Source organism: Tauraco erythrolophus, chromosome 6, assembly GCF_009769465.1.
Source record: "Tauraco erythrolophus isolate bTauEry1 chromosome 6, bTauEry1.pri, whole genome shotgun sequence".
In the NCBI taxonomy this organism is placed as follows: Eukaryota; Metazoa; Chordata; class Aves; order Musophagiformes; family Musophagidae; genus Tauraco; species Tauraco erythrolophus.
In genome coordinates, this window is record NC_141470.1 from 56426801 (window position 1) to 56487748 (window position 60948).

Sequence of the window (60948 nt, forward strand, 5' to 3'; positions counted from 1 at the left end):
GAGGTTGGTGAAAAAACAAAGTTCATTTGTGCATCCCAGAAGACTGATGAGCTTGTTACAGACTCAATTTGTGTGCCGAGCTGCCACAGATGTGCCATTACATGATGAAATGCAGGTGAAAATGGACGTTAGCACAGGCTGTATTCTTGCCCATAGCCTCTGACTGCTGATGATGAGTAACTCTACTGCACTCAAACACTTGATTCATAGGTGGCTGTTTCAAAGGAAGAAAATACGATTAGTTGTAACAGTAACAGTCCCTGGACAGAAAATCCTCATAATACTTTGCCACAGAACAGCATACTGCTTTGTGCACCAATTACCTGGAACCGTTCCCTTGTTACTTATCACGTCTGAACTATTTTACTGTAGAAAGACAGCAAGATGTTTTGGGTGGCATATTTTGCTGAGAGCATAGACCTAGGCCACACATCTCTGTACCTTTTGCAATGATATTCCAGTGAGCAGAGCTTTGCATTCAGGGTTGCCATGCTGTGCTTCCATCAGACACTCCCGAAGATTAAATGGACCGAAGATTAAATGGAAACACCAGAACCAAAAGCAAACCTCCTGTGCCTCTTCCTATACAACCCATGTTCAAATAACAAGAAGATAGAAACTCCCACAGGGGAAGATGGTTTCAATTTTCTTTGCAAGAACTAATGATTGCTTTGGCCCCAGTACCCTGAGAGAGTCAAGGAGCCAGAGGCACTTGTATGGGAAAAGGTGCGGGATGTCACACATGCCCAGGGGTAGGGGAATACAATATGCGTACTTCTTGCTGACTCTGCCTGCTTAAATTCCTCAGTGCTGCAAGGAAGTAGGTGTTTTGAGATCACTCTATTTAGAGCATGATTCCCCTTTCTGGAGGAATTTATCTCACGCTAATGGCTCCTGACTCACACCCCCAAGTCAGGGTGGACTTCAGCTCAGTGTACAGCTTCCACCTCTGCACAGTGGCTCCTCACAGAAAATTTTTACCTTTCAGATACAAACGAAATGGAGTCCTCACTCCTCTGGGAATATGATTTAAGCACAACAGGAAACACCCAGTATCCAGGGTTCTAAGCCCATTTCAGGTATCTGATGACTCAGCCTGGACCTGCCCTGGCAGCAAGCTTTGGGAGAGCTTGTAGCTTCTGCAGTCACTGCCTCTCTGCAAATGTCATCATAAGGTCACATTCACCGACTCAAACTGAAAGAGGAATCAGTCAGAGGGAACGTGAAATGCTAATATGAAGCGAACACAATCCAAAGACTGTATAAACTAATACACGTTCCTTGGAGGAAGAAGGAAAGCATAAACATTATCTTTCAGCTACTCTTTGCTGTGCAAATAGCATTTATCTTACGTTATAATGTATGTTAGTAAGAATTCTAATGAAAGACTTGTCTTTTGCTTGACCTTTACAAGATCCACAAAATTCAGAGGTGTTGCTGCTACTCCATTGCTCCAAGGCTCTTGTAGGGAAACAGGAGGATGAAAACAGCAACAAGAGACACAAGCTACTGTCAGTAGCAAAGGTCCTGGGAAAAACAGCAGCTCCAGACCAGTGAAGATGGAAAAATGAAAGCGATTTTGATGGGAAACGCTTCCACAGTTTTTTTTAAAGCAGTCTTTGGAAATATACAATGGGTGTTTACCCCTCCATTTAATGCCTTATGCTAGTTTACAAACAAATTCTTTTCTGATGCATTTCTCTGGTACCCTCTAATTCCTTTAAGACTGATTTGTTTCTAACTGTTGTGCCTGCTGTATGCAATAAGTCCTGTTGCATTGCTCTCCTTCCCCTCCCTCTATGACATGAGAACAATAGGCTTTCTAGAAAGAGGTCTGTCTTTACTTTATTGTTGCCACAGATAAACAGCCCTCAAAAACCAAAAAATGACCCTAACCTAAATTCAGCAGCTTGCAGAAGTGTCCATAACTTTGAGCACAATTAAGTGCAAGGAATTATGACTTTCTATATGCTTGGAGTTAAACTAAGGATAGCAGATGCTACTAGAGTGGCAAGGCAGAGCAGGACCATTCCATGCACAGGCCCAGGGAGAAGTAGGTGGTTTCGGTTCCTGAGAAATGGCCTCCAGCCTGGCTTGGGATGAATGCTGAAGGTGGCTTCTGGCCATCCCAACTGGAAGTGGGTTTGCTGCCAGGTAGCTCAGAAACTCAAAGCAGGAAGACAAGCTGTCATATACTTTGCCTCCTGCCGTGCTACGCTGGTCTGCTCCTTGTGATGAGATAGCCAAGCCTGGGACTTCATCTGTTGCTGTGCAGACAGGAGCAGTGAAAGAACCAGAATAGACTGTGCTAGAAGTCACTGCACCATCATCATATTTACTCTGTCCTGTTTTTACTTTGCGGCCAAAATCATATGTAATGAATACAATGTCTGAAGCCCTGATCAAATGAACTGTCCTTCATACTGCCGTTGAGAAAGCTTCATTGTCCTGCACTGACTGCTTTGAGCACGCAAGAGAGAGGACCAGAGGTTTATGTCTCCTTTAAGTTCCAATCACAATGCAACAGGTTTGTTTTGCAGGGCTGACATTTAATTATTTGCCCTACTTCTCTCAGGTTAAATTTAGAGCTAAATTTAGGACAAGTGTCTGGGCAGAATGTCATATGACACCAGTGTATATCTGTTGCACAACATGCCATACAAACATGTAACGTTCAACTCAGTTAAAAATAGCCATACACTTACCTAATTCGGGAGGCTTCTGGACTTTATCTACTGAGCTGGTAAGCAAACAGTGCAAGAACAAGAGTCATGAGTATACTGAGGGAAGAGACATCACTAAAAGCAAGAAGATAGAAAAAAATAATTTCTGTATTTGTTCTTTTTTTTTTATCAAGTAGTAATTACTGTGCCATAGTAACTTATGTATGACAGTCTAGATTATCTTAAAAAAAGGACGTGAAAAGGTAAATTAGAGTGGAATCGTGAAAAGAATTGTAGTGTTTTTTCTTACCAAAGTGAGAGATCCCTGACTCCTCAAGAGCAGGGTTAAAATTCCCACCCTAAGCCTACAAGAGGACATACTCTTTCACAGTTAAGAGGTAACTTGGGTCATACATGGTTTCCTCAGTTACAACAGGGCTAGATGACACCAAGCAGAGTGGCTGAGGCAGAGACTCAGGTCTCCAAACTAAACATCATTAACTTCCTGAGTTGTGTTTGGAGATCATAGCTTCAGGGAAAACCTGAGCACAGGAAAAAAAGTTTTATACAAGTGTCAGAACCACAAAGTGAGATGGAAAATCATTTTAACACTTTTAGGGATAAGATGAGAACAAGTACAATAACACAGATGAAGGCTGGAGTAAAGAGCTGAACTTCAGCCAAGCTGCTTTGATGTTACTGAGAGCTGTAATGATAAGCAGGATGTATTTTCTCAATTGGAGCTGCTGCTGTGCTTCTGTCCTTTGGCATTTATCTAGGCCGACCTTGCTGACAAGGAAAGATTTGGGTGTTTTTACCAGGCCTTGGATGGTGGGGCTGTCAGCGCTCCAGCCACCTATGGGTGATGGCCATCAATGTTGAGCTCTCATCCAGCATGAGGAGCTGGCAGCCTCTGTGGCTCCTTGCTGAGGAAACAAACTCGTAGGTCCCCAGCTGGTCCACAGGGTTCCCATCCTCCCATGTCCCTGGAGCTACAGCCTGGCAGAGGGAGAGTCACTGGGATGAGAGAGAAAATGCTGAATGCTGCTGGCCATCAAATGGCGGGGCCAACTGCTGTAGTGTGCAAGTAGACTTGCTACAATGGTGCGCTGAGAGCATCAAGGCAGTGTGCAGAGCTGCTGAGCAGCACTGGGGGAATATGGGGAACCAATGCTTCTGTGGCAGCTGAGCAAGTAGAGAGTTTTGTTTTGAGGCATTAGAAATGGGATACAAACAGCTCCCTGGGTCACAAGGGCAAAGCTGGTCCAGCCCAAATGGAGGGGGCTGATTCCTGATGGTTGCCCAGTAGCTGATGGGAGCACGTGCAGGTTCAGTTCAGGTGCAGCAGAAGGGTAATCGATCACATCATGGCTACAGCAGGTACTGCCTGGTCTTCTCAGCCAAAAAACTCACCCTCGGGTGGGACAGTTTCTTGGGACCAAAGCAAGAAGTGTTACTGTGTAGGGAAATCTGTCCATCCAGTTTGTGCTTGCTCTCTGGATGTCAAAGCATTTTGCTATCAGCACAGTGCCTTTCAAAAGTGCTTAAATCATGTTTACCATTTTTCCTTTAATGAGTGATTTCCTTTTGACCTGAGATTGTGAGACAAGTTTAGATTTCTTAAGCTACTCACACTATATGTAAGTGTAGGTGTGTCCATGCAGACTGTCAAAGAAATTTCTATTGAAATGCTGCAAAGACTGAGTCATTTCTTGGTTGGCATGTTCTGTTTTTCGTGAAAATGGTTTTGCTTTCTCCACTGCAACTGTGCATCATGTCTGTCACATTAATTGCGGTCACAGTTGTATAACGTGGATTAGTCTCTGATTTAATCTTGTTTTCTGTTGTTCAGTACCTAAAAATCAATCAGGCCAGTGATCAGCTTAAACAGAGCCCAGAGGTTGACTCTGACAGTGGTGGTTTAGGAGCATTTGCAAGAAACTTCTAGCAAGATGAATTGTGTCCCTCGGAGACATCTTACCAGACTGGTTTAAATCTTCAAAACTTGGTACTTTGTAACTTTTGCAAATATTTTTTTGATTATTTACTTCTGAACAGTCTAATTTTCATGTAACACTGAACCCTAATGTTAATCTTGCTAAACTCTTGATCTCTGTGACATTTTGAAGCAATGAGACCAAGAACCCCAAATAGCACATTTCTGTGCTATGGTTGTCAAACTTCTGACAGCCTCTTGCTGTGTACCAGCAGAGACCCACAGGACACCTTTTTGCTTTGAACACCAGGAGCAAGGACCTCCATCCCCTATGGATGCTGGCACTGTGAACCAGAGACGAGGGGAAAGCAAGGCTGCATACACCAACTGAGTTTTTGACACATCGAGTCACATGGAAGTGACATTGGGGCATGCTTCGAGCACTGAGTTCAAGTTGCACAGGAAGCTGTGGCTAGCTTTAAAACATTATCAAAGAAAAAAAAAAAAATCCCAAACCCCATACATGCATCAAGACCTTACTTTTGCAGGCAGCAGCTCTTGATGAACTTGCCAGCACGCTCACCGGGGCAGCCTGTGCAGCACATGGCACTAGCAGGGCGTCAGACACATTTGTGTCTGGCAAAACTCAAAACACTCCTATCACAAAAGGGATCAATAGTGTAAATTTTCACCAGTGTTATGAAATGTCTCTGGCTACTGGTTCACTGCTCAGGATGTGAATAGGAACGGAGTGTTTCATAATAATTTTATTAATAATTAGTTTTATTTTTTTTTTAAAGTGGGGAAAAAAAAGGAAAGATTTACCAGAAACCACTGGACTAATTGAAGGGTTCTGTCCTCATCACTGATCTTTGTAAACACAATCCACACCACATGTTTGGCCTCAGGATCAGTTTGTTTCTACCTGCAGCATATTTGTATGACAAAGTGACAGAACCAATATTCGTTTAGTGGTATGCTCAGGTATATTGGTTCAGTACCAGGGAAGCTGATGGAGTCACACTGGAATAAGCGAGGACAAAGTAATCAGTCAATACCCACTAAGGTCTTGTAATACGCTGGAAATAACACACATATAAATGTGTCAAGAAAGAATAGATCAACCAGGCATTACCAACCTTCTCTTTCCCTAGTGTAATCGTAATTTATTATTTTTGACAAACTATTATCATCTCTTCTGACCCTCCTGTCACGCTAAACACACATATGAATAAGCACTAACTCTCTTTCTTCACATGCATATCTGCACATGCACAGATATCTTACTCGAAATCTGCTGCACTTGCGTGAAGAGGGTGAAGATCTTTAGCTGAGATATCCATTGCAGGTACGAATTAGTGTGGCAAGAGAGTGTCTGGGGAAAACATTGCAGAAGGTGTGGGCTTTCTCTAGCTTTCTTTCGATAAAGAATTCCCTCATATAGCTAAAACTCTACTTCCAGATGCTTTCCATCCATCCTTAAGTTCTTCACTGTATGCTGCAAAATTCACAAACGAGGCCAGGGAGTGCAGTCTTTTGCATTTATTTATGTAAAGAACAAGAAGATCCTTAGCTACTAGATATCAGTATATCCTTGTTTATTTTAGTGAAACTGTACTTATTTCCAAAGAAGGTGCAGCTCAGCTGTGGAGCAAAATCAGCACTTCAGGGAGAGGCATGTACATTCCATCAAGAGATTTTTAAAATTGTGGCTCAGACCTGTGAAAGGATGTGACATGTAAATGGCCATATGAAGTTCTCATGCCACATAAACACTTCTTTTTTTGAGCTCCAGAGTGATACCCTATGTCTGGTAAGCAACGGACAGTGAGATTTCAGGCTCTTTGGAGATGAGAGAAAAGCTCTCTGCTGATCCCATATGGTTCAGGATCATTTGCTAACAACCACAAATGCAAATAGACCTGGAAAGGACCTGATGATGTACTTATGCACAGAGTCCACCACTCTGTCTGAGCGCAGCATCAATGAAATATGAAAAATAGGTGTGCATTATGCAAATAGCTAGGCTGAATTGGAGCAAGTAGAAAAAAGGTTTTGTCTTAGGAAGTATATGTTTTTAATATATCCATCGTGGGTGGACAGGTCAGAGTTCTTTACCGGCTAAGAATTCACAACATTTAAAAATTCAACTTAAATGCCTTTATGTCAATGTGTGCAGCATGGGGAATAAGCAAGAGGAGTTAGATGTGTGTGTGCACCTGTTGGGATATGATCTTATTGGCTTCACGGAGATGTGGTGGGATGAATCCTATGACTGGAGTGTCAGAATAGAAGGGTACAGGCTCTTTAGGAAGGATAGGCAGGGGAGAAGAGGAGGAGGAGTTGCCCTCTATGTCAAGGACCAGCTAGAGTGCATGGAGCTGCAACTGCGGACGAATGAGGTCCCGACTGAGAGTTTATGGGTTAGGATTAAAGGGAGAGCAGGGACAGGGGACGTAGTAGTAGGGTTCTGCTACAGACCACCTGACCAGGAGGAGTGGGTGGATGAGGCCCTCTACAGACAGATAGGAGCTGCCTCACATTCACGAGCCCTGGTCCTCATGGGGGACTTCAACCACCCCAATATCTGTTGGAAGGACAACACAGCAGGGCATAGGCACTCAAGGAGGTTCCTGGAACGCATGGATGATAACTTCCTTCTCCAAGTGGTAGAGGAACCAACGAGGAGAGGTGATTTGCTGGACCTTGTTCTCACCAACAATGAAGGGCTGGTGGGGAACGTGACGCTCAAGGACAGCCTTGGCTGCAGCGATCATGAAATGGCAGAATTCAAGATACTTAGAGAAGCAAGGAGGGTGCATAGCAGGCTCACTACCCTGGATTTCAGGAAAGCAGACTTGGACCTCTTCAGGGATCTCCTCGCTCGAGGACAATGGGATGAGGCCCTGGAGGGAAGAGGGACACAAGAAAGCTGGTTAATATTCAAGGATCACCTCCTCCAAGCTCAGGAGTGGTGCATCCCAACAAAGAGAAAGTCAGGTAGGAACACCAGGAGGCCTGCATGGATGAACAAGGAGCTCCTGGACCAACTCAGGCACAAAAAGAAGGCCTATAGGAGGTGGAAGCAAGGACAGGTAGCCTGGGAAGAATACAGAGCAATTGTCTGAGCAACCAGAGATCAGGTTAGGAAAGCTAAAGCCCTGATAGAGTTAAATCTGGCCAGGGACATCAAGGGCAACAAGAAAAACTTCTACAGATATGTCAGTGATAAAAAAAGATCTAGGGAAAATGTAGGCCCTCTCCAGAAGGAAACGGGGGACCTGGCTAGTCGGGATATGGAGAAGGCTGGGGTTCTCAATGACTTCTTTGCCTCAGTCTTCACTGGCAAGAGCTCCAGCTGCACAGCCCAAGTCACAGAAAGCAAAACTGTGAGAATGAAGAGCCGCCCACTGTAGGAGAAGATCAGGTCCAAGACCATCTAAAGAACCTGAAGGTGGACAAGTCCATGGGACCAGATGAGGTGCATCCACGGGTCCTGAGGGAACTGGCAGATGAAGTTGCTAAGCCACTATCCATCATATTTCAGAAGTCGTGGCAATCTGGTGAAGTTCCCACTGACTGCAAGAGGGGAAACATAGCCTCCATCTTTAAAAAGGGGAAAAAAGAAGACCCAGGGAACTACAGGCCAGCCAGTCTCACCTCTGTGCCTGGCAAGATCATGGAGCAGATCCTCCTGGCGACTATGCTAAGGCACATAGAAAATAAGGAGGTGATTGGTGACAGTCAACATGGCTTCACTAGGGGCAAATTCTGCCTGACTAATTTGGTGGCCTTCTATGATGAGGTTACAGCATTGATGGATAGGGGAAGAGCAACTGACATCGTCTACCTGGACTTATCCAAAGCATTTGATACTGTCCCACACGACATCCTTATCTCTAAACTGGAAAGATGTGGTTTTGATGGATGGACCACTCGGTGGATAAGGAATTGGCTGGATGGTCGCACTCAAAGAGTTGTGGTCAACGGTTCAATGTCCACGTGGAGGCCTGTAATGAGTGGTGTTCCTCAGGGGTCAGTACTGGGAACAGTGCTATTTAACATCTTTGTTGTCAACATGGACAGTGGGATTGAGTGCACCCTCAGCAAGTTTGCAGATGAAACCAAGCTGTGTGGTGTTGTGGACACGCTGGAGGGAAGGGATGCCATCCAGAGGGACCTTGACAGGCTGGAGAGATGTGCCTGGGAGAACCTCATGAAGTTCAACAAGGCCAAGTGCAAGGTCCTGCACATGGGTCAGGGCAATCCCAAGCACAAGTACAGGCTGGGCAGAGAATGAATTGACAGTAGCCCTGAGGAAAAGGACTTGGGAGTGCTGGTGGATGAGAATCTCAACATGAGCTGGCAATGTGCACTGGCAGCCCAGAAAGCCAACCGTATCCTGGGCTCTATCAAAAGAAGTGTGGCCAGCAGGTCGAGGGAGGTGATTCTGCCCCTCTACTCAGCTCTCGTGAGACCCCACCTAGAATACTGTGTTCAGCTCTGGAGTCCCCAACATAAGAAGGACATGGAACTGCTGGAGCGAGTCCAGAGGAGGGCCACGAAGATGATCTGAGGGCTGGAGCGCCTCAGCTATGAAGACAGGCTGAGAGAGTTGGGGCTGTTCAGCCTGGAGAAGAGAAGGCTTCGGGGTGATCTTATAGCAGCTTTCCAGTACCTAAAGGGGGCCTCCAAGAAAGCTGGAGAGGGACTTTTTACAAGGGCATGTAGTGACAGGACAAGGGGCAATGGCTTTAAACTTAAAGAGAGGAGATTTAGATTAGATATAAGGAAGAAATTTTTCACTCAGAGGGTGGTGAGGTACTGGAACAGGTTGCCCAGAGAAGTTGTGGATGCCCCATCCCTGGAAGTGTTCAAGGCCAGGCTGGATGAGGCTTTGAGCAACCTGGTGTAGTGGAGGGTGTCCCTGCCCATGGCAGGGGGGTTGGAACTAGATGATCTTTAAGGTCCCTTCCAACCCTAACCATTCTATGATTCTATGATTCTATGATTCTAAGCATCCTCAGGAAAAATCATTGTAAAGATTAGCAGCACAGTATGCAGATTAGCAGAGAACCAAAAGAAATTGCATAAAAATAAAGCTATGATTACATATAACTAAAATGACATAACCCAAATATAAGCATGGGACTCTACACCTCTTTTGCTTATTTCGTAGAGGAAAAACACACTTTGCTGTGCAAATTGGATAAAATACTGCTGAGAGAAATGAAGTTTGGAGGAAGATAAAAAAAAGATAAAATTTATGTATCTCTGCATATGCTGCAGTAGATATACAGACATACACACAGATGCAAAGAGAAGACTGGGAACTCTGTGTAAAAAAGGACAGCACCAAGCAAGTGGAGCAGCTTCTGAAAAATCAAAGAAATCTAATGCAAGCACTCGTATTTCGAAGATATCCTGGGAACTGATTATATTGAATTTTTTTCCAGCTGATTTTGAAGATTTCAGGCTGAAATTTTCCCAGAGGTGTTACATGTGGCAAGGAAGAGACATTTGCCCAGATAAGGGTGTTAACATGACTTGGCAGATCTCTGCATAGTGGCACGTAGAAGAAATATTTGCCAGGGCAAGCCTCAAGGCCCGTGATCACCTGCCCCACCAGGTCTGCCTGGACACGGCCAAGGCTGCTACAGGAACAGGGGTTGCGGCTGTGGCTGGGAACGCAGCTCCCCACAGCTCCCCCACTGCTCAGTGGAGATCGGCAGGAGATTTGCATCCATCTTGAAATTTAGATTGCTCCAAATCATGATTTGATATAATTAAAACAAGGGAGGTTGGATTGTGCTGATGCAGGCAGAGGCTGTTAAAAACTTTTCTCCCTCAACTCTGCTCCCTCCCTTTGCATGAAAGTAATCGAAATACATGTGGCTTAGAGCACTGCGTGTCGGGAAAGACACCAACTGCACTCCCAACTCATCATGAGCAACTGGGTGTCCCCAGCAGCCTCACATGAGGTATTTGCTGCAGCTGCAGAACAGCAAAAGACTGTTTCGTTGACCCAATTGGGTAAACACAGATGGGTGACTTAATTTCAAACTCCACCATACCCTTGACTTTAAAAGAAGAAACCTTTACGAGGGCAGTGCTGGTTGGAGATTTTCAGAAACGGCAGTGTTTTTAACGAATTTAAGACAAAAAGGAAGAAAGTCTGAGTAGTAGCTTTCCTGTACATGTAAAACAACTCTATCTGTAAACTTAGTTCTGTGCATATAAGGGTGGCATCCCAGAAAATAAAAACAAATTGGTATGATGTCAGCAGGCACTGACTGAATTTAAATCCGTCTTGTGACACAGAGAAGGGAGATTGTAGAAGGCAGTGAAATGACTCATGATTGCAAAATCAGAATTTATGGCAGATAATATGACACCAATAAAAATAAAAGGACAGAACAACACCATGCTAATATGACACATATGTTCACAACTGGTTGACTCAGCCCCAGAAAAGCCTAGGACAAATCTGGGAAACTGAGTTTGTGTAGCTGCTGCTAACGTGTGCGTCCGTCCAATCTATCCCTCAGTGTGCCCACCACTGTGGTATCTATTTACATACCACAAAGCACTGACATATACGTGCATTGACCTACTTGATACAAATTGCTGCCCAAACCTACTTGCCTAGCTGCACACACCTAGCTGACTTGCCCATCAGCCCTTCCAAAATGGTACAAATTATCTAAGGGGCACAGTCCTTCCCATATGTGTTGGCAGCATTTCTTTCCAATAGAGTATCTCTTCAAAAGACTCAGCAACATACCAGACATGCCTGTTAGTTTTGCACATTTCAAGACGATTCTCTTGCAGCTTGCCCTCAAAGACCTCCATCCCCAATAATAAAAGAGTCTAGACTTCCAAAATTTATAACCATAAACAAATCAAATGCATAAGATTAGTTAAGACATTTTGAATGAGACTTATCCTGGGACAGAAGCCTCATTTTTCATCCCGTATCTGCCAGGCTTATTCTGTGCCCAGTGGAAAATTAGTAGCTGGGACCACATCTCATTTTCCCATTTGTAAAACCTATGAGACCAGGTACTTTCTCCAACATTCCAGCAGTCACGTCCACTGAATTAATCTTTGCAGAGGTGGCAGGACAAACGTTTCATCTGAAGAAAATCTCCAGGAGCTCTTTAGCATCCATCCACACAGAATGATCCCTTCAAGAGACCATTGCACTCTAAATTATACTGTAAATATGTGTCAATCTTGCCTATCAGGATCTGAGCTCATAGATTTATAAAATTTCAAATCTTCAGAGATAAACATTGATGTTAAACTTGCAAGAGAAGTGTTATATAAATGCTGTTGTGTTGGTAATTTCTGGGTTGAATCTTCCTGCTGGAAAACCTGCCTGCCTCCTGAATGCCTTTCCCCATTGTGCAGTACGATGCAGTGTATTTGCTGCCTGGCCCCTGAGTGCAGTACTAAAATATAATCTTGCATCAACTTGTCAAGAAGCTGGACAGGTCTGTTTTATATTCCTTTAGTCTGTATTTAGTCCACTTTGTCCTCGTAAGGAGCCCTGCCCATATAGATACATATATTTATAAAAACACCCATTTATTTTGTACGCAGAACATTTCAAAGTACAGTCATCTCTGTAAACACTCAGACCAAAACCCCTTTGGCATTGAAAGTGCTGATGCCAGAGCAATGAAAGAAACTCTTTTCTTTGTCTCAACACAACCCTTTCTCATCTTTGCCATCATGCACTACCGAGCAGAGCTGTGTGATTGTATGCCACAACAATGCACCATATATCATTACTATTATCAGGGTCAATAAATGTATTAGGAAAAACATATTATCACTGCAAGCTGATATTTCTCATAAAAAGCCTGATTCCTGTCCTGGTTTTAGCTGGGACAGAGTTAGCTCTTCTTTTTAGCAGCTGGAAGAGCTCCGTGTTTTGGTTTTACTCAGAGGCTCGCTCTGAGAAGAATGTTGATAGCAAGCTGATGTTTATAGTTGGCACTGAGGTCTCAAGGACTTTTCAGCTGCCGTGTTCTTGCCAGTGTGCAGGAGCACAACAGGATAAGGGGGGAGCATGGCTGGGACAAGGGATCCACAACTCTCCTTACAATTTGTACCTGAATTTAAGATTGAGGGCCAAACTGGCCAATTAGTATTTTGTATCATGCAGCATCATGCCCAGTATAACAGTGAGGGTCAGCCGGAAAGAAGGGCTTTTGCCCTTCTGGGACTCTCACTTTCGGGCTCTCTGAGTGTTTTCTCTCTCTCTTGCTCTCTGTCTCGGGGCCTCCCGTTCATCCAGGATCGCGGTATCAACTTTTATCCATTTCGGGATTGCAGCTTTGTAACGAGATGGGCCTCGGTCAAGGGGTGGTAAGCAATTACACCGTACATCACTCGTTTGTATATGTTTATCCTTGTGCATATCCATATATATATGTATTGGTAGTGGTAGTAGTAAATTGCTCTTATCTCAACCCACGGGTCTCTTTTCTTTTTCCTCTTTGATTCTCTCCCTCATCTCTGGGGGTGGGGGAGGGTGAGAGAGGGACTGTATAGGGTTTAGTTGCCGGAGCGGCCTAACCCACGACATTCCAGAGGCAAATTATTTATCTGTTTGTAAACATGCAGTGCAGTCTTTCTTTAAAAAGTAAAATCTAATAAAATACATCAGATTTCATTACATTTCCTTTTAAATTAATATTGAACCTAAAAGAAATGTTGAAATAAAAAAATGACTGAAATGACTTGATTCATAAAATAAAATATTTCCGAGTAGTGTAATTGCTTTTGAAACTGATCAAGCTCTATAAAAATCAGAATATTAAATTTCCCTTGTCATCAATTCATAAATTTTTAAAGAACTTTTCAAGCCATCACTGCATTCAGTATGCTGATGACAAATCTACTAGAGGTAAGGAGATGCATCCTGCCTCAGCTCTTCTAACTTACCTGATTAAAACACCAGTGAATACAACTGATTCTCATTCTATTTACATCAACATCATTAAGCTTATGACTTGTACAAAAAATTAAATATTTGTATCTCAACAGAAAATCAATAGCTAGAAATATCATCAAAAGACACCTGATGAAAGCTGATCAACCTTTACTGATGAATAAGTAACGCTGATTTTTATAAACATGTCAATTGAGTAATTTCCTGGCTGATGCAAACACCTTGTCCTACATTGGTGGTGTTACCTGCCAGCAGAGAGAGTCCAATTCTGGAATGAAGATAACCAAGGAGACCTACAATTGTGCCTTGCATGGCCTAGGTGATAGACAGTACCATTGGTACTAACATATGGTCAGTCCCTTCCTCTGGTCCCCAGGGAAGGGGAGGAGAAATGGTCACCTATAATCCTGTCTGAGAAATGAGGGATAAGTCTTGCTCTCCTTACTCTCACAGTGTGGGTATGAGGCCAGAAAGATCATTAGTCCTGCATCACCTTCAGATTTTGCTGCATATCTTTGGGTGACTCTCTTCTTTTACAGCTTTACACAGAGAAGGTCAGCTATGAATACTTTTTTAAGGGCAGAATGCCTGCTGAAGCCAAAGGCCATTTCGCCATGTACAGACAAGTGAACACCAAGTAAGAAATTCATGATCTGAGTGATGCTTTGGATGATTTGATTGACTGTTGTGTATTTTCCCAGAGAAGTAGAGAACAAAGGTGTCACTCACGTCCTTGTCATCCATGAGGCTGGACAAATATCTTTGCCTATTCATCTTACGTCAGAGAATCTCAGGGAACGGCACTCTCTCCTTAAATCAAAGCAAACTCTTAACTCTTAAATAAACCACTGCCCTCTCAGTGCACAGTGCATGTGTCAGCCAAGCTCACCCCAGATGTTTCTAGCTATTTGTCTGTTGTCATTTGGATCCGAGTTTGGGCCCCTAGAGAAATGAACATGTGGCACTCTGTTCTTCAGGAAAATTACTGTCGTACGGTATATCGGCAGCTGAGGTGAGGTGGTGTCATACATGCAGGAAGCCAAGCATACAGTAGATTCAAAGTGTCTGTTCATATTTGAGCTGAGCCACATTTTTGTATAGGGACTTCCCTTAAAGAAAATTTTATATTAAAAATTATTCATTTTTTTGCGCATACAGCAACCCAAAAGCAGTTATCCATTATTAGAAAAAGTTAACAAATAAGGAATGCAACCAAAGAAGAAAAATATACTGTGTTAAAGAAATAAGTCTTAGTTCCAAGTCTTCAACAGTAGTATCTGTAGTTACAGAAAACTCCTGTTCGGTTCATGACATATTTCAAGTCCTACCTCTGGTATTCCCTCCTCTGTGCCGAAAGCGGGATGTGTCTTGGCACCTGCCCAGCTCCTTTGGCCGGATTCATCCCAGGTACCTAGGCACTGAGCAGTGCTCCACAGTCTCATCACCTACACCTCCCTGAATCAAGAGAGAGAGAGGTGGCACCTCCCTGGGCACTGTAGAGCTTGAGTGGACTGCACTGACCTCTTGGGATGTTTATTTTTGTTCATCAGCTTCAGAGTTGGTTAATCTTCTAACTTTGGCACCTCTTTGAAATGGCTAGAGATAACCAGGATGCCCCCATGAAGTCTCATGGTTTATTTTCACAAAATGGGAGCTTCTTAAAATTGTCACACTCCTGTTCTGCTTTGAGGTCACCATGTAAAGTGTATGCCTGTACTGTGAGGGTGAAGGGGTGGAATTTGAGACTTTGGCCAACTTTAGGACAAAGAGTTATTGTACTCTGACTTGGCTTTATGCAAGCCCAAAGGGATTTGCTGTGTGCCTTTACTGACTTGTGAGGCCAGTTCTGTTGATAGGCCCCCAGCAAGATGCTGGAAAGCAGTGCAAACATGTTCCGGAAGACTCCGCTTCTAAAGAGAGAGGTCGAAGTCAATCGTGTCACAGCAGAGCTTGTTGCCAAGAGGCAAGAAATTAAAGCGAGGATGGAAGCTGCAACCCAGCAGAGAGCAGAGCTGACCGCCAAGCGCAACAAGATGTAAGCATCCTTCTCACTCTAGGAGTGAGAGCCCTGGCATCGGGGTTTAATGCTTCATCCCTTGGTGACCCTCTTCTGGCTGTTCATGGGGAGTGTTTGCACATTCAGACATGTTGCAATCAGTAGGAAATTAAGCAGCAGGCACAGTCCATTGGAGCAAAGGAAGAGCTGCAAATGATAGCCTTTCTCCAAGGGAGGGCAGCATACTTGCCGTCTCTCTCACTTTCTCACAAGTGCATATCCCGCATGCAGCAGCAGGAGTGACTTTGTATTTTGCCAGGACCCGTGAGTCAGTGCTACAGCTCGCATAGACTGAAGCCTGGGTCTTTGCTTGTGCTGTAAAATCCTTTGGGTTAGGTTCAGCAATGACACTGGGGTCAGCTACTACATGAGTGACTTCCCCCATGTTCCATTTCCAGTGCAGACACTTCAGTCATTTGGGACTTTATCTACTGGTAGCTCATAAACCTATCCAGGACACTGAATAATCCGGCAGTTTATCACATCCCTGAATGGGGTGCCTCATCCACCTGTTAAATGCTCCATTTCATTTCTTTTGTGCCAAACAGGAATCAAACTCTTAAGTTGGATAATTTTTTTAAGGCTAATGGTGTGAAGAGGAAACGAGCAATGCAAACTTCCAAGCAGAAGTATAGTTGAACAAAAAGACGGAGAGAAAAATAAACTGGTAGCAGTGTTTGAAAAATTAGAAGTTAGGTAAGGGCTAAGCTCCCCCTGCCATAACATCAGACTGTGTTACACAGTGCTGCCTCTGTCTGCACATGGTGCTTCTCCGTTGTTTGAATTATTCACTTAATAAAACAAATCAGCACAATAGTATTGGTACCAATACAATAGTATTGGTAACGGGAACAAGGTACTAAAAGGGACCCATTATATCTTGAAGTTTCGTCCTCTGCTGTTGTTAGCAATTATGTACAATCCTTATTCAGAATATAATGAGACTCGTCAAAAAACGAGCAAGGAAATCTGGGCTAGACATGTTAAGGGACTGCAAGAACTGCTGAGCTGGGCAATACAAATCCTGATTTACAGCCAAAGGGGACTTGAGATTTGGGAGCTCCATTTTTTGGATTCCTTCTGCAGTCAGTGGGGATTAGCCCCTGATATCTAGCCTGGCTGTTGATAAAGAAGCTGTGTAAAAGTGTGGGTAGTGGAGCAGTGTCTCTCCCTCCTCTAGTCATGTTTAAAATACAGTGGCTCTTGATGAACATGGCTAGGGGCTTGGACCTGACAGCCCGCTGCAACCCCACAGTGAGAAGCCCTCCATGTTTAAACTCCAGGACATCAGCTGGTGATCAGCCACTTCTGATGAGGCTCAAGTGTGAGCAAAAGCATGAAGCTGCTGAGCCTGCACAGTGCCGATGTGTGGGGACACAGAGCCCACAGCTCCCAGGGGATTCTCAAAGCTTACAGAAGAGTGCTAAGCGATTTAGGCACCTCCAGCATTAGAGGACTTTCAAGACAATAGCTTGCAATGACAGTGTGCAAAGGGATGGTGTCCAACATGGCTCTAGCCTCAGCTCCCGTTACCCTCAGTGATATATTGTTCAGGACCTCTCTCCTCTGATTACAAACTTTCTTCTAATTGACTCATGGCCCTTTATTTCTTTTGCTGCCAACTCTATCTTTCAGCTTAACTGGCTCTTGTTATGCCCTTGCTCTATTTATAGAAAGCACTGGTTTCCACTCTGGGATACTTTCTCGCTAGCAGTAAGCCAGCCAAGTTCCCCTTGTCCTAGACAGGCTCTCGGTTCCCCTGCTCTGCTCAGCAATCCCTGCCTGCACCTGTCTGCTCCGAGTCTGCCTGTTGTGAACACTACCCACAGTATTTGACAGTAGATCTCATTAATTTCTAGGACTACAGGATGTTAATACTTTCTATAATTAATATTATGATTATTAGCATTCCTGTTATTTCAGGAGGCCATTGGAAGGCTGAACTGTCAGAACTGCCAGATTTCCCTCTCAAAGGATAGTTGTTTTTATATACTCCTCCAACATCATGGAAATCCTCTTTGTGTAGCATAGCACAATTGAAAGCTCCTTTGACACCAAAAGATCCCTTTGACAACATGTTTCATTCTTGACTTTTGAACTAACTCTTCTAAAATAGTCTTGTGTATTTCTTCATTTTCTTTATAGGCAGCAAAAGCTAGAGAGGAAAGTTGTTAAATACGAAGTATATGAAGTTTTCCTACTGAAAACCAGTGACAAATTGCTAGACAGTAACTGTTACTCTCAGGCACCTGCTGGCTCTTTTACTGTAGTAATAGCAACTGTCGTGTCCTCCCTTTGCTCCTGAGCTGTGGTCCGGCGAAGGCAGTCACCAGCAATCAGCCGTGCAGAGAGGTGTGCTGGCAGTGGAGCTGGCAGCTGATGGCACGAACAGCAGGGAGCCAGTCAGACCTGCTTTCCTGGGGCTGAGCCCACGTGCCTGGTCAGCACTGTCAAGCTGTAGGTAAAGGACAAAGGAGCCAGATCCTTTCTAGAACAGCTGCAGCCCAGTTTGACTGTGGGATCTGCATAGCCTTATAGCTGGGAACTAGGAGTACACACTTCTCCAGCTGATACCAGCACAAGCAACAGAAACCTTCAACTTACCAATACAACTGTACTTGGGAAGAAAGTAAGTCTGGACTGCATAATGCAGCTTAGCAGTATCATAGCAATTAATTGATGATGTTGTCCACTCGAGAATTGGGTTAGGCCAGATGACATGAAATTGCTGAAAGGATTCACAAAGTATGTGTTTCATTTCTGCCTTGCTGAGCTTTTCTACTATTGAAGGTGGGGTCTGAAGCACGCCTCTTGCACAGCAAGCTCTTAGACCTGCAGACTTCAGCCATGTACCACAGTCAGCACGGCTACTGCGCCTAAAGTAGAAAGCAGCCATGCTTGGATGGCTCCACAACCCTATCACTGCAAGCATAGACAGGACTGAAAGTGGCTATAAGCACCCTGAGCTTCCTGATGCCCTCGCTTGTCATTTTTATCGTTGGCTGTTAGCTCTGTTGTGCTTCTGGCTCCACACAACCATAGAGCGCTCAGGTAGAGCCAGCCTGAAGAAACTTGCCTGGGCAAATTGCAGCCTATTGGCCTTGCTTAGCACTTTTCTCAGACCACACAGGCACATCCTCGGCCCCCAGGACATAGGTTTTGGCTGGATTCTCTACCTCCAGGCTACTGTGGACCTTGCCATAAAGTGGCTCCAGAGCACATGCTTGCATGGGAGCAGTGTGGATGGGAAACTGCTCAGAACTTCTGCTTCCATCCTTTTGCGAGTGACACAGTCTGTTTTTCACCACTTATTTATCAGAGGATTAGAGTTGCAGTAGAAGAGACTCCAGACTGTTTTATAGCCCAGTGTTTTTCAGCAAATTGCTTGTGACCCCTGTAGTCCCATGCAATGCAGCCAAGAGGGTTGTGATATGTTGAAACATTTATTACACTATAAAATGAATACTGTCCTGCTCCCTGACCTCCCTGCCCCATGGCTAGGGTCAACTATGCTCTGTCAGCTTCTCCAAGCAAGCAAGCCAGTCCAAAAATCTTTGATACTTCTTTTCTCTTGCTTTTATTACAAACATACTGGTGTCAAGGAAATATTTGTATTAGAATGAGGGGGGCCACCACCCAGGGGAGGCTGTTAAACATAGATACATCTTGCAGAAGGCTCATTTGGTATAGATAAACCCATTTGTGTTTTAATGCTGTATTTAAACTCTCAGGGGATTTTCTTTTAAGTAAATTCACTGGTGTGTTGTTTACATACAGGTAAAGGACCTGTGTATCATTACAAAAGTCTCTAATGCTGCTGAGTTACACATATCTTATGGAAGATGCATTAAATGCACTTACTTAAACGCATCTTAAATCCTACCTGAATCCTTTCAAGTATTCCAGGTCTTTCAGTTTTCAGTCCAGTCTCAGTCTGAAGTGATAATTCAGCATCAAAAGATTTATCAGCAAGAGCTATTTAACACCTAGTCAGGTGTTAAGCCTATAAATAGTTTATCTCTTGGCAACATTTAGACCTTGAGCCATGAAAAGTCACTGGCATGCCTTCACTATGAGATCAAGTCTGATGGAATAGCCTGTTCAAAGGACACAGAAGTCCCAATGTAGTCTTTAAAAAACTCAAACCCCTAAAACAAACAAAAAAAAACACCACAAAAACTAACCCCAAACCCAAACCCAAACCAAACGATTGTCTTAAAAAAAACATTTAATTCATTGGTGTGAAGTCTCACACTGGATTAATTTCCTTGTTGGGTCACTACAGGCTCTGGCTGTATTCATTCTCTATTTATGGAACAGCACCTTACTTGGTGAAGAGTTTTCCCCTTTTCCATCCTTATTACCATGTTTTTCAGAAATTAAATTCCCTGGGATCAGAAGGTTAAAGCCCTCAGTAGTAGAGATATGAAGTCCAACAGATTTCCCTAACAAAACCTTGAAATGAAATCACTTCAGCCACCTTGTTTTCTTACCTTTCCACATTCTCTGAGTAAAACAGAGTTGTTTTCTTTTGTCAGACATCCACCAGCAAAGGCACTTCATATAATTTTCTCACACTTGAGGCTACCCGATGCTTTGGACTCAGAAGATTGAGAGCGGTCTCCACTGTTCAGACAGGGGTGGGGAAAGAGGCACAGTGTGTTTTTTTCTTAGGGAGTCTGTTTCAAGCCTCTTCAAAGTTGCAGGGAAATAACCTGAAAATGCGAAACTCCCACATTTGAAATCTGACAAGCACAAAGAACTCCCAATTTCTATTTTCGGAATTCATGATTGTTGAGACGACCTCCAGATGCAGCAGAAGGGAGCAAGCTGAGTGCTGAGATACGAGTGCTCCTAACTAGTCATCTTGAATTGATTCCCACTGCTAAACACACTCTCCAGCAGTGAAATTAGGCTGTTATGCAGAGGTCCTGGTCCTTCATGGTTTTTGTAGGGTGCTAACACTTCCTCAGAGGTCCACGAGCAGTCAGAATAACATATCCTGCATGAAAAAAATCTGTACATCAGCAGGATTTGGCCCCTACCATGCAAAGAAAGGACGATAAGGTATTTGTGATAGATGGTAGGTGGCACCTCTATCCACTTTGTGGTCCATTTCCCTTGTGGCCTTCTACCAATTATTTGGAACACAGCGGGGACTCTGTGGTGAAAGCTATCATCAGGAAGCACGAGAGACTCTCAACTACAAACCAGAACTTGATAAAGAATTTAGTCACCCTGTCAGATGACTACAAAAAAAGCCAGCATGACCTTGAAGCCTTGCTATGGGAACATGATACCACAAAAATCATAATGTTATTAAGCATGTTATTTATGGATAATAGGGTGGTATTTAGGCCAACAGAGTCACACCACCTAAAAATCAAATTCTTTGTGGGGCTGACTGCCATCTTATCGCAAGAAATCCTTAGGCTCCAGACTCATATAACAGCTGAAGAGGGGAACGTTTCTCCAGTTATTGCTGATTGTGAATATAAAATATAATCCCCTCATTTGAACAGGCTAGGAAAAAACTCCCTATTATCAAATAAGCGGTGTCAGTGGTCACTGCACAGCCTGGATTCCCTCCCTGTTGGAAGTCTCTCATGGATATCGAGTGGGCTGCTGGAAGGAGTCCAAGTGCAATCCAGGCCATGGCGATACACAGATGTAGTGACTGCAGCCTAATGTTGAGCCGTGTTTACAAAATGTTGCTGCTGAAGCAGATTTCTATGGTTAAAAGATTACTCCTGATATTTTTGGTTAAATCAATCATCCTTATTAATCATTTTAATTGGGATAAATTGAGAATCATGCCCATATCAGGAAGGGAAAGCAGTTCTGCAAAAGCCCGTCTCCTGGGATCATCCCCCTGCATCCGATACTCCAGGACAGGTCCCAGGGAGGACCAAGTGGCACCAACCGGGTCTGGGCTGCGCCGGGTGGCATTCCTCCTGGCACCAGCCTTTCTGCTCGGCAATGGCTGAGTGCTGATGCCGGAGCTGCTCGAGGTTTACCTCGGCATTGGAGGTAAGAGGAGAAGGTGGCCCTGCCAGCAAAGGCAGAGCTGCACAGCCCCTTGCAGAGGCTTGGTGCTTGTGGACCAGCCTAGCTGGCCCAGTCCTAGCAGCAGGCTAGACAAAGACACTTACAATCACTTGGAAAGACACTTGGTAACTGGAAGCCATCACAGTTGGCCACCTCTCTGCAAGTGAGAAGCACAACAGCAGGTGAGCTTTCGGCTTTCTTCATCCAGATGCTGACGAGTGAGCTTTCCCCATTTCAGGCAATGGGCAACGGCGCATGGAAAAAACCCAAAGAGCTGAAGATACAAATCACCGGGGAGAAAGATGACCTCAAACAGCAGGTGAGCAGGTTGCACAGAGGCCAGCTGGAGTCACAGGGGGAAACGGGGACAGGGACAAAAGCAGCAGCATGATTGGGAAGCTCCCAAAGGAAAAAGAAGATCTCCCAAAGGGATTTGTCCCGGACTGGAGCCCTGCTCTGTCACCACCTTTTCTGGGAACTTGGCAATCCTAGAGTTGCTGCTAGAGCTAGAAATTCACGCAGAGCTTTTGTGCTAGGCAGAGCCGGGAACAAGGCAGGCTGCTGTCAGCCTCCCCGTAGTATGCAGCCCTAGCAGGAGGTGGGATTGCTGTCAAGCCCGGACACGAAGCAGGTAAGTAACGAATACGCGTTGGGCATGGCACGTGTGTGGCACGCCTCTGCGAGGAGCATGCACACCTCCATGGTCAGCCAGACTCCCAGCGGCTCACCCTGCTCACCGAAGCACCCCGGCAAACGCCGTACCACCCAGATAAGCAGCATTCCCGACGAGATCAGCAGTATTGCAGCAGCCGGCAGAGTCCTGCACAAACAGTTGGGAAGTAGGAGATCCAAACTATCCCTCAGCTCTACCAGAAAGTTACGAAGAGACTGGGAAAAAAGTCACATAACTCCATGCTTCAGTTTCCCCACAAAGCACAATATTTCTCCACCTCTCACATTTTCTCTGAATGTTAATAGATACATGAAGCAACGGAAATACAGTGGGGAAAGGTGCTAAAAAGGGCTATATATCAGCAGCAGCACATGCACCTATGCACGTGTGGTATGCACATTGCACAAGGCATTGCTAGTCTCATCTTGCTGCCAGCCTGTAACACTAACGGCGGTGGATTAGGCTCCTTTTCGGTGATCTGACAACAGGCAGGATATAAAGCCAGGACAGGGAGACTTGTACTTCTTTGCTGGGAAATGTCACAACATGTTCTTCAAAGCTGATCTTTCCAAGATTGAGCCCCTGGGAATGTAAACCTGAGGAGCAGAGTATCATTGGAGAAAGCCACAGAGCACGCAGGCCGCTAGGATAAATAAATCCACTTGGAGACTGCCTAAGTTTAGCTATATATGGACATCTCTAGAAAGTGAGAACTGCAATGGTTTTTCCATCAGTATTTCAAGGGCTCTCTCCAGCCTCTCTCAAAGCCCTGTAGTAAAGTGGTTTAGCAGAATAATCCCATCTTAGCAGAGAGATAGCAGAGACACAGAGAAGTGCCCGGTCAGAGGAGGAGCCAGGGAAAGGGACAAGAATAGCGCCCAAAGACAGTTTCCAAGCTGTTACAGCTTTGAGTCTAACTGTGAACCTTGCCTCGGCTCTCTCAATCTTCAGTCAAAATCCTGGTCCTACTGAGACAAGACAAATTATTTTACCTTGAGAAAAAAAAAAAAAAGAGGAAGGAGGAAATCAGTTCAACTTGTAGTTCTAAAACCCAGATTGTGGATCTGGTCTGCATCAATATGTGTTTTATAGCAAGGCAGGAAATTCTGAGGATATGTTAATAACAATAAATAATCCCAGTACTGTCCAAGACTAGTTTATGGAGTACAGAAACAGACCCCTTCCTTCACTTTTTCTGATCCACTGTGCCTGCGTTCCTGGCTACAGTGTGTGCCTGCAAGGGGCCGCACAGCCCCACCATGAGACTACGGTGAGGGCACACGCTGAAGAGCGCAGAGCTGTGGACTCAAATCCTGTAGGTTAGGAGGGGACTTGATGTGATTAATGGTTTCTTGCAGAGGAATCCTCTCCTTTTCATCATCAGGATTCACTTCCGAAAAAATTCATATCATACACTTAGTGACACAGCCTGATGAATCTGGAAAGTTGCAGTCTGGTTTTGGAGACCAGATTCAGTGAAAGATGCTATGAACAAGGCACAAAACAAGGTATCATGGGTAGTGGTGGAATAATACAATGTGGTGAGAAAAAGTGGCAAGTATCCACATGGCACTATTTTAGATTAACGTACTGCTGCTTCAACAGTAGTAAAAAAATGTGAAACTCAGCATCAGGCGAGCTGGTTTTCCTTAACTAATTCTTCTTTTAATGCTCTTTTTCATTTTGTTTTCCCTGCATATCCGAGCTTGGTAAAAATAGATGTAACTGCTGCATAATGGAAACACACCGGTAATAAGAAACATTGGCATTCCACTGGTCGTGCTGGGAATGAGTGGGATCAATGTATATTTTGGTGCACTCTGATTCAGGGCATCCACTTTGAAATTAATGCAGAAGCTCTAATTTTAGTTCCTTCTTCTCTGGGAGAAAGAAAGTGTTACAAAATAGACAGAATATTACATACTGGATCACCTTAGGAATGGTGACAGGTGATGCTACTGGAATCACTCACAGTGCCAAAATCATATTGTGATACTTCAGAGCCCTTCCAGTGTGAGGTCAGTGGGGTTTGGAGGCATCTGGCTTCTTGCCCTCCCCACACTAGCTCCTCGCTCTGTCCAGCTCACTTTGCCCATGGGGTTTACACTAGTCCCTCAAAATTCCCCCTGAATTTGGTCCTGCTCAGGCAGGGGGATTGGACTAGATGATCCTTTGAGGTCCCTTCCAATCCCTAACATTCTGTGATTCTGTGAACCTGGAGTCGAACAAGGCTGCGCTGAGTCTGGCTCTCATCTCCCTCCCCTCAGTGCACACAGCCCCCTCCCCAGTCCTTTATTCAGGGGCTGAGACCACCCAGAAGCTCCAAGAGCACCAGAAGCCAAAGGAGGAGAGTGAGGTGCAATTCTTTCACTCATCCTTCTTCCTGCAGTACCTTTCCAATGGCACCCCAGCCCTGGGGAACTCCTCAGCTCTGGGGTAAAGAGGTAAAGGAGAGCAACAGGAGCAGAGGCTCTCCAGGGCCAGATGATGTGAGCAGGAATGGAGGAGCAAGAAAGAGCAGGATGCAAACCCAGCATCACAGATCCCATGATACCAGTGCTTTAGTACTGGTGACTAACACACACGCTGGGCTGCGTTATCACAGCGTCCGTCACTCTACATGAAAGCTGATTCATCACCTATAAAACACAGGGGCTTTGCTGACTTACTCCTGGTGAACATCTTGCCCAAGATTTCCAATGTCATAACAGCATATTGCCTTCACAGCTCTCCTGCAGGTTGCCAAATCTCCATACTAGAGCAAGCTTGCTGGCAAACACTACCAATTCAAAAGGAAGCATCTGATATTGCTTTGCACTAGGCTGCAGTGAACTAAGCCCTTGACTTCTACCTCACACCAGTCTAAACAGGAGAGCTGGTTGCTAAAGTTTTGTTTCCTAAGAGTCACTGAATCAGATGCTCCTAAGTGACTCAACAGCTGATGAAGCCAGAGGCACTCATTGCAGGCAGCATCAAGTTCTTTCAGATCTAGCCTCAAACTCCTTGTCTTTTGTCTCAGTCCAAAGGTAGCATCAGTCTTAATAGCTCTGGCATCAAACCACTCCTCAAGACCAGCCCTCCTTGAGTCACCAAGAATTATCCAGCTAGTAAAAGCTCTGTGGGTCAGCAGCTGAGTCTTGTTCACGCCCCACGCTTACTGTCAAACTCAACAAGGAGTGGTACTGGTGCCAAGGATGCTAACCTTTAGAGCAGGTAAGCGAGCGGTGGTTAGAGCTAGCACTGGTGCCTTGGCTGGCAAGTGTGAAGCTGGGCCCAGAGCCCAGGAGTGCAGATTCACACATGCTCTCCAAAATGTCCCGCCACTGTGCTGCAGATCCTGCTCTCTTCTCGCCTTGTGAATCTCAACGTCCACGCTGGGCAACCGTTGAGGCAGGGCTTGGTACTGCCTCCACCTCGCTGCTGCCCAGGAACTGCCATGAGATGTAATTTGTAATTTGTAACCTTTCAACCTGAGGACAGGGAAAGAGCCTCAGATTCCTTTCTAATCATCATGCCGTTGGTAAGGGATGAACACTGTGTTGCAGCGCTTTAAAATAATCAGTGCTGCTCTGTTCTGGGGCAGGCTGCAGGTAGGGCTGGGCACCAGTGGCCCTGGCTCCTCAGTGGAAACACCACCTGCTTTTAATCACCAATCAGCTGCCCAAGCTACGAGAAGGTAAGGGAGATCACAAACTTTTTCCATAATATCCCTAGCAGCAATCTTTAGGAAATGTCTTACAGTGAAGGGGGGGAGAGGGGGGTGGTTGAGTAAAGGCAACTAAGTATCCGTCTCTGGGATCAGGTCCCACTTCACAGGCCCTTTTTTTCTTCGCTAAATAGCGCTAAATAGCGCTGAATAGCTGATCTGGGACATCGAGGACTTGAACCTGCATTTCTCAGTTTCCAGGGGTGCGCTCCTCTCACAGATGGAATCATATTGTCACATGCATTTGAAAACCCCTCTCAACCTGAAAAGCCACTAGTAGGGAGAAACATAATACCATTGCCCAAAACAGCATAATCCCGCCTTCTCATCTGAAAGTCACCAGGATATGGGTCCCCATGATGCCAAGCACCTAGGTAGGCACTTGCTGGTGAGAGGCTTGACTCCGGTCCCCCTATGCTCTCCAGTGAGGGTGCAGTAGTGATGGCTCTTCATCCAAAGCATGAGACAGTGAGCTGGTTAGGGCTGGTTAGGACTGGGCTGCTCACTGGACCTTCCTGGATGACCTTTTGTATGAAAATTGCCTTCAGATCACACTGAGGATGAGGGAAATACCTTTTGTCCAGCTAGTATCACAGCTCCCTGTCCAGTCAGTCCATTGGAAAACAAATAGCAATTCCTGCTTCTTTCAGAAAAGTGTGATGTAGCAGTTCACTGACTCAGTCACCCCAGATTCCGCTACGTTCCACATTTCAGATTTTTTAATGATTTTCTAATACTATAGTTACTACTTATAGTGCTGCTGTATAGTTAAAGACCCAGAATGAACCAATACCTCTGCGGGCTGTACAGATATTAAAAAAAAAACCAACAAAATCACACCACCAAAACTACCCCACCTGTGCTCATTTGGAGAAGGACATGCATTTTCCTTTGGTGTTGAAGGCTCAATTCCATAGTATTTGGAAGCTGATATTGTTTCATAAATAGGAATTATCGAAGCTCGGTTCACAGCTCAGAAACCTTTAAAAGATATCCCCTTTATAACAAACTACTGTACAAACAACCCAGGACAAAGTCAGAACAACAACCGACAGCAAACTAAGTTGTACAGTAAGATAAAGAATAAAATAAGAACACGTTTAAAAGCCTGAGGAAGACAAGTGGTTTTGTTGCTGATGTGTTAGGAGAAATGATTGAAGAACAGTTTATGCTTGTGAAAATATGACCCCAGTAACTCTGTCCAGGTCAGCTGGCAGAGGAGCAGCGTGCTCTGCTGGCAGAAGCAACAGCCGGCACCGCAAGCTCTGCAAGGTTTCATTTAGCATAGATAGTATCATGGGTATCTTATGTGATCAGCTTCACTGGGACTTGAAAGGCATGACTTGGAGGTCGTTGGGTACATTCTGGCTGCCTCTGCCCATTTCCCAGTGCCCTCTCTTTTCTCTAAGCGCCCTTGCCCAAGACCGCTGCATAGGTCTCACCTCTCATGTTTATCACTGTGGATAAAGTCAGCTTCATGCAGATGAAAGAGAAAGCATCAGTCGCACGGAGAAGGCTGTCATGCACCAGTTCTGGAGTGAATCTCGTTAACGGAACCACTGCTAATAAGCATTGCTAATGCTGAAACTGCTTCTGAATGAAAACACGACTTTCCAAAAACGTGGTTTTTGACAGAAAATTAAACTGTCCTTTGAGATATTACAACAGACACATAAATACTCAAAAAATGAAAGTCACAGGGCTTTTAGATTAGAGTTGCACTTTGCTCCCTGTATCCTTCAGCTTTCCTAGAGGCCGGGATTGTCCCCTTTACCCCCAGGGTGCGAGACCAGAACCTCCCAGGGCGAGGAGGCTGAGGGGTCATCTCAGGATCCCAGCCTAAAGACGAGAATAACAGCTGCAAATGTAAAATGCAAATTTTAAGAGGCATTACAGCGCCTGTTTTGACTGCAGTCTTTCATGTTTCTGGAAATTAAGTCAGAATTTTCCACTGAATGAAACATTTCCATTTCATCAACAATTTCCCTCACTTCCCCTCTGCTACCAAAATGCTTCAAAGGATTTCGACTAAAACTGTAAACTGCTGCATATAATTTTTGTTTCCTTATTCTTTTCTTTAGGCCACCCCTAAAAGTCCCTTTGCTATGAGAATACCAAATGTTTGGAGTCGCTGTGGTCTTTGTTTTCGTGACAGGGCTATGAGGGCTGAATAGTGCTCGCGCTGGTCTTGGAGCCTCTGGCATAAATCAAAATCCCTGACAATTACATGAACAAAACTCAGAAACGCCTCATTTCTCCTCTTCGCACCTTTATATAGCCTGTGCAGAGTGTAAAACGCAACCGAATTGCACTAGTCCCAAGCAGCTCTGGGTGCAGGGCAGTGCCAACCAAGTACTGCTACTCCTCGCCTGCAGTTCCCCACCATCTTCTTCCAGCTCCCATGGAGATTTCTGCCTTCAGCTGCTCATCGTTGCCCACTGCATGGACATGACATTGATCCTAGCCCAGCTCATCTATACCGAAGATGGATGACCAGACTCCCAGCCCTCTGCTCCCCTTCCCGACCAGGCATCACCCAGCAGGACAGGTGGTTCTGCAGCTGTACCCACCATGGAAAACCTCTCCCGAAAGGACATACAACAGGTGCATTTGCGACTGGATTAATTCAAAGAAGATTCAGTACAACAGAAAAGAAGACCTATTACCTGGTTTATCCTTGGTCACAGTCAGTTTAGAGCCATAGTTTTTCTCCAGCAGCCAGGTAGAATCTGTAGAGAGAGAGTAAAAGTCTGAGTCTTTTGGTTGTTTACTTGGCAAGAGGAAGGGAAGACAGAGGAGAGAGAGGTGGGAAGAGCAGGACCATCCAGATCCTGAACTTATGACTGGCCTCTATACAGGGAACAAACACCTCAGAAAAGACCTTGCTCAGCATCAAAATTTCACATCTCAGGCAATGGAAGAAAGCAGCAACCAAAGTTTGGGCAGCTCAGTTTATCTGACTGGTTATGCCACATTTTGATCTTCTTTCCCTGAAACAGCACTGTGCAAACGACCCCTCATTTTCTGCTTTCTACATGAAGGGGCTGTTTCCTCTTTAATGGATTATTGGCAGAATCTGGTAGGCCCAAAATCTCCAGACTGCTTTATTATGTGAAAAGACACAAGTTAAAAGAAGAATCAGACTTTTCTGGGCTCTGATAAAGATGTTTGTTTTCAGGGTGGGTCTCAGGAGGATGGTAAAGTTATTTGTAGAAAGCTTGTGTTAATGTTGTATAAGTTCTTTTCCACTCCACTGCTACTGAGCCTGTTTCCAGAATTAACCATGTTTTACAACGAGCAGTAGCTACATTCCAAGTTGATACCCAGGAATCAATACACTTTTAAATCGGAGAAGTGTTTAGCGATGCTATTAAGAAAATGCTGTTTGAATGCTGGCTTTACCAGTTCAGTGAAATGGGGATTCAATTGTACATCAATACCATTCCAGCTGTGTTACATCTGGATGGATGCTTTGAACTGTCTCTTTCCCCAAAAAGTCAAGAGGACTGTCAGGATCAAAGATGTGGTCCTCCCTCCCCTAAGAACAACACCTTGCATGGTTGGGTTTAGGATATATTGGCGACTTGGTACACATTGGAATAAAAATGTATAATGCAGAAACACAAAGCAGGCATTTTATTTACAAAGTGCTTCTTAAATCACATAAGTATCTGTATTTCAACAGAATGTTCATATTGCCTTATAGAGAAGAAATAACTAAGCTGACTTAAAGCTGCTGATTTAGAGAGCTAATTGACTCTGGCCATATTTAAACTCTATTGCACAAACTGAACAACAACCACAAGTGAAAAAAAAAATCCTATGTTCAAAAATATTAAGTGGTCACAGTCTTTGGTAGCAATTAATCAACAGCACAAAAGAAAAAAGTGTAAAAGAATGTTAATGGTACTAAGGTTAACCCATCCTTCTGAAAAACCACAGAAGCTTTGCAGTGAAGACAGTTGCAGTAACCAGCCTGCTGGTAATGGTCAGTTCACAGCACCGCCTCAGAAGCCTGTCTTCCTTAGTAAAACTGGTGGCAGCAAGAGGACTCCTCCATGCAGGTGGTGGCATTGTCAGCTACCAAGGTGCCCAAAATAGCTAGGTGGAGATGAGCCTTTCGGATATCCCAGAGAATAGCAGTGAGACAATGAGAACAGCAAATACCATGGTTCTAAGGGCTCTATTCCTAAAGGACTAGAAAGCCTGGATAGGAACATCAGTTAATCTCAGCTCAGCCAAACTAAGGTAGAACAAAATAATGCATTTACTGGCAACAGAGGCAACATTCTAATCAATACATTTTTACTAAAGCCAAGGCAGTTTGACAGCTTATGGCCGCGTTTGCTCCTGACACCTGCCCTGGGGCTGATGGGTGCTGATATGCCAACGGGTCTGCCCCAGGGCGGGGATTTCGGGAGCCTCCTGCAGCTGCTTGGAGCACAGACAGATGCTGTTAGCAGTGGAACTACAAGTGCATCAGTTCCAGCCAGCCATGCCATGGACTGCGGAGGTTTCGGTTTGCTGGAAATTCAGAAAAATGTTGGTTTCCACCCAATTTGGATCAAATCCATATAAAAAAAAAAGAATCCAAAAATTTCCCACGACCTCTCACTTTTTTTGTTGCCTCTGCTTACCACCTGCATGCATAGTGCTTCATGCAGGGACCCTACCCTGGAGAGAGGTGAAAGGCACACAGTAATACAAAGCCCAAGAATACCAAGCCCAAGATCCAAGACAGAGACAAATACAGATTTGCCTCAAACCAAGGAATTAAAATCTTGTTTTATACTGTGGAAAATTAACCTGAAGTTCACTCAGTATTAAAGCAATGGGGTAAAACACTTGAAGTTTTATAATTTTTAAGCAAGACTGATTTTGTTAAATGAATATAAAAAGCCATCAAGAATATTAAAATCCTAAACAAGATTTTGAATACCGTCTAGCAATTTAATTACCTAATGGAAAAGGTAGCAAGAAGACTGTGTTTTATTTTTATGCTAAAAAAAGGCATCAACTGGTGGGACAGCAACCTGATGAAGCTGTATTTATTTCCAAAACTATCTGCTTAGTAAAAAAAAAAGTTTGTATTCATGAAGCAGGATCGTTGTGCTTGACAGAGATTTTTCCCATCATGTACTGTGTTCTGTGTAGAACAGCCATATCCCTTCCACCCGAAACACATTCTCCAGGGACAAGGAAAAGAGAAGGAGAGGAATGGGAAGAGAATAGGATAAAAATCAATCTCTCATGAAGTACACCAGATGCTAAGAATGTTGTGTTTCAAAGATTGCTCCAATTTCTAATTTCTGGGATCAGTTCAAGACTTCTATGGAGGACTGATTAACCCACACCTGCCTGTCACCAGTTGTTTGGGTTTTTTTAATATTCCTTAACAGCTGCTTCTGACTGCTGTCAGCGATGGAAGCTGGTCTACTGAGGCAATCCACAATGGCAATTTCTATGTTTCACCAATCAGCCTATTGCCAAGCGCCTGCGTGCCCTCAGCATCTACAGAATTGTTACATGCATATCTCATTAAAACAAGATACTTATCACATCAACATTATAGGATTAAACATGTGTAATTGTAGTTCAGTTTCGTAGTTGAATAGGCATCCTCGTGTTACTCAAATGTCACTCAGTGACTGTCTTGCTCTCAGTGTTAGAGGCAATTAAATCTGGATAGAGTTTGATGTTATGGATTGAATTAAATCCAGGCTACTTTTGATTCATACTCTCACTCCTTCATGGGAACCTCAGGAGGAATTGTAGACTTGTAGATTGTCACCTCTGGGTCATGTCTGTGGGTACCCACCCCCAACATGTGCTTGGCAAACAACCCTGCTGCATGCACTCAAACTCTCACACTCTACTGCTGTCCCATGCAAGATCTGCAGGCAGCTAACCAGCATAAATGGAGACCTGATCTCAGCCTGCGTGACCACCACAATTAGGAGTCTATATATAGAGTATAAGTACCAATAAGTGAAGCATTTGAGTGAGATTTCCCCAAAAGAGAAACCCACAAGGGGTGTCTGCTGAGGCCATTTATCAACAAAATGTGGAGAGTTAAAATATCCTTGTTTCAGACAGGAGGCATATGGGGAAAACAATCCGGAACTTCTGTGTCTGGTCAGCTTTAGAACAGTAACAGAGGTTTGTTCATCTGAGTATAAAATGCTGGTCCACACTGTCAAGATCCACATCTGTCCACTTGCTTCACACTACCGTTTTGTCTAGTTTTGCAGCTTTCCTTGCCCTGCCTTGCTAGGGTACACTTAAAGGACAACTGTGATCATCATCTCTGGAACTGAATGTGCACAGATCAACTGAGTGCACAAGAATAGGATGAAAGCAACAAATGCTGAGGATTTAAGTGAGGCTAAAGTCTAGTCTGCTGCATGTTCTATGGTGCTGAGATAAATGAGTTACCAAAAAAAAGTAAGTTCGGGCAAGTGAAGGAGGCAATGCAAATATCCAATGTTCATAATTTCTCCCACAAGCCACAGAGGAACATTTACCGATACATAAACTTGGCCATGACACCTTGTGCCGAGGCTGACGAAGCAGAGCGTATTACATTGAAGGTTCATCATTACTCTGGTCACAGTCCCTTATGTTTCCCACCCAGGTGCTTTCACTGCAGAGGCCCAGGTTTGGTTCCCGGGAGAGGGAAGAGTGCCCGAAGCCCATCCCATCCCTTCCCATCCCATCCCAGCCCTGCTCCCGCTTTGCCGGTGCGTCGGTGCCATCTAGCGTCTGTTGTGCCTCCCTACCAAAATGTCCCACTTCCGGCAGCCCACTGTCGTGACAAAGACACTCTGGAAAGTAATTAGTTGGCTAATTGCTAATAACTTTAGCTGTGTAAAGGTATAGCTATGATAGAAGACGCACAAACTCTATTGCATCCATAGGCACACAATCCTCGAGTTATTAAACACCAAGGAGAGGAACAGGGTTTTTTCTTTCTTCCTATCTCTTTTCCTGTTACCTGTGAAAAACAAAGTGCTGCAGTTTTGCCCTCTGGGAACTATGCAATGAAATTCAACTCAGAAGGTGTTCAAAACTCCCTCAATACCTTTTTAAGTGCTTCAAAACACTTGTCTGTTTCCCTCTGGAGAGAAAACACAGCGTTGTTAAGTTTGCCTTCTCTCTGATTAAGAAGCCTCTACTTAATCACAGCTTTTGTAAGCCTCTATTTAGACAGGTCTGTAAGAGCAAGACAAATCTACACGTGACAAGAAGAGAGTGAAGGAAAAAAGGCATCTTCAGTGTTGGTGGTTCCTGCTGTAGCAGAGAATTTTGTTAGAGCCATCCAGATGTTTTCACTAGAAAGTCACTGCACTCCATGACACAGAGGAAGGCAAAAAAAATCCACCCCAAAACAAATAATCCCCCAAACTCACCAACTCCAGTTAGCCTGAGTTTTGCTGTGTTTATGGAAGACACCAGATTCCTGAATTTTTTTGCAAGCTAATGGAAATAATAGAGTGAGTTATCTGACATTGCGTCTGTACGGCTTCAGAAGACACAAAAAGGCTTAAGGATGTAGAAGGACATGGAGCTGTTGGAGCAAGTCCAGAGGAGGGCCACAAAAATCATCCGAGGGCTGGAGCCCCTCTCCTATGAAGACAGGCTGAGAGAATGGGGCTGTTCAGCCTGGAGAAGGGAAGACTCCAGGGCGATCTTATAGCAGCCTTCTTGTATCTAAAAGGGGCCTACAAGAAAGCTGGAGAGGGACTTTTTACAAGCCGTGTAGCGATAGGACAAGGGGCAATGGCTTTAAACTGAAAGAGGATAGATTTCAATTAGATGTAAGGAAGAAATTTTTTACAATGAGGGTGGTGAAACACTGGAACAGGTTGCCCAGAGAAGTTGTAGATGCCGCATCCCTAGAAGCGTTCAAGGCCAGATTGGATGAAGCTTTAAGCAACCTGGTGTAGTGGAGGGTTTCCCTGCCCATGGCAGGAGTGTTGGAATTAGATGATCTTTAAGGTTTCTTCCAACCCTAACCATTCTATGATTCTATGATTACATATTTGTAATAGAAAAGTCCTTCCCTGATGTTTGCAGAAGACCAATGTACTCTCAAATACGGGGCCTGCTGTCTCCTGCAAGAGACAGGACACTGACCTAGGCAGGCCTTTCATCCGGCCAGATGAGCTGTCCTTGAGCTCTGCCCAATGTATGTAGAACAGGAGAGGCACCTGCTAAGTAAAACTCCTGGAAACGGCACTGATATTTTGATGGGAACTGAAAAAGCATACCAAAGCTGCTACATGCAACAGCCTGAAACATCTTTAATGCCACGTGATGCTTTTAGTATGGCTGAAAAAGCCACTGGACAGCACAGCTGGGTTGCTGTGTTTGGAGACAGAGCAGCTGACAGCGTCTTTGAGGCGGTAACGTGCAGCAGAGGTGCTGAAGATGAGGGCTACTGCCTGATGTGCCTCCAGGAGATGATGCAGCTGGTTTAGGTGCAGAAATCAGCAAGACCCCAGGAAACTTTCCTACTCGGACTACAACGGTGGCCAGCGGAGCACGATGTAGAGCTGAAACAAACGCGGCTGTCCCAGAAAAGCCCTTCCTCTCTCTTCTTCCTTTAATGTTTCGGTCTGTCTCAAGTCTTCCCCCAGTTCGGATCCTCTTCCTGTGGGTAGGGGGGAGGTGGGTGCTGGCAGCAGCCAGCATCTGCCGGCACTGAGGCACACAGCTATCGCCAGCACGAGGGTGGCAGGAGCAGCCGTCGGCATCTCGCTCCGCTCAGCAGCAAGGTGTACTCAGCTGTACAGGGGAGGAAACGTGGCAGGTTCCAGCAACGTCAACAGCTATTGCATCAACGCTGAATTAACAGGAAGAAAGGCCAAGCTTAGGGCCTCTCTTAGATCCCCTCAACGTGCTTCTATGTGCTTGGGAAAAGTGCCATTGAAGAGGCTTTTTCCAGAGATGAGCTGACAGGCAGGTACAGAGGAGTGCGCTTGGAAGGGGAAGACACTGAAGGGAAATGCGTCACCCAGACTAGCAATCTCCTTAAATACAAATAGCACTATCTCATGGTGAATCTTTTTAAAAAACTCATATTAACAAGAGACATTTTAACAACTTTGATGTTTGCTCCATTAGTTACAATGTGAATTATCAGGAATGTAGTTGTTATGAGTATTTTATCGTATTTTAGGATCTCTCCTTGTCTTCTTGATCACTGCAATGCAACTACACCTGGCAAGAGTTGGTGTTGGCGCAATAGCCAAATAAATAAACATGGGGAAAGCTGCAAATGTAAAAAGAAGAGAGGGATTGATACAGATTTATATTCAGTCATGGTAAGAACCAACAAGAGACAGAGTAACAACTCATGCTCTATTACTGTAATGACACCTAGAGAAGCAAGCAGAACGTGAGGTGGTAACTACAGCCAGCGGTGAACAACTTTGAGGTGTAAGATGCTGAAGCAGAACTGAGAGGAGTGCAAGGCTCTTCCTTTCATCTTACCTTATTTCAATTCCCTCTTGCAAGGAGCAGGTAGGATTCCACAAGGAGAATAACCACTGCTTGTGCAGTAGCATCACTCTGGTACATGGGACAAAACAGTATTTCTGTAAAAGACCTCTGTGTGAAACTAGTACTGGAGTTAATCACTGTACCAGCTTATCTCTCAATGTATCTGCTGCTGCAACGTGCCGTGTACTCCATAATCCAACAGCAAAGTGAATTTGTTTACTTAAAACTTGGTGCTGGCTAGGGAAAAATGTATTGTCAGATATGCCAGGAGGGATAAAGCCAATGGCTAAAACAGAGAGAAGACCTGTTCTCACAACAGCAGCATCCTTTAGAATTTGAAGGTTTCTTTCCAGAACCCGAGAAACGTTTTTGAACAATCATGGCATTTTTCTGCAAGGGGCACACAAACACAATCCCTGATATTCACCATTCACCAGACAAAGCCAGTCTTTTAATGTTTCAATTGGGAAAGATGCCCGTCTATCCCCCAGCCACAATGCAGCCTGCTGAACTCCCAGGGTTTTAAAATGGCGAATGATTTGACACCCAAATGGGCTCAGGGTTAAGGGACTTGGACAATCTTTTGTTCGATGCTTGTTAAACAATCAGCACACAGGAGCCCGGTCTGCACCTGGCAGTTCTGGCTATATTAATAGTATTGGATCAGTAACTAATGAGAGCTGTCAGGAACTGGCAAGCACCACTTGTAAAGCTGTCACTCAAATCCAGTCATCTCCCCCAACACTCTAAGGTATTTAATCAATTTTTCTAAGTGAGCGTTTACTTTTCACATTAACTCATCTGAAAAGTTATGCTGATAGCTTGAAAACAAAGCAGAGGAGGAGAACATGTAATTCTAGCAATTGCAAGGTCACAGAAAATTTTTTTCTTGAACTCCCTCCTCCCTAACTCCTCTTCTTTGGCCATTTGGTAGAGCAAAGCGCATTTGGCAGCCCTGCATGTACCTGTGCATTAGGCCTCTGTTTGGAAAATGGTGCCATATATTCAAGAGCCCGACTTGCTTTCCAGACTATATTAAATGGTCAGAAATGTAAGTACACTAAAGAGCAGGAATGTTTATTTATGGCATTGTTTGCCCAACAGTGGAACCAGTGTCTCACGGCTGTTTGTTCTTGCACCGTAACCCAGCTCTGGGAGGCTGTAATTCGTCATGAGCTCAATTCTGGTTTCACCCTCTATATAGGAGGAACAGTTTAATTAAAATGCAGGAATAACAAAGACAGTTTCCATTGACATACAGTAGATAAAACTTTCTCAGTCAGACCAATGCCTTACGAGAGGCAGTTTTCCCAGTCTAAGGTTTTGCTTTGTTGCTTGGGGTTTTTTTTAAACAATAAGGCATTGCAGTATAATGAAGTACAACAGAAAATGCAAACATTGTCTTCATTGCAAGAGGAAAGCTGTCCCTAGCTACTGGTAACACCAAGACTTTTGTGTACAGAAAAGTGCTGGGATAAATGATGGTACCCTTTTCTCTTAAAACAGTTCCTGATAAATGTTTCTCAATGTTTATTTTTGTGCTGTCATTGATCATATTTTAAATAGGAGAAAATAACATGGAATTTCAACTTGATAAAACTGTCCTCTTTTTTACGCTCCAAATATCAGGTCTTGCTTTCTTTCTTTTCCTTTTTTTGCCAGTGAACTAATGTCATTTTTGTTGTCCTCGGGTGGGAAATAGGAAGAAGAAAGATAAGTCAGTATCAGGTATCCTGTTTCAAGGCTTAAAGGAGGGTGCATCTTTTTGGCTGAGATTTAGTTGAGATTGAACATTGAGATTTTCTTGTTTCTTTTGAAATGTGTGATGACATTTTTTCCAGCTGGCATTTATTTATCATTTGGTAAATGTATACTTCATTTCCTTAATGAGTGAGACAAACAGCTCCTGTGGGGGAATAAATGACATTGCTTTGTTCTTATATATGTATATGTAGTTGTATTAGCTAAAAGCTAGGTCACTTTGTGTGTATGTGTATACACATACGTAATTAAGTGATGTATGTATTGGGTCCAGCTGAAACGGAGTTAGGTTTCCCCATAGCAGCCCTCATAGCGTTTTGGCTACTGCTGAGCAGTGCTCCCACAGCATCAAGACTCTCTCTCCAACATTCCCCCCACCTCTACCAGCAGGCTGGGGGTGGCCAAGATCTTGGGAGGAGACATAGCCAAGACAGCTGACCCAAACTGACCAAAGGGATATTCCGTACCATATGATGTCTGCTCACAATAAAAGCTAAGAGAAAGGAGGAGGAAGTGGGGGCATTTGTTATTTATGACATTTGTCTTCCGGAGCAACTGCTACGCATACTGAAGCCTTTCTTCCCAGGAAGCGGGTGGACACACCTGCTGATGGGAAGTAGAGAATAAATCTTTTGTTTTCCTTTGCCTCCATGCATGGCCTTTCCTTTAGCTTTATTAAACTGCCTTTCTCTTGACCCATGAAGTTTTTTTTCCATCTTATTTTCTCCCTCCCCTGTCCTGCCGAGGAGGAGAGGGACAGAGCGGCTTGGTGGACACTTGGCATCCAGCCAAGGCCAACCCACCACAATGTACTAGAAAATAGATTTTTGAAAATTCCTATGATGAAAGGGACATACTTTCCAATCCCATTTATACACATATATATGTGCAAAAATAAACTTTTTTCCCAGCTGGAACTTAGGAAATTTTGAGAACCTAGGAAAACAAAGAAGAGAAATAGTGATAAATATTTCAGCAAATTTAATTTTCACAAGTTTTTTTACTTGCCAAGAAAATCACACCATGAGGTCATCTCAGAATGAAAGGATAGAAATTACCTCACTTGAGCCGGCTAAGAAGTAATGCTATAAGAAACAGTCTAAAATGACTGCACCTTGTACCTTGCACCTTACAGCACTGTTATTACCAGTACTGGTACAGAAACCTACTAGGGTTAAATTCCTGTGTTGTAGAAGAAATTTGATTAACTATATTCTTCTCTCTGAATAGTCTCGTTTAGCTTTAGTAGCTTAGCAGTAGTAGCTAAAGTACTTGAAGCCATAGGCTGCAAGAGCTGACTGAGAGTAAACTTTTTTATAAAACTAATGCTGCAAACACAGAATTAGCTGAATCCAGCAGATGAGAGCAGAATGAAGAAGATAAGGACCAAGGGAACAATTCCAAGACAATGAGGTAACTTCAGAAGGCAGCCGACCCAGTGATAGTGAAAGCCAGTATGAAATCAAGAGACCAAGAGACCACCAACCAGAATTCAGTGATTGGACTTGGGGATTGGGTGCTGGGTGGTACGGGTATAATTGAGGGGTGTGATCTGGGAGGCCTCTGGAGGCACCCAGCTTGAGCTGGAATCTGAAAACCAATGAAAGAAGACTTGGAAACCTTCACTCAAACTTTACATTAATGAGGGGGACTGTAGGGTCGGACCCTGTTATGGTGGCCAGTGTGTATAAATCCGTAACACCTGTCAGTACTGAAATTGCTTATACTGGTGCAGGTATTCCTATGAGGAAAGGAAAGTAAATTTTACTCCTATAAAAGCATCCACACTACTGATTAGACTGATATAATTACATCAATAATAAAAGAACATCATATGTCTAATTATCCCAGTGGTACCAAAGCCTGTGTGTACTTTGCAGTGTCCTTTCTCCTTTCCCAGCCCAGGATTGGAGTCTGTGTTCTGTAACTGCAGCCCTCACCTGCAGAAATTTGGCAACTTGTACTGTCTGAAGTTGGTTGCTCTGGAAACAGGCTATTTCTTCCAGCTTCACAGCAAGAGCTGCTAAACTTCACAACAAACAAGTACAGCAGCTCTGTTCACTGGCTTCCCTAGGCCGATGAATTTGCCTCAGAAGTCACAGATTATTTTCCTCTTTCTTACCCACTCTGTGAGGCCAAGCCCATGAGGAGCTTTTGATTGACTTGAGAAAACACTGAAACCCTTACGTACCTTTCACAAAAGGAAGCTGGAATAGAAAATCTCACACGTGCCAGAAAAATATCAGACATCTGAGTATCAAAAGGTGGGGTGGAAGGGATCTTTAGAGGGTTACAGAATCAGGACCATTTCCTAAAAGAGAGCCCTTCTGCCCAATGCCTCCTTTTTTCTCCCCAATCCTGTGACCTCTGACAACATCTAACTTTTCTGCAAGTACTATTGGATGTTATTCACATATTGTTGCTTGCTGTATTAGCAGTCTGTTACTAGTCACTCAACTCACGGTCTTCTGAGCTGCTTCCTTCACCAAGCCATTTATCAAACAATCTGGAATCACTCAGGCACCCAAAATGCACCGTGCTAGCACAGGACAAAGCAGTGGGTATTTTAACAGCCAAGAAAGCACAGCTCTTCCTCCTGGTGTCAGGTAGTATGAGGTGAGATCATCAGAAAGTGTCCTTTTCCTACCTTCTTTCCCGCCTAGGGACCTGGACACACAGACTGACTGCAGTAAGCCTGCGGTACCCGGCTCTCTCCCAGTATGGTGCAAATTGCCTCCCCAGTGCACATGGCCAGCCATGTGCCTGGGCTGTGGCATATGGCAGGGCAGCACTCCAGCTTCTGCTTTGCTAACGTGCTGTTTTATTAACATACAGGGGAGGAGAGAAAGAAAAGGCTAGGGGAATGTCAGGAAACTTTGCTGTCCAATACGTGAGATCCCGTCCAAACTATCTCCTCGGCAGATGTCTTAAACTACAGGGACTCTTCCTTCTCTTGACAGGCCTATGGCAGACCAGGAACTCTGCGGCAAGGATGAGGTCAACTGTCCTCACGTATTCACAAAACAAATATGAAGGCTCAGAAGCTATTAAGGTTTCAGTTTTCTGTTACCTAGTACTGGTTGCTCTGTATCAGCCTGGCCCCTACCAACGCTCTGCTGAACTCGCACTTTTATTAATCTACTTGGAAGTTGTGGTGACAGCCTAAAGAGACTTAATTAGTCCTTTAATTAATGGGTATTTTAGCAGACATAAGCTGCCACAAAACACAAGATTACTTGTTTGAGGCCTTGGTGTAACTGCTGTGCCAGTAGAGCATTAAAAAAAAACATTCGATACTACATATTTCCTTAAATACTAAAATTAAATTGCCCATATGTACTTGAAGTAAAACTCTTCATGTCCAATTTGCACCACTGATACAGATGCAAATGATCAAAGCTGGAGAAAACATTCTTCTTGTCACCTTCTCTTCTTGCAGTAACCTAGTTCACATCAAAGGAGGGCAGCTAAGTGGTAATATTTTCCAGTTACTGTTTAATAATTTGTTTAAATTAGCTAAAGCAAGTATAAGGTTTTTCCTCTAGGTAGAAGACTGAGGGTATTCTGGTAAGATAAGGACAAGCTAAAGCAGGCAGCCATGAGAGAGCTCTCAGAGTGCTAGACAAGTATTCTTTTTTTTAAGACACCAAAGTATTTTTAGGGTCCAAGCTCTGCTTGAGCTCCTGTGCAGGAGTGCAGCATCAGTAGATTAAGCACTGAGAGCTCATGCTGAGCACATCACAGGCTGCAGGAGAAAACGAGCAGCAGTGAGCATGAAGAAGGTGAGGAGGGCAGAAGTGTGCTCCATCTTGGGGAGACTTAGCAAGACAGTGGGCTGAAAGCCAGATAAAAGGGTGGGAGAGTGAGAACTAGGTTGTTAGACACAGGGAAACTGAAGCAGCTGAAAAGACTTCGCAAGCAGTGATGAAGGGGAAATAATACTCTCGCTGTCTCCCAGTTCAGTTCTCCTCATGATCACGTGGAATCAGAAGTTGCCAAAACTGTCCCACCTTATGCAGACTTTCAGACAAGGGAAGAGATGCAGAACTCCTGTGTCAGGATCCAGACCTGATTTCGCTGCTGAAGAAAGATACTCTGTAAGCAGAAATGTATCACAAGATGCAGAAAAGGCGCAGTTAGTCTTCGATCCCTTCAGGGATGCAAAACCAATGCAAATTTCCTTTCCATAATGTAAGAATATCATTAAATTGGCACAAAAAAGGAATTAGGGTATGCTGCCTTTGCTCAGTTACTTTTTTCAGTTTTCCTTACAAGGAATTTTCTTTAAATTCTTGGTTTTATTTTTCAGATGTCACAATAAATCCAAAGATGTGTTGACTTCTCACATGGGTGACGAAATGGAACCTTACCATCTCTTCCCCTCCCAAACTTCCCTCCTCTACTCCAAAGGGCATGAGACAAACAGTGCATTGCAAGGAAAGCTTTGCACATAACCGATAAACTCTGTATGCTTATGATTAAAATGTCACGTCTCTTCTTCAGTAATGCAAGGAAGCAAGAGAAAAGACCTCTAGAGACACGGGCATCGGTGGCAGCTTCAATTATTTACATAGATGAAAGAGTTTGCTATTCTCACATAAGCAGCAAGTGGTTGGAGGGGGCACAACTCCACAGACAAATTTCTTTTTGACTAGCTGAGTAAACTGATGCCTCCTATATGACAGTGACACTGGCTCTATACTATCTGAGACACAAAAACTCAGCCGGATCTAGAACTGGCAGGCAAAGGTTCCCTGTTCTCCCACCAACACAGATCCCACTTCTACGTCTTACCTTTTGGGTGTTTTTCCCCTCTCCTTGCCCTCTAAGTGCAAAGGGCATCAGCTATGAGCAATTTAGAAATCTCACATGAGTGTAAACAGACACAGGCTTTGGGTTTTATAGCAGATATAATTTAAAAAAAACTCAAAATATATTTTTCTGATATATTTTTTAAAATACATTAAAAATTATTTGCTCAGGTCAGGTTAAAATGATTTAAAAGCATAATTATCAGGAAGCACTCTTCAAAAGTGACATTTCACACCATCATCTTTTCAATTAAAGGAAAGGTCATGGTTCTAACATGTTTTCAAATACAGACTTAACTACAAATATTAATTAATAAAACACTGAGTAGCAACATTTATTCCTCAAAAATCTACATATCTCCCAAGGTCAGTCCTGGCCCATTGCCACCTTGAATTTTTTTGCACATTCTAAAACATATTAAGACAGAACTAAGGCAATTAGATCTAGTAGAGAACAGAACAGAGAAATATTATCAGAGGAGAAAGAAAATTGGGAGATATCCATAACCAGAATTGTAGACTTGCTGGTAACACTACCACTATCTGCTGCCTCACTGGCTGCAATAAAAGTCAAACCTCCCATTACCACTGCTCAGATTGTATTCAGACTGTATACAGCCCACCTTCCCCTGTCCTTTAAGGGCATTAAAATTCAAATCAAGTTTCATCATTAGAGTATGCCCACTGTGAATTTTACCCAGTAACTTTTACCCATCTCACAAAAAGGAGTAACAAACAGAACTATTTCAAAACTAACTTCTATTAATACAGAGAGTAAGAAAAAGTAAGAACGTCAGAAAAAAAGACCCAAGACAAGATTCAACAGTAACTAACCACATTATTAACAGAGCCCTTTAAATCAACATTTTGCTTTGTGCCTGCACAGCCAAGACACAGGCAACATCCTCTGATACTACGTGTCTTCTAGCTGAGTTCCTCCATAAGCACTAACAGCCTTGATAAGGATTGTCCTTGATGCTGTCACACCGAGTGATCTTGCTCAGTTATCTAATTTAATTTTATTGATTTCTTCTTCTTGGCTTGTTGTTTGGACACGGTACCCAGAGCAGATTCTGAAATGCCCACTGATGTCTGAGGCAGAAGTAGTTTTCCAGATTGTGTTGGGTACTTGGTTTTCATAAGGACTTTAAACAGTGGCTGAGACAACATATGTTTTAGTTGTTTTTTCATCCCCTTCAGCATCTTTTGCTTCTGGCTTTCTTCTTGCTCACTAGCTTTTCTTCCTTGGGGTAGAAATCAAAGATACAAAATGTTACAACAAGAGAAGAACTTGCACTGGCCTCTTTCACCAGGCTTTCGTAGTCCTAGGGACAGACGCTAATCTCATCTTTCTCTCTCTAACAAGGTCACTCAACTCTCATATAGTCTTCCAGTCATCTGTGACACTTTCAGATCACCCAAGCTGTCCACAAGATAACAAGATCAAGAAGAATCCTGACTACAAGTAACTATAACCCAGGTATCATTCTGCTAAATCATTCAGTTGGCTCTCAACCCAGAACAGACTTGGGAACAAAAGGAAAGGGGGCCCAGAAGGTAAGGTGTTAACCTAGGGCTTCTAGCTCAGGCAGAAGCTTCTTCTGTGTATTTAATTACCTTATGCATGTCTCATTTCAGCACCTGTAAAACAGGAACCCCTTTCTTCCTTATATGTAAAAATCAATGAGGTGCTCGCTCAGATTTAATAACATAGGAGAAAGCAGGGCATAGAAGAGTCTGGAGATTGTTAATATGGTCAGGGGCCTGAACTGGAGAGAATAAAGGAAATCAAGGTTGCTGTAATGTAAATTGAAAGGATATTACTAAATCCTTCATAACAGTGTAAGAGGCATTTCATTTACGGGAGAAATGACTTGAGATTTTAATTGGTCTCCAACAAGCTATGGAGAAATCAGAGACTGAACACATTTTAAAGTACAAATCTGGCAATTACAAAGAGCTTCACTCCAAAGCCACAACTTACTTGGACTGGATGTGCTGTTTTGAATCTCATTTCAAAGCACAGCATACTCAGATTATGTCAAAACAAGACAGCAGAGTGCTAATTATCTGAGAGCGCTCCTGAACAGTTTGGACAGAGACGATTAGTACTTGCTTGCCAAGTGGGTGAGAACAAGCTAGTCAAGCCATGAATAAAGGAAAGAAAAAATTAATCCGAACATGCTGCAAAATTAAAGCATCTGCATATTTAGCAGCTAACAGGTTAGAGACAGCTTAACCTGAAGTGACCCAGGCAGCACCTCTATTCAGCACGCCTCAAAAAACATTAGGAAGGAAATCTTACTGTCACCTGAAATTTGAACACAATGTGGCACTTGACAGTGCATCTAAGCAGTGTAAAGCCTCATGGCACTGAACTAACAGGCACCTGCAGTTGCACAGCCCTACGTGTTCTCTCAAGCACAGCCTGCAGAACATTTAATTTTAAAAATGTAAGAAATTCTTTACTTCTAACACACCACCAAAAACCTCGGCAACTTGAATATAAGTATTGGACGTTTAGCCCACACAACACAACCTACATAAGGCTCACATAATTTTTGGTGTTTGCTAGTGTTTCCTGGGTGTTCCCACACAGAGCTGTCACGCTCCTGTCCTGCTGCCTGCCTACAGGGGGGTGGGAGAGATAAGCAGAAGTGAAGACACAGCTTTTTCTTCAACAGAGGGGACAAGACTCAAGCAGGACATACTGAGCTGTTAGATTACCCTAAAATGTTTGCCAGAAGCTAAACATTTCTTGTTCTACAACATGTAGATTTGTCTGCAACTTGCCAGAATTATCACACCTCACTGCCTCAGCTCCAGCACTATCTTCTGCACAATCATCTTGAAAACACCGGCAATACCACGTACTAAGTAATGACACTCCTTTCCTTCCCCTTCTGCCCTGCAGGTTTTAAGAGTTCCTCTGCCATGGTGGGGCTTCTTCTGGACAGCAGTACAATGGGAACAAATCAGCATCCACATAAACAAGAATTTCTACTTGCCCATAAACATGTCATCATCAAGATCAATCTCAAGAGCCTCTGCAGCTTGCTGGAGCCAGGAGTTGTGTTGCTTTGCCCGACTGTTGAAAAATTCTGCCTTCTCAATCTGCCGTGCCAAATTCATCCGTTCCTGCAACACAAGTACATTTTAGACATTATGATCATGTTTAAATGTGGGGCACTTAAGCAGAATCAGAGAGCATGCATTACAATGCAATTGAGGTGCAGAGACATTTTTGTTCCCTACTGTTGTCCCAGCAGATGCCCCATGTAACAAAGATGTCATCATTTACTTAAATGTTTTCCTTCTTCAGATCCATGACAGAATCTGACTTCTAAAACGTCTCAACTACTAAACATGCCTGAACGTTAACTCCTCATTCTTTAAACAAATAATTTCAAACACTTCATAGACATACAGGACAAATCACGATTTAGATACCAATCAGTTCTAAGTTACGTATTTACATAGTACAACTGGATCTTAAAGTTACTAGTCTCAGCAATAATGGGCAGCTGCTACCTTCATCCCACTCTGAAGGAGTAAACTTTTGCAAGCCAAATTGAAGGAGCTACTCATGTTTTCAGAAATGCACCTGATCTCATTTAGGCACAGGACAAAATGTCCTGTCCTTCTTCCCAGCTGCACACAGGTGGAACAAAGATGTCCAGCAAACCTACTCTGACCTGCAGCCTTCCAGCTGGGCCAAGCTGTCAAATACCTAATTCATTATGGAAAGAAAATCTGCACTGACAGTAAACAATAATGAACCCAGCAGCAAGTTCTGCCGTTTGGAATGTGCCTGCGGTTGCACAAAAGAAACTCTGTGCAGGACACCCTGACCACCACAAGGGAATACTCTGGTGCTACACAGTAACGGCAGCAGCCTGATCTGCCAGGATAATTAAATGCAGAAAGAGAGGAAATTAAACTTGCAGTTGACTAATAAGAAGTCAGCCACTTCTCCTTAAGATTATTACAAGAAATTTTAAATAGCTTTTCCATCTTTGTAAAACTCAAGTCCTCCTTTGGGGTCTCACCTCTGCTCTGGTTCACCAATTCTATTCCTCTCAAGTGTGAAATACCTTCAGACTTTTCCTGAACTTGAACAAAGGCATGTAGAACAAGGGAAGGAGCACACCAAAGGGACAGACATAAAAAAGCAGCAGCACTGTTAGTCCCAGCTACAATGGCTTTGTGATTAAGCCCAGGGCAAAGCGTAAATGAGACCTGACCACACGAAGGGCCTAGGAGGCTGGAGTCCTGTAATTATAATTACAAAGACATCTTTTCTGGGGAGAGGAGCACTATTATGAATAGGAGAGAACATCATGAGACGGTGGTAGGAAAATTTAAGTGTTGAAACAATATTTATTTGCCCATTAATTGACAGAGCATGATAAGAGCCAAGAATTACTAATCAAGAAACACAGAAAATACCTCTGAAGAAACACTAAAACCAACAGATTTCTTTTAGTAACCAGAAACATTTGGCAGGTGGAGGGGGACGGGGAAGAAAAAAATAATCAAAATCTCTTTCTCACTACTAAAAGGAGAAAAATTAGTCTGTGGAAGCATTTATTTGATTTTCTTCCTCTTTCAGAAAGCTGCATCTCCTGCAAAATTCACGCTACACACCCCATTTACAGCAAACCTGTGCTTTGAAACTTGCGGACATTATTTGCAAGGTGAGGATACTGCTGTTGCCACTGGGGTAGACCCTGGGCTCAGTCCAAGTCAAGCATGAACCAGAATAACTTAGGGAAGATATCTGTTACATTATCTGACTGCTTGCAATTTTTCTTCTGTTCTCAATGACTGTGCAATACTCGGACACTCCAACTCCAGCTGGATTCCTTTCAAATGCAGTATTTAAATATGTCCCATTTGTACATGGCTGATGTCACCCAAACTGTTAAGAGAATGCTGAGACATGAAATGGCCTCTTAAGAAGCAGAAAATCTGTAGTGACTAGATGCTTTCTAAAATATATTGTTTTGTAAATCCTAAACATTGTCTATCTTGAGAGTTAGTGAATGACTGAATTCTCCTTAAAACAGGCAATAACCTAGAAAAACGAAGCATACCTGGTTTGACAGGGTTCAGTGGCAGCTGTGGCCTCAGAGTGTAGGAACTTTTAGAAAAGAAGACAACTCATTATTTCAACTGAGAAGAGGCAGATGAAGACCACTGAAGATCCCTGGACCTGCTACTATTCTCTAGTCTGTTTGTAACACAAGAGGCTTTAAACCATGTACTTAACAGAGCCATCCCAGCTCCCCAGCCACAGAACATACTCGCTTCCCTGTACTGTTTTTGGGAATCTAGTCATGAGAAGCTCTATATAACAACATGCAAGAAAAATGTAAGTGATGTTTATGTTTGAACACCTTTCTTAGGCCAGTTATTGAGGAGAAATCACAAATACCACTTTGGGGGTGCTGGTTGATGAGAAGCTCAACATGAGCCGGCAATGTGTGCTGGCAGCCCAGAAAGCCAACCGTGTCCTGGGCTGCATCAAAAGAAGCGTGGCCAGCAGGTCGAGGGAAGTGATTCTGCCCCTCTGCTCTGCTCTCGTGAGACCCCACCCGGAATACTGCATTCAGCTCTGGACTCCTCAACACAAGAAGGACATAGAGCTGCTGGAGCGAGTCCAGAGGAGGGCCACGAAGATGATCCAAGGGCTGGCACACCTCTCCTGTGAAAACAGGTTGAGAGATTTGGGGCTGTTCAGCCTGGAGAAGAGAAGGCTCCGGGGTGATCTTACTTAAAGGGGGCCTACAGGAAAGCTGGAGAGGGACTTTTTACAAGAATATACAGTGATAAGACAAGGGGCAATGATTTTAAACTGAAAGAGGGTAGATTTAGATTAGATATAAGGAAGAAATTTTTCACTCAGAGGGTGGTGAGGCACTGGAACAGGTTGCCCAGAGAAGTTGTGGATGCCTCATCCCTGGAAGTGTTCAAGGCCAGGTTGGATGAGGCTTTGGGCAACCTGGTCTAGAGGAAGGTGTCCCTGCCCATGGCAGGGAGGCTGGAACTAGATGATCTTTGAGGTCCCTTCCAACCCTAACCATTCTATGATTCTATGAAAAAAAGATAAAATTGTGATTAAATTCGTTTTCAAATCCATGTCCTGAAAAGTAAATTTCATGTGAAACATGGAAAGAACATGATGGGTAATGCAGTAATATAAGTAAGCAAGCAGGTATTCATGCTGCAAAGAGGTTGTTTCTTTACCTTAATAGAAGTCATGCACTTGTTTTCGACTGGGAAAAATGGCAGCTCTTCACTCTTCTCCAAAGTTTTATAAATTTTCCTAAAATTGATCAAGTCATCAGGGCCAATCAGCAATAGGCTGAGGCCTTCATTGGCAGCTCGGGCTGTTCTGCCGCTTCTGTGCACGTACAACTCAGAAGTTCGAGGGACCTGCAAATATTCAGAAAACCCATGAAGTTGGCCATGGAAAGCTAGCAGCAGCCTGTCATGCTTTGGCCAAGAGGCTTCCCAAAAATATTATTTTTTATATACACATTGTTCATTGCATATAACACAGCTGAAGGCAAAGTAAAAATGTATGGAGAAACTTCTTGTTCTCTGGTCCAATATTCTTCATTGCATAATCTTTTTTGAGTTTCTCCTAATTTCTGACCCTCTGCCATTTCATTTGCAAAGCAGGAAAAAATTGTATGTGTCCTCAGAAAAGGACAGTTATAGGACTGAATCATGTGACAACTTTGGATATAAAAGTTAAGCAAAAATCAAAAAGAAACGTATCTATTATGTCATTTCTCATATATAATCACACGTTCAGTAAGTGGGACCTACCACAGTCAGTCACTGCAGCAACGAAATTCTTAAGTACAAAACACTACAGGACAGTTACATTAATAATCAGTAAATCTCTATACTCAGGACTACACTATACACAGGACTGAGAATCACAGCTTCATAGTGTTCAGGGTCTGGATCAGCAAAAGCCTATTTCAAAACCAAAACAGTAAAAGCAAAAACATTAAAAATATTTCACCTGGTAGTGGATGACATGCTGCACGTTGGGAATATCAAGACCACGAGCTGCAACATCTGTTGTCAGGAGGACACAGCTGAGAAAATGATAACATTTAATGAACATTAAATTGAAGAGTAAACCATCTGCCAAGGAACATGGAATACAGCGACCTAGAATTCTACCACAGCAATTTAAGGAACAGATTTGTACTACGTCATTTGCTGGAAATATGCTATTTGTTTGCCCTTACAGAAAACGATACCCAGTATTACATCAGAGGCAGTATTGAAACAGCAATTTTTAAATTAAAGAAAAAAATGCAAATGTTACCTTCAGCAGGTCTATTCTGTTTCCAATAAAAAAATTCACTATGTCGCTGGATCCTGTTTTCCTATGCTTTTATTCTCTCCCAATTCACAGGAATGCTAACACAAACCGCTATTCAATGACCTAATCCAACCACTTGGCAGGAGGGTATGCTCCCCTTCATTACATTTCTCAGTGCTCTGCCCAGGCTGGTTTTAAAAATATCTTTAGCTTGATATGATCATACCATTAAAAACACAGTTGATCTTCTGGAAGGACAGAAAGGTTGTTACAAGTTTCACCAGCTAAGAAAAATCATATTCTTAACATGATAAATTTAATTAACAGCTTTTTGGAGCTGAAATATCTTCTACTAATTTGCACTCAAATAAGTTCTCTCAGTAAATGAAAAGCTAGAAATATAAAGGAGAGAGATTCCGTTCTGACAATTAGTATTTCTCCTCACCCATAGAAATGAAGAACTACCCAAAAAAGTCATTATTTTATATAAACAGTCTATTTCAGAGATTAAAGTCTCCCTAGGGTATGGAACAATTAGTTTTTAAAAAATCTCCCAGCAACTGAAGCTTGTTACTTGTAGGTAGCTGGAATTCGTTAAGATTTTATGGCATCTGACTGCATACTCTGTTGCTACAGGATCAAAGCAGAAATAAGCAGAGAAAATTCTACAGCTTGCAATCTGCAGGAGGCCGTGATAGACGGTCTCACAGATTTCTTCTTGCCTTGAAAACCTGCAGTAACTGAAAATGCTCTGTCTGGTCTAGGCCAATGCTACTGATCCTACATTTTGCCAGGGAATATTGAAGATCTATCACAGCAATTCAACCTGTGTTCTCCCTGCCCGAGTCCTATTACCAAGGTACAAATTCCCACACAGTCGGACAGCACATGGCACTTCACAGCAGGACTTAACTGTGAGGCTTCTGGATTGTGGAAATACTGACACCACCAACCTCCTCCAAAACCAGTAGGAAACAATAATTCTTAAAATGGCAGGAGAGGCCTGCCTGGGTAAACCTGACTGCCCACTGCTGCTGAAAGCACCACTGCCCTTTCTCTTTTGCATTGCTCTAGGATACCTTGACCCTCGGGAAGTTAATTCATCCAACTAAACCCACAAAACCCCAACCCAGCAAAAAGTGATTAGTTTTCTGATGGCTTAGTGAGATGAACCAACTTACAGAAGGATCAAATGAGCTGCAGAGCCACGGCACAGGGGCAGAGGGGTGTGCAGGATGGTTATAAAAGGAAATGGCTGAAAACAGGCCAAGTGACAGCTCCCTCAGCAGCAATGAGCTGCCAGGCCACAGGATAATTCAGGCTCCAAGGGACCTCAGGTGGTCCCTGGTCCAACCTCGTCCTCAAAGCAGGATTAGCTATAAGGTTGGACCATGTTGCTCAGGGCTTTATTCAACTGAGCCTTGAAAATCTCTAAGAACGAGTAGCCTATTCCAACATCTGACTGTCCCCACAGAGAAAAAGCTCTTTCTTACATTCATCCTGAATCTCTCATTTCAACTTGCACCTGTTATCCCTCATCCACCTGCCACACACCACTGTGAAAAGCCTGGCTCCATCTTCTCCATAACCTTCTTTTAAGATATTGGAGGGCTGCTATCAGGTCCCCAAAAAGTCTTTTTCCCAGGTGATATAAACCCAGTGCCCTCAGCCTCTCCCCTTGCAGTGCAAGTGCTTCTTGATCATCTTGGTGGCCTTCTACTAAACTTGCTTCAGCTCATCACCTCAACCATCCTATGAAACCTCATCCTTAATCCTTAGCAACTTGGGCTCATGAACAGGGGACTTGCATCCCCAACTAACGCCCCCAAACTGCTCTTACTTTAAGAGCTGCTGCTGCTTCTCCCCACTACCCTCTACACAATTTCTTTTCTTCTCTCCTAGGAAGGAGAAAAATCAACTCACCTCTCTCGCTCAGCAAACCTTTCAAGGTTTTTTAGCCTTTGCTTTTGGTGCATGTTGGCATGCAAAGGAAGAGGATCGCAATTTAAGATTGTGAGGAGAGAACTGAGGCGTTTTACACAGTCTATGCTGTTTGCAAAGACCATGGTTCTTCCTGGATACTGGAGAAGAAAGTAATAGAGATAATAGTCCTTCTCGTTTGTATTACAGTGGATTCTGGTTTCTGTCAGAGTCTCAACAGTAGCCTCTTTCCTGGTTAAGTCTATCACTTTGGGTTTGCCCCTTATTCCTACTTTTTCCATTAACAATTCTAGTTTGGTCTTCTTGTCCATCTTTTTAGCGTTCTTTTTCTGTAAAACTCTTGTGGGAGTCTGATGGACTAAAGTCAAAGTGGCAGAAAAAACAAAAGTCTGTCGTTGAGGGTTATACTGTGAATCATTTAAAATTTCCAGCAACTTAGTCAGCTCTAAGAAGTGACCTTTCTCGACCATTCGGTCTGCTTCATCAATCACAAGGCACCTGTCAAATAGAAAACACACAGTAAAAATACGCTCGTGCAGATCTGATAAACTGATAAACTAAACGAATCTGACACACTTCAAAAGAACTTCTCCTGCTAAACACAGAAGGGAAGTTTTGCATGTAAAACTCAAAGGCATACCAGGTATGCTGGGATAGCTACAGCAGCTTTCCAGGTTTCTTTCAGAAAAATCAGGTCTCTAAAGGAAAAACGAGGTTTTTGCTGCTGGCTTTACTTGACATTTCCTTCCATTGATATAACCACCATGCATTTCAATAAAACACTCCGGCAAAGAAGTAAGAGATCTTACACAGTCTAAATTATTTAATCAGTTAGTAAGCATGACCAGTATGCAGTGACGCCCAGTTCAGTATCCAGCAGTTAGTCTCAAAGGCACCTTTACCTGAGCTGCCGAAGATTTGAAAGATGCGGGTGCCTCTCTTTAACTAACTCCCACAGACGGCCTGGTGTTGCAATTACGATTTCTGGCTTTCGATTCAGTACACGTTCTTGCTTCTGTGCAGCCATGCCTCCAACTAGAATTGCAGTTTTAATGCCTAAAACACATAAATAACATTTTTCATCTTGCTAATTTATCACTGAATGTCTTTACATACATCCACTCAAAGAAGTATTTTTAAAAGTCTATACCACAAATTTCAGCGAACATTTTGGCCAAGAAACTTCAGAAGTTTTATACAACACCGGACACACAGCAATGCCCTCAATTTTACAGAACTATCCTCATTATAGTCAGATGCCAAAAATAAAGTAGTCTTTCTTTTAGTGCACCTGTCTTCCAACTGCAGGAAGAATCACATGTGTCCTCCATAGCTGTTAGCTTTTTTTACCCATACTTCAGAATTTAGCATCATAGAATCATAGAATGGTTAGGGCTGGAAGGGACCTTCAAAGGTCATCTAGCACAACCCCCCTGCAAGGAACAGGGATATCTCCAACTAGATCAGGTTCCTCAGGGCCTCTTCCAACCTGGCCTTGAACGTCCAGGACAAAGTTAGCTGTGGCTGGATATCTAGTACCACTTCTGTGTTGCCAAAGCATGAGTCAATAGCTATTTGAAGGAAGAAACATTTTAAAGCAAAATATCCCACATTAACTGTTTACTTCCACATGCATCTCATCGAAGAATCTTAATGCATTTCTCAAATATTAGTGACTACAAACCATAGCCCTTCAAAAGCCACCCCGATTTTATGATGTGGAGGAAACTGTGGCACGCATTCTGTCTCAACACCAATGCCACGGTCCAAACCCAGCGTAATCTGGGACATGGCCCATGGGGTCTACATACCTGTAAATTTTGCAGCTGCATCAATGTGGTGTTTTACTTGTACAGCTAATTCTCTTGTGGGAGTAAGGACCAGCCCTAAAAGAGGTCTCTTTTTATGGGAGACAATAGTATGTGTCTCATTGCCAGAATAAAATTCAAAATTTTCCACCACCTTCACACAGCCTGCTGTGAAAGATGCATCATCTTCATCGCCACTGTCTTCAACCTGCTGATGGGTTAGTTTTTCTGCTTCATCCTCATTTTCCCATCTTGTTTCATCATGATGCTGATGGGACTCTTTAGAAACACTATCATCTCTGGTTGTTGAGCTATTTGATTTTTGCCACTGCAGCACAGAGTGAATCATTGGAATTGCAAATGCAAGTGTTTTGCCGCTTCCTAAAAAAAAAAAGAATAATAATACAGACTGAAAAGTTATTTACTTGAAAAGATGAGAAAAGCAACAGCCAATCACACATTGTTCTTAAAACATACAGTTGCAAAAGACACAAACTCAGGATCTTTGGAAGACCAGAAACTTGCGGCAATAGCATCTTTTCCTCTGTTCCCTTTGTACATCTCCTTGAGGTCACCAATAGCATATTTCCTGGGGAACAGGTATTTTTCCAATCTCTAGCAGGTCAGGCAGATTCATTTGTTCTGAAAGAGGTTTTTAAAAGCTGCAGTTGCAGCCAAGATATTTTTAAAGAACTGTATGCCCGTAAGGAGAATACCATGCCCTAATTGACAGTTCTGATCAATGTTCTCCAAATAAAGGAATAGCAAACGAGGCCAAGGACAAACTGGAACGTACTTGAAGGATTCGCTTCCATCTTCATTTTACAGTACTGTGTTCACGACTTTCTAAGAAACTGTATTTCGAAACACTCCACTGTCTGATTTCCTCATCTATCACCAGCTTTGTGTTATTTTTATAACCAAAACACACAAATCTGATTTAGAATCATAGAATCGTCTGGTTGGAAGAGACCTTCAAGATCATTGAGATAATCCACTTTGGAGAGAAGGGGGTTGTCAAATACAAAAATGCTTCCCTAGCTTTAATTTCAGGGGTTCACTGTACCAAACCGCAAGTCACATCTGGATCTGCCACATATTCCCTTCTGAACTGTCTGTCACTAATAAATGTGTTACAAGAAGCCTAGTAGAACATCCACCCCAGTTAAGGTTCTCATAAATACCAGTTCATTGACCACAAAAGCACCATCCAGAGCACAAGAGACTATTACACCATTCCTGTACTAGGCTGCTGCTGGGAAGCAGTCCTCTGGAAACCTCATCTCAATACCTTGAGCATCATTTGTCTGTATCACAAACCCATGCTAGTTTGCCAAATTCAGCAACACAAAATTTTGCCTATTTAGGGAAGAACCTTAATATCTATTAGCTAATAAACAGCTAAGCCCAGTATCCTGACCAATACTGCTGCAAAGTTTCCTCATATCCACTTCCCTACCTTTCTGCACGTCTAGGAGGTCTCTTCTGTCTTGTGCACTTGAAGCAGAAAATGTTTACAATCTGCATTTGCAGAGCACTTATACAATAAGATTCTGCACTACCAAAACATCTGTTTTTAAGGTGAAGAACACCGCTGATCTTGAATTAAACGTAATGCAATTTGGCTGGTGCAAATGTCAGTACTGCACCCAGCTAGATTATGGCTGTGACAATCAGGACAATTCTGCAGGCACTAGATTCACCCCCAAATTAAAGAAATAATCACCTCAGAGAACACGTTATCTTCACAACACACAGATCACATACCATAGCAAGGCCTGAAAAACCAGAAGAAAAGTATATTTTGCTACCTCCAGATACTACAGCTCAAGCTAATTCATGCTCTTTTAAATGGTTTTAGCCTGTAAGATTCTACAGAGATAAAATTCGGTTCCTTAACCAAGAACTTCACTAGTTCTACATGGTAATAGACAGAACTGTTTAAATCCACTGCAAACAAAAACAAACCTTGATGTTCCTTGCATTTGATCTCCCCAGGAATCTACTGCCATTATCAAAACCTTGCCATTCTCCCCTATGTTGCTACCAGAAAGGGAAGATGAATAGTTGTTTCACCTGTCACTTTCCTCCCTCAGGCCCAATGCTAAGGGAAGCTGTAGGATGTAGAAAAAAAGAACTGGAGAGTTTCAGCCTCTGCCAGTTGCAGCACTTCCTAAGAGACAATTGTCCACATCTTCTCTCAAGTTTCTGCAGGAACATCGATGACCCACTGAGTTCTCTGAAGAGAACCTGGCTTTCTTTCATGAAAGAAGAAAATAAATGAGCAAAACACAGTCCTACTACCTCAGAGTTATACAAAATTGGACAGCAACAACACAACCTGCCACCAACTGTGCTTTCCATTCTGCAGCTAGAGAGAGATTTGCCTTCCAGCACTGCCAAAATGGTACTTTTTTTCAGCACAAAAACACCACTTAAATTTTCAGTTCCATTTTCAAAAACACTCCCTGCAGGGTTTTCTAATCTTATTAAAGCTAATAGCACCAGGCTGGCTTCTAATTAAAATAAAAATGCAAATGACTGCATATCTTATTTGTTACTATACCTTCATGTTCAAGAGCCGTAAATGGCTTTACAAGACGAGTAGTGAGATAAGGCAACCGGAACAGATGAAAAGAATGCAAAGGAGGCCTTTAAACCAATGCAGCTTCCAGTTGTGCTTCCTAGGTTTAGTTTTTATGTGGAAAAAATGTTGCACTGCTAAAGAAGACAAAACTTCAAAGGTATGAGCAGCAAAAAAAGTTAGAGGGAAAGTGATGCGCTGAGAATTCACAGCATTGTTTAAGTAAAAAAGCAGCTGTAACAAATCTCACAAAGGCCAGCAACACTCAAAGACGAAGGCATGAGCCGATCACAAGCTGGGCAAGAGACAGTACCTCTCCAGTTAACAGATCAAGGTAATACTTCACGCACAAGCAGTGAAAAGGGCTGGTAACAACGTACAGGCCAAGCCCAGAGACAGGGCAGAGGTTGGTTGTGTTTTGCTCTGATAAAGGCCTGGGCCAACCTCACAATGCCTAACACTGTGCCTAGTGTTTATTTATCGCTCCAAGTAAACACTGAATCATCTTTGGAGGAACCTAGTTCTCCGCTTCGCCTTGTCTTGGGGACATCCACAGAAGTCAGGCTGTCGGAACATGACTCTGTTTCACTAATTCTGCCCTTTGCAGTGGGCAAAGGCATCTTACAGTTCCCAAAATAGGAAACAATTTGAGAAACAACAGAAAACGAGACTTTTGTCAAAAGCATAAAAACTCATTGAGATTTCAAAGCTTCACACACTGTACTTTGCAAAAACGGACACGTCCTGTGTTTGTACGTTACAAAGTTTTGCTACTTCACAACGAATCGTTACTAATACATTGCATATGCAGAAGACACAAGCTCTTCTCTGACACATAAATGCTTCTTCTGCTACATATAAACACTTCTAACTTGCAGCTGCATTCAGAGAGGGCAGATGGGAAGCTCCCAGCATATACAACCAGTTTAGCAGATTCGTACCTGTTTCCGCAGCACCAAGAACATCCATATTATCCCGGATGGCAGAAGGCAAGGCTAAGGCTTGAATAGGAGTTGGAGCACTAAACCCCAGGTAGCTCAAGGCCCGCAACACTGGTTCAGGTACAAACAGGTCTTTCCAAGCAGACACATCAGCTTTGTGATCAGTTGAGGCAGATAAAACTTCTGTTGTCCAATTTTTAACTTTTTTAGAAGCAGTTACTGATGGAGGAGCTTCTTGAGCTTGAGAAGCCTTATTTTTAGCTACCTTCTTTTTCTTTGGAGCATCTTTTGTGCTTGAAACACTCTCAGCCACATGTTCATGGTCCTCACAATTTGCCGCTTTGATTATTTCATCACACTTTGCCTCTTTATCAACCAACAGATCAATTTCTGTTGCATTAGGATCACTGCTTTTATCTGTTCTGCTTTTCAAATCTTGGTTTTTCTTTTTCTTTTTCTTTTTGGGAGGGACGACAGCTTCTTCTTCCTCCTCATTGCCTCCTTCTGAGACACTCTCAGCCTTTCTCTTCTCTTTTACTTTCCCTACTTTGGAAGAACTTACTAGTTTGTACTCTGTAAGCTCCTCCAAACACACTATATCTCCAAAATCCTCATCAGCAAATAGGTTGGGGTCGATTTGCACAGTTTTCCATTTTCCGGTTACTTTAATGCCTTTTTGTTTCAATTTAAAGGAAGATCCAAATCTCCCTCCTTTTTTGGTCTTCATCTTGACCTGAAAAGAAACTGGGGGATAAAAAACCAGGGCATCAGATCAAAACAATGAGAATCACACAGACGGTATTCAAACACACGGGAACGCAAGGCATAATTCTTTCCCTTCGGAGGAAATAACACGAACGGCCTCAAACATAACTACAGCAGGCCAGGCCTACAGCCGCGCTCCCTGGAACAGCTCCGGGGGTTTATTCCGGGGGTTTAATTTTTTTAGTCGATTTATTCCGACTAAAATCGCCGGAATAAATCCCCGTAGGCCGCGAAGCGCTCCCGCCCCTGCCTCCCCGGGGTACCACCCGCCAAAGGCCCGGCATGGCCCGGCCCGGCATCCGCTGCCGCAGGGGAGCTGCGGGCACCTGCTGGGACCCGCGGGGGGCCCCGCCGGCGCGCGGCCCTCCCCGACCCTCACCGCTCTCCGCAGACCCTGCACCGACCGGAACAGCGCGCGACCGCCGAGCCCCGGCAGCCGCTACCGCCGCAGCACGCCTCGTGCGCCTCCGGGCGCCGCCATTGCGGCGTGACGTCGCTGCCCCGCGCCCGCGAGCGGGTCGGCGGGCGGAGGCGCCGTGCGCACGCGCCCCCGCGGGGGCGGGGCGGGGCGGGGCGGAGCGTGTCCGCGGTGCGGCGGAGGCGGCGGGCTGGGCCCGGGGCTTGTGCCGGTTCTCCTTCTTCCTTGTGCGCGTCCCGGTGGCTGCCCTTTCTCCGCGGGCTGTGCGGGGTGGGCAGCCGGCCCTGCGGAGCGAGGGGCTCGGGCAGGCGTCTGCGGTAACGGCCGCGTTTTGCGCGCCGCTCCCCAGGTGCGCCGCGGCTGTGACGGGAGGGTGGTGCCTCCGGGGGCACGGGGCGCCCCGGCAGCTCGGCTTGTCGCTCGCCGGGACGGCTGGCTGGGGACTTGCAGGGCGGAGGAGGGTGCTGCGAGCTGGGCCATGCCGTGCCGTGCCGTGCCGGGAGGTGCTGCGTAGCCGCAGGTGTGTGCTTTCTCCCGGCGGTGAAGCATGCAGGCTGCTCAAGGGTGAGGGTGGTTCCCAGCAAGGCCTTAGTTCAGGTGCTCTGACGTGGCCCCCGAGAGTGCTCTAGACTGCCTACGTTTGGCCGTATGATGGGCTTAAGGAGACAAGCTTTCTAACACAGAGTGATAGAATCATAGAATGGTTCAGGTTGGAAGGGACCTCAAAGACCATCTAGTTCCAAACCCCCTGCCATGGGCAGGGAAATCCTCCACTATACCAGGTTACCCAAAGCCTCATCCACCCTGGCCTTGAACACTTCCAGGGATGGGGCATCTGCAACTTCTCTAGGCAACCTGTTCCAGTGCCTCACCACCCTCTGAGTGAAAAATTTCTTCCTTATATCTAATCTAAATCTGCCCTCTTTCAGTTTAAATCCATTGCCCCTTGTCCTATCACTACATGCCCTTGTAAAAAGTCCCTCTCCAGCTTTCCCGTAGGCCCCCTTTAAGTACTGGAAGGCTGCAATAAGATCACCCCAGAGCATGTAAGCAACTAATGTGAAAGAATGAGGATATTCCCTCTTCTTTCCCATTTTTGAGTTACTGGAGAGTAACATCTGTTTGCTAGTTGTTATTGTTAACTTTTTATTGCAACCCACGTACGTTTTAAATGAAGCAAACGGCCAGCTAGCTGTGGCTTGCAGTCCCCTTGGACTGACAATGCTGATCGTGACAGGTAGTTCACCAGCATGGAAAAGGACATACCTTTTTTCCAATCAGGCCCTGCTTTTATCTTTCACAAGTACGTTTGTAGCTATGGTGCTGTTTGCATAAATAATACTAAAGTGTAGATTATACATACTGCCGCAGCCCTGACAAAGAAAGAATAGGAAAATTTGTTTACCTTCCTGCAACTGAAAATTTTCTTTCAAAGTATAATCAACGTCTTGATAGATCATTTGTGTATTATGATGTGCATAATACATCTCATTCAAGAAAGAATGCATAAAGGACCTCTTAAATTTCAACTCTAAAATTAGCAGCTAAGGTTGAATGTCATCAGTGTTGTTTATTCAATAAAAAACTCATTATTCATGCTTGCTTATGTGTTAATGTGTTCTTTATTATTCCCCGTTTAGAGAAGTACTGTGGGTAAAGTAATGCAATTTGGAGAGAAGTTGCAAATAGCTATAGAAGCAAGGATACCACTGAGGTCGCAGCATTATTTTTTTCTCCTCCAGTCTGATCAAGTGCTCTTTGCAGCTTGATCTTGGTGTAGGAAGAGGACATCATAAATTATATACTATGATAATGGAAGATTTTTGTTTCTGCTAAAGGATTGGCAAGTGCTCTGAACAGCTTCTTCTGCTATGAGACGTGGGGAAGAAAATAAAATACAGGAGGTTTCTATGTGGTGGAGACTGGGACAGTGGTTTAAGGTGCAATTACAGGAACAATTACAATTATTTTTTCTCTGTGGTATCTGCAGGTGCTTCTTGGTTCTGTGAGAAGATGGGAACCAACAGAGGGTTGTTTTCTTTCTTTTTTTTTTCATATGTGTTAAGGTCATGGGCAGAAATGAGCATATCAAATGTTTTCAAGGACAGTTTCTGTTCTAGGTAATCATCGTTAATGATCTGCCAATGCACGACAAGAGGAGTTGGTCCCAATTCATACCTTTATGTGAGCAAAGCTAAAGAGTGTTTGATGCTTTGTCCTCATGTTCTGGAAGAAATGAGTTGAAATCAGTGAAAGTCCCAGAGTTCAGGGAGCAGGGTTTTATGTGGTAGCTTTAACGCTTCAACCAGCAGACCTTATTTATGGAGTACTGAACTGCAGATAGCGATGACTGATAGTGCTAGCTCCCTGATAGGAGCTGTAACTGCATCATCATGGTCAGGTTTAATGAGGAGTCTCAGCAGTCTTCGTGCATTCCTTCATTAGAAGTATCTTTCCTTCCAGGTTGTGTAAATTCAAATTTATAAGTGACAGTTTTGCTAGTTTAAAGTTTTTCCACTCTGTCTCTTTATTTTACTGGGTATTAGCAAAAGCAAATTTGCAGAAGCAAAAGAAACTGATTACTCTCAAATTCTGATGTGGCTGACTTAATGCTGATCCTGAATAAAGAATTAGAAAAAAAAATGTGGGCAGGAGAGTTCTTAGCCGTTAATCTGTCCTTACATAGTTTCAGAGTTTGCAGCTCTGTCCTGAAAGAAAGATTTAACAGGGAAATGACTTGCCGATGAACTGTTGAATTATGCTTTTTAATGTAACTATGGAGATATTTTTACAGGGCATAGGAGTATTCTGATTTTTTCATCAAGAACCTGTTTGTGGATTCAGCTGACTTTTCTTCTTGATCAGTATTGAGATCTATATACTGTTTATGGATGAAGCGACTGAATTACAGGCGCTAAATTTTAACTTGAAAGAAGGCACGTGCCTGTTCATAATGAGTGTGGAGGTTCAGAACAGCCTTACCTACAGAGAGGTGGCAACTCTTCCCCTGCTTTGGTCTGAAA

The 60948-nt window shown here is 43.7% G+C and overlaps 1 protein-coding gene across 3 annotated transcripts; it reads right to left on the bottom strand.

Moving 5' to 3' along the window:
- Window positions 1-42292: 42292 nt before the first annotated feature.
- Window positions 42293-57933, bottom strand: DDX24 (DEAD-box helicase 24). 3 transcript variants are annotated; one of them, XM_086613066.1, is made up of 9 exons: window positions 57887-57933; window positions 56743-57486; window positions 53221-53598; window positions 52312-52465; window positions 51392-51907; window positions 49160-49235; window positions 48370-48558; window positions 45129-45258; window positions 42293-43364 (listed from the first exon to the last, which is right to left on the bottom strand). In XM_086613066.1, exons 2-9 carry the CDS (start codon window positions 57467-57469, stop codon window positions 43129-43131), a joined length of 2406 nt encoding a protein of 801 aa, XP_086469192.1. In that variant the 5' UTR covers window positions 57470-57486; window positions 57887-57933; the 3' UTR covers window positions 42293-43128. The 3 variants fall into 3 exon arrangements, with proteins under 3 accessions (XP_086469192.1, XP_086469193.1, XP_086469194.1); XM_086613067.1 differs by having other exon boundaries at window positions 42293-43360; window positions 45125-45258; XM_086613068.1 differs by lacking the exons at window positions 42293-43364; window positions 45129-45258 and adding an exon at window positions 47707-47827.
- Window positions 57934-60948: the final 3015 nt, after the last annotated feature.

Excerpts from the sequence above, each read along its gene's own strand:
- DDX24 (XM_086613066.1), bottom strand. The coding sequence starts at position 57,469 with ATGAAGACCAAAAAAGGAGGGAGATTTGGATCTTCCTTTAAATTGAAA. Across the intron at positions 53,599-56,742 it reads TCTTGGTGCTGCGGAAACAG|GAAGCGGCAAAACACTTGCA; the intron begins GTACGAATCTGC and ends TTTTTTTTTTAG. Across the intron at positions 48,559-49,159 it reads AGCATGTCATCCACTACCAG|GTCCCTCGAACTTCTGAGTT; the intron begins GTGAAATATTTT and ends GAATATTTGCAG.